We start from the raw sequence: 59836 nt of genomic DNA, 5'->3' as shown, positions 1-59836 counted from the left end.
TTATCATTATTATTATTATTATTATTACAAAGAGTAGTTGGTTTCTGGGGAGTACTAACAAACCATATCTATTCTTTCAATTTCTCCTTCATGCTCTGCTTCTGCAAGATGAACGTGAATGAAATCAGAGCTCCAACCCCAACAGTCACACCCCAGCATCGCGGGGCTGTGAGATGTTGAGTCACCCCAGGTACGTGCAGCTGTGGCAGGGGAGATACCAACACTTGGGTGCCTTTCCAACGATGCAGTGAGCAAGAGCTGAGCAGCCTCTCTGCTGCTCTTGCCCGTGCCGCTCTTGCTCAGCTGACTCAAGATGGATGTTCAAAATCCCGTCTGAGAGGAGGATGTGCTGCAATATGCTGCTGTATTCTGTGCTAGAGCTTATGCCATACTGCAGAGCAGCAGCGTATGTTGTATGTGCAAACCCAAAGTGCATGAACAATAAATATAGAAACAGAGTCCTTATGCCTTATGTTCAAGTACATTTCCAGGGTGGCACACGCTGTGAGGTAGTGGAAGTTGCACGGATGGGATATTCAGGGCTGTAGCAAGGGAGGAGCAGAGAAGCAGACACCCATCACCTGGGAGGGACAGTAACTCTTAGTGGGATCCCAAATTGCCTCACCAGCAGTGTCTAACCTCAGCAAGCTGCGCTTCTGGTGATGCACTCAAGAGTGTGGAGAGAAGGTCTGCCTTTGCCTCTGCTGATTGCAGGGGTGGGGGGCAGGAGCGGGGGGAGACATTTATCCTCGGGCAGCAAAGTGCCTTATTATGGTCTTAAATGTATTCTGCTCTATCACACACCTTGCTGCTCAGCAACCCTTCACTGCAGGGAGCTGCTGAGCTTTAGGACTCAAATCCTCACCCACAGCAAGCGCACCTGCTATTGATGCTTATTACCGTGAGTCTGTGGTGCCAGAAAGTATTACTGAAGTTAGGAGGAAAGCAAATTTCTAAATCTTTTGCAGTTCCCTGCCCTGCTGGTTCTCCTCAGTACACTGGGGCTTCTCAGGCTGGCTTCACATTGGGGTTTATCTCCTCAAGCCATCATGAAAACTCCAAAGGCAGCAACTTTAGCTGCAAGGGGCTCAGCCTGGGCTGATTAGATCTCCCGTCACCCCAGAGGAAAAAGCAACTTCTGCAAACTGCAGGTAAAAGCAAAATGGGCTCCATGACCTGCTGAGGACAAGCTGAAGGTGGCGAAGGGATCTGCAGCATCCAGGCGCAGAACGCAGAGCTTGGTTTGGGAGCTTAGAAACTGAGCAAGGCATTGGCATTAGTACAGGCAGTTCCCGGTAGACAGAGGGTTATATCCGATCCTCCAGTTGCTAGGCTGAAGTCTGGGGAATACAGGTGGTGAACCAGCAAGGAGGCTGAGAATATTCAGTTATTATTCAAGGACCCCTGCAGCTCAGCAGGCTGCAGTGCCGCTGGCAGCGGGCTGCCTGCAGAAGGGAGGATGAGAGGGAGCAGGGACACAGCGGGGAGCCCAGGACGGACTGTGCCATGTAGAGCCAGGGATCTTTGTTTCTGCATGAATCTTAACCTCCTGGTGCCATGCATGGTCTAAACACCGAAACACAACTGGGAAAGCACCAAATACATAGAATAAGGAGCTGTCCCCCAAAAGCCCTAGATCTGTCCAGCACAGCCCTTGCTCTCCCATCCCAGAGCTCCAGCCAAGGCAGACAGACTCCTACGCAGGCTCTTTGCCTGGGGGAAGGAGCAGAGAAGGACAAGGGAAAGTGTTCCTCTAAACCTTGCACTTGTGCGGCCAAGAATTTAATTACATGCCATCTTTTAAGTTTGTCCCATACCTGGCTCCCTCAGGGGCTTACTGATTTCTTTCCTCATTGCAAGTAATCCAAATCACCTTGTTTGGATGGTTTAACTCCTTGGCTGGCCCAGATGCCTTATTGCTTCTGCCAAGATACTGTTTCATTCTAAAATTCATGTTTCGTCACAGAAGACTCCTCTGATACAGATGATTTTGCTCAATGAACAAGAGCAATTGGGAAATAAAGAGGACCTACTGACAGAAAAGAGAAGTGTCAGGTGGCTTGCAAAGCTGGAGGATTGCCTCTCACTGGATGTCTGTTTTCTCAAAGGACCTTTACTGTGATGATGAAGTTCTTTGGGTAAAACAGAAAGTCTTCTCCAGGGTGTCTCCCTTCCATTCCTGGGGTTTTGGAGACATCCTTCCACAGCTGCTTGTAAATAGCATCTTGTGAGCATTTGCCAGCAGTGCCAATCTGCTGATCATGGGATGAGGGGGAAGATGTGAAATGTCAGGGATATGGGTAAAGATGCACAGTTAATCTTTGACATTTGGGGCTATCCCCAAAGGAAGGAGGCTGAATTCCAGCTGCTTTGCTGCTGTTTGTTTGAATGCAGGTAGCCCAGTGTGGCTCAGAGACACTCGTTCCTTGTAGGGGCTTTGCTTTGGTTTTGATCATTGTGCAGTTTATGTCCAAAATTTGTCCTTGTTTTGGGTTAAAAAGTAGAGACATCAGATCTGACTAAGGAAAGGAGCCACTTGGAGAGTTTTTCTTTGGGATCCATTAGTGAGCTCTTTCCAAGCAATGTTTTGGTTTGACATTTAGCTCTCAGCCTACATGGAGTCTAGTGTACCTGTTAGTGTACCATGTGAAACTGGCTTTCTCTTACATTCCCAGTTTGGTCCTGGCTGTCTCTACATTCTTCCTCTACTCAATCAATGCACAGTCTTCATTACCATTCTGACTTGGGCTTCAGGTTTTGCTGGAACATGGGAAAGAAAAGGGAGACAACAAAAATTATATCCGTGGGCCAGGGAACATATGTGCCCTTTGTGTTTGTCACAGCCGCTTAGAGAAGAGAGTGCTGTTTGCTTCGTAACCATTACAATATCCTTCACAGGTGGTTAATGCATTCCACCAGCACATGAAAGAATAATTGGATAGCCACTTTTTTAAGCTGTATGTAACCAACCATATCAAGTTTATCACTAAATGTCACAGTTTATCATAATCTAATCACCAGACAGCAAGAAAAATGAGCATGCTTGTCTCCATCAATAAAGGAGTGATTATTCAGACCATAACTAGGTTTATTTTCTTTATTTCCATAAATGTTTGGAGTCTTATGAAGATGCTCTGGAGAAAAGATTATTTATGTTGGCATCCAGACAGTATAGTGATGGGAGGTTTAGAAAAGCTAAAGAAAGATGTTAATTTAGAAATGATCCTAAAAGTCTTAATCATTTTCATTCTGCAGAAGTCATTTGGGACATCAGATTATTTGTCAGATTAAAAATGCACTGCCTGTTCCATCTTATAACATGCAAGCCCGATGTGCAATAGTATCACAGGAAAGCCAGTAACAAGGAAAGAGCCAAAATTTCTACTTTAGTTTTTATTTTTGAGATAACATGCCTCTTCTCCTGCCAATTGGCCCTTCTACCCTGCCCCGTTTCTGGAAGTTATGTAGTATCAAATGCTGCCGTTACCAAAGAAAACCTCTCCACTGACAACAGGAAAGCCAGTTTTGATCAGCATCAGAAAAAAAACAAACAACCAAACATAAAATATGGCCCCAAGTCTCCAGTATGTTCTAACATGAAGAAAGTTATAGCTTGTCCCCAGGGGGATGACAAACTGCATCTATGATGGCTGAGCAAATCTAACGCCACACGACACCTGCGCGCCCACGCCTGCCAGGAGACAGGTGTGTGCTGTAGTATTTCATACAAACAGATGTCTTCAGCCAATGCACTGAGTTGCCTGGGTCTCTTACAAGAAAATAGAGATGTCAGGAAAGGAAAACAATTTTCTCCATGATCCATTTGCCCTTGCAGCTATTCTTCACGCCTCCAGATTTAAGAGAGAACATCTGACGGGCATTCAGGCAGCAGCGGCTCTGGGGTTGCGAGGAGGAAGCATATGAGGAAGAGCTGGAAAATAGTTTTGTGACAAAAATAGCAATACATCAGCCTGAGTGAATGATAAGAGATAAAGAGTCTTTTTCCTCGCTCAAGTGGAAATACAAGTGACAGCAGTCTAGGGAAGCTTTGCCAAATCTGGCCACAGGAGTCTGATGGGTGCTTGTGGGGCTCTCCTGGCTAATGACTTCTTGCTTTACCTGCAGAGAGCTACCAGTCTGAGAGCATTTCCCCCCAGTTTCCTTGGAAATACGGAGGAGATCTGACAAGACAGGAACTCCTCTGGGAGTTCCTCACCCATCTCAAGTGTGTATTCAGGGTGACAGACTGAAATCCCTGAGTAGCTACCCAGGAGATCTGGCTTCAATTCTTCCTTCTCTCTCCACAACTCTTCTCTCTCCTGGCCTGACCTTTGAAGCTGCTGCATCTCTCTAGATGCAATTCCCAGCCTTATTGATGGGGAATAGCCAAAATGCCTTTTCTCTGTTCCTGCTCTGTTTTATCATATTACACATCCATGAAGTACCTAGCAACAAAAAATCTGGATCTTTTCAGTGCTGCTGTAACATAACAAGAAGACAGCTCCACATATTTCCTCCATAGGTTTTCTGTAACTTTCTGTGACTCTGATTTTCCTGGAGGCACTGAGCAAAACCTTGTGCTGGAAAATAAGGAGAGCCATCAGTCCCTAAAAAAGGGTTAAATGAGAACTAAGCCAAATTGAAACCTGGGTCTTGAGCAGGATTGCCACTTCATGACTTGGGTCTATAGCTGCTGGAGATCTCCTTTGAAAATGTCCTTTAACCCCTTTAAAACATTCATTTTAAGGCTTCTGTTGGCTGACATTTCTGTAAAATGTCACTGCAAAATATCTTCTTAACAGCTGCTGGCAGTTCATGGCATCTTGGTGACCTAAATGCTGCTCTTGTGCAACAGTGTCCTGCAAACAACACATGCTCTGGGTGATTTTGTATTTCCTATACCCCCACTGTTGGGAAGAGGGGTGGGGGGAATAGCAACAGCAGGAGGCACCAAATCAAGGGATGGAAGGTGGGGGACGGAAGGCAGGGGACAAGGTGGAGAAGATGGGTGGGGGGCAGGATGCACCATTTCTGCTAAGGGAGAGTTAATTCCAAACTTAATGTGAAATGGGTGGCAAATGGATCCAAGCAGTCCTCTCGTGTCTGCTGTCAGAGACCTTGTCAGGGTCAGATGAGTGTCCTTGCTGCCTATCGCTGCTGTGCTGCTGCCAGTGCCCATGCTGCAGAGGACATCACCCCCCGGCTGCTAAGGGCACCTCAACATCCCTCCGATGCCTAGGGCAGACCACTGCTTTCCATTCTGCAGGGGTTCTTCTGCAGGCTGAAATCTTGGCCAAATACTTTTCCATTTATTCAACTGAAATTATGCTGATTAGACCAACGAGAGCACCAGCTTTTCCAGCCCTTTCCATACCCGTAACAAGAAGCAGAGCCTGCATTGCAGGGCATCTCACCTGGACAGGCAGGACAAAGACCAAGAGGATTTTTTTTCCTCCTCTTAATTCCTTCATGCAAAATGAGCTGAATATACATTTCATCTTCTCACTGAACAATACGTTTTAAAAAGGCAGACGGTGCTTTCTTCTTACTTTTTTCAATTACTGTTTACAACTATTTTCTACTGCATTTATGAACTACTTCAAAAGCTTTCTTGGAAGTCATACACCCCAGAGTCGTTTGGATGTAATACAAACCAAGCAATCAAAAAAAAAGTGTGAAAAAAATTTTAAAAAAAAATCACTTGCAGGTTAATAAGATTTCAGACGGTAGAAAAAAAGCAATAGCTCAGAGCTGCTGTATGAGAAACTCTGAACCTATTTATTTCTGTTCTCTCACTTCTTATTTTAATGCATCGCAGTTGAATTAGCCTTGGCAGAATTTACAGCCCTTTTGGTCTATTGGGTATGCTGAGTCTTTAATGTCCCGAGCGGTCCTACGATCTGTTAATTACCTTATTGCATGCAAAGCTCTATAGGGCTATTTCTCTACAAGAATTCTTTGTCAGGATCAAATTAGTTCTGGGGACCCCTTTCTGTGTGATGTTGAGCATTCCCAGCTCCGCACAGGGAGTGTAAGATCCTCCACTCATCGCAGGGATGCATTCAGCCCTTTGCAAGATGAGACAGTGTGTGAAGTAAATGATCAAAGTGGCCCATTAGATAAATCCATGCTCTCATCATTAACCATCCTGAAAGTTGCAGGAGAATGGTTTACATTTTTCATTTTGTATTCCAAGCACTGTGCTTAATTTGTCCATTCCCTCTCTTTGCAAGGGCAGTTCTGATGCTGGGCTCTGGAGGGCTGAACAGCAGGTAACAGCTGAACTGGTGCTAAAACATCATCCTGTTCCTTCCTGACCCAGAGGAATTGTCATAAGCAGGGGGAGGTTTTAAATGAATGGTATTTCTGTAAGGAACAGCCCCACTCAAAAGGAATAGGTGAAAAGGCATTACAGCAAACAGTTCAGAGAGATCCGAGTTTTCCCCATTTGTACAATACCTTTCATCTTAGGAATCTGATTCAGCACCAGATTAAATACATGTTCAGTTAAGGCATAAGGGTAAGAATGCACTGTAGGTTCTGGCTAACTGCTCGGGCTGGGCAGCTCATTTTGGCTGTGTTTTCATATTTTCTTCTTTGTTGAGTTTCCGGTACAAGTTCTGGAAGCAGCAGGATAGGGACATTACAGAGACACGGACAGAACAGGGCCAGTTTGCTGCACTGCTAAGTGAGCACCACTTTCAATAGTAGGGCAGTAACTAATGTGCCTTAATAAGCAGAACTTGCTCATACTGTCCCCAGCAAGCAGCAGTCATTACCAATCACGATTATTAGGCTAACTCAGTTTCCAAAGAGACATCCAACTAAAGAGACCAGCTTCTTAAAGCCATGCAGATCTGTTATCGCTACCTGCAGATGCCCGCTTGCTCCTTACAGCTTTTCCCAAGGTGGCTGCTGTCGGTCAGCAGTTGGGTTGAAGTGTCCTGCTGGGACAGGGCTGCTGCTTCTTTCCCACCTTCTCAGGCAGAAGCAGGCACGTTGGTGGGGCAAATGGTTGTGTTGCAGCTCCAGGGGAGAAGCAGGATGGGAAGCCCAACATCCTGACACCTTGTCCCTTGATGGAGCTGCTACGCTGGTGCTGTAACCATATGTTTTCTTCTCTGTATTGGCTCCTTGCCACAGCACATCACGCCTGGTGCCATTGCCATAGTGATGGGCTTTCACCAAATGGGAGTTAAATTATACCAGGAATAGAAATGGGTAGGATTTTTCTTGACTTTCCTTGAGGGAAATAACAACTGCAGCAGCGTTCATAATAACAATATTTGTACAGAGTTAAATACTGGATTCAGTGCTCATACATACAAAGGAGGTTCCTAAAAAAGAGAGGCCAAAGGTTTTTCTTTTAGAACTGAATCTAGAATTACAGAGCTGATGTGAGTTTTATGGCTAAAACTGCAGACATTTCCTTCTTTTTTCTTCTGAAATACATAGGAAGAGTATTGAGATCTAACAAGTGCGGATACTAATAAGCACTACACAAATGTGATGGAGGACCATTTAACAGGGTTCTAGTAGACACTGAGGAATTGACTTCTGTAATAATTTAGAAGCTCCTCAGAAGGAAAAAACTGTTAAGTAAAATAAAATTGTCTTAATTAGCTAAACCCGTAAGTTTAGCATACACAGTATAGACAAGGGAAGAAGCATAGATATGATATTCACATGCAAGAGTAAACTAGACAGGGTAAACAGAAAAATTTGGAAGAAATTCACAATGTATAACATCACAGTTGTAAAGTTATATGAAGATACGACTTATGCTGGAAGAAAGACCACAGGAAAAGATCTATGGGTGCTGCAGAATTGGAGCATATGATGATAGTAAATTATATCAGAGATGGACAATAGACTAACTGGTTCTCTAGTACCAAAACTAAATGAGGACTACATTGTAAATGAGACACAATCATTAGACAGACAATGGCAAAAAATACACCACTAAAGAATGGAGGGGAAAAAAAAAAAAGCAAGACAGAGATGGTTTTCTTTGAAAAGATGATGTAAAAAATAATGTGGCAAATGAGAGTCTTGTCAAAGCTGGATTAAAAGAAGAAACTACAAGTACAGTCATGTCTGCACCAATATGCAAAAGAAAAGATAAAAGGTAGAAAGATGTAATCCCGACAAGGCAGACATGCTCCAGGGTGTATTAGCTGTATTACAGGAGGATGTACAGAGTTACCCAGAGGGAGGTATGAAGCACAATATGACAAACGTGGCAGGACTGAGCACTGGACACTCTGCCAGTACGAGCTATGTATTTCAGTATGAGTCTGACAAAATGATAGGGGAATAAGAAGATAGGAATAATGGGATTTCTCATTCATTGCTTTTCTTAAAGTATTTCCTAAAGGTCCTGGCAAGGTTAGCATAAACACAAGGTATGATAGTGCTTTACCAGGGGCTTTGCAACTCAGTGTGTTTCACTGGAAACAGAAAAAAATACATATACATCTGCAGGTGTGAATGTAACTTAGTAAGGGTTGTGAAAAGAGATGAGAAGTGTAAAAACTATACTACTGATTTGCACATGCCTGGGAATTCATGAAGGAGGTATCACACCACATGACTGAGAAGCTGGATCCACCAAGCCTTTCAGGCAGCTGTATTGATGGCAGTGTCTAAAACTTGGGGGAAAGCTTTTGAAAGGATTCCTTGGCTTGCCCTGCCCTATGCTTGTGCCCCCCTGTAACAGTGAGTGACGGATGACGACTGTCTCCTTCTGGTTATGTCATGGGAGTGACACAAACTTGAAACAGGGAAAGTCAGGAATAGCGTCACTGGAGGATCTCACACTCCCAGTCATGTTACCACACTGCACGTTTATAGCTGTTCCCTTTTCTCCTAGCCTAGCGATTAGACCCGCTGCTTCAATACCATGAAAAACCATGCTCAGCAATTCATATTTTGCTGGCTGGTACAATTTTCTACAGCCTTATCCTCAAAGCCACATTTAGTAGCCTACGCAAGGTGCACGAATGTCTGATTTGTAAACAAAAGCACAGCAGCAGTGTATCCTTTGTTTGGATTATAAATATCAGCCAAGTGCTTTTGGGGGTCAAGGCTTCCCACCGCGCACCCCTTTTTGAAAGGGACTCTGTTAAATTATATATGTGCTTGTACAGAAATGGCAGGCATTTGCTGCCAGCTGGGTTAATAAATAGGTATATTATACAGCTGCCTCGTTCACTCCAGAGGGTAAGTCACCTTGTCATGCAGAGGCACCAAAAGCCAAAGCCAGGACCACAAGGGTCAGCTTGGGCTTGGCTCTTCCTGGGGATGGAGTTCCCCTGTAGGCTTTCTGTTCAGTTTTGGGTACACAGCATTTGCAGTCAGTCTTGGGACTGTGATTCAGGGGTGGGATTCTTATTTGCTCCCTGCTCTCCTATACATTGGGGTTGTCCATGGCAATGGCCAGGCTACGCAGCTCTGCCAGACCTCCTTCACTCTTCCACCCTCCACCCACTCTGTGTGCAGGTCCAGCAGCTGCGCTGCAAATCCTGATCATGGTTATTATTTGCTTTTTCTGCCTTCCTGATGTTCCCACAACCACATGTGATGGAGGCACTTGATCCCCTATAACAAACCTCTGCATTTGACTCACACCATTTGAAGGATTAAAGGCAAGTTATGACACAGTTCCCTTTCCCTCCCCCCAGATCAAGTGCAATATCACTCTAGCCCAATATGCAACCCCCCCCACCACTGACTTTTTTGGGGGGTGATCCCACCACATATCAATGGGCTGCAACACAGCCTCCCCAGACAAGGTCACGCCCAGCCTCAATGGAATAGGCAAAGTCAGGCAGGAAGGTTCTCACTGTCTTTGGCAAACCATGAAGGTGACCGAGGGGGTTCACACCACACAACTGCCTCCTCCAATTCTCTCTCGCACCCCGGCCAGAGCCCAGTCTATGCCCTGGCCACCCCTCTCCATCGATGGGCTGCACTGGGGCTGGCACACGCCTGGAGCTGGCACTGAGTCTAACCGGGAGAGACAGCAGTCTGAGGGTATCCGGAGGCTCCCGTAGTTCAGAGCAGCACAAATGCTTTTTAATATCCTGTATATCATCCTGATTAACAGCTGGGGGACATTAGCACTGATACAGTCTCCATGTGCCAGAACAAGCTGCAACAAAGGCAGCAACAAAAAAAATCTTTCTCTTACTCCTAACCCCCTGCTGAGGGTGGGTGGAAGTGCTGAACTTTCCAGTACTTGGAAAGAGGGAAATGATGATATGAAAAGGAGAGTGTCAAAGAAACATCCTCCATTTCCAACTCCTCCTCCGACTTTGTACTCCCCTTCACCGCCTCCTCCCCGCACACACACACTCTTCAGCATAATCTTTATGAACTTTCAGACTAAGAACTGAGCTGTTCTTCAAAAAGTTGTGGGTTCTTCCCCCCAGTATTATGGTACCACGCACAAAGGCTGGGTCTGCACCCCCTGGTTTGCCATGGTAGCAGGGTTTGGGAAAAGAGTGCTCCACAGGCTGGGAATTCTCCTTGGGAGAACAAAACTGACGAAGCTCTCAGTTCGAGACTCACATGGTCACGGCAAACAGACCAAGATGGGAGGAAATGTGTCGTGCTTCAGGCCTCATCAGGGATCCTTCAAATACACTTTGTCTCTGGAATGCCAGAGATGTAATCTTGAACATTAGTGCGCAATTAGTATGGGACAGAAATGTTTACTCTGGTACCTTGTGTTGATATTTTGACAAAATGGAGGTGCTGAGAGCAGAGAATAAAATGCTTTAATGAGCAGCAGAAATAGTCTGTCTTTCTACACCTCCCTAAATTAAATAATTTCTTTTCAGTTTGCTTAGCTCCCGAGTGGGAAAATTGCTGAAAATGGACAAGATTATTAAAGAAACTTACAGCTGGCATAAACAGACCTTCAAGGAGAAAAATGACAGGACTGTATTAGAAAAATAGATCTTAGTGCAGCCCAGCGAAAAGCAACGGTCCGGGTTTACAATGTAATTTGCAAAACCTGCAGGTGATTGCAGGAATACAGACAGGGTAAAAAAAATCAATGGTGTGAATTATCAAAAAACAGAGGGCCAGATCCTCCTTTAGTATGAACTGGCTTGGTCCTTAGTGTCTCTAGGATATATAGGGAACTGTAAGTGAGTTTACCAAGACAATTTTGAAGGGCAGTACAAGAATGAGATAAAAAAATGTCTCATTATAATTTGGGATGAGTATAGTATTCATTAGCGGTGAATCTGTGAGTAAATCACTCTGACTGTTACAAGAACAAGCTGAAAATTCCCTTAAGCCACTCTGCTCCATCGTATATATTTTGTGTGGTAAACGTATTACCAGAAACATTTTGAAAAAATGTTTTAGAAGGCTAAAAATACATCCTTCGTTCTATTTACTACTGAACCCTAAAGCAAGGTTTCTTGGTGTCATACAGGATTCAGAGAAAAGCATTTGAAACACCTGAAATTACCTTAAAATAGTCATTCTAGATCTGAAAGTTACCTAAGTGGAGATCTAGGGTTTTCAGACAATGGAAGATCTGCTGCTTATCTCAACATATCCAAGAACATGCCCTGAGGTAGCATTCCCCACTGTGGGGACCTGGCACCGTGGTAAGGAACAGTAGCTCCTTGGGAAGCTGAGACTTTCCCCTTCCCACTAGGATGGAGCTACAGGGATGCTCTTTCCAAACCATTCAGCTCCCCTGGGGTACCAGGCCTGACTGTGGTTGTTCAGGTTTTCTGAAAATCTGGACACCCACTTGAGAACTGAGGATGGCTGTGGGATAATTGCCTGGAAATATGGTGGTGTTTCTTGGAGAAAATTCACCATTTCCCTGGTGAAGGGCTGATTGTCTCCTGCCTGAGTTATCATTCCAACAAAACTACCCCAAGCGATGCCACCTGCAGAAGTGGGCACGCACGTCTGCCCTGGCCGGCCGCAGGAGCTCAGAGGGGTGGGACTGGTGGCTGTTTCCCCGCTAAGCACGCGGCAGTGAGCTGCTGCTTTCGGCAGGCTTCACCTTCAAACGTAGGAAAGGAAAGGAAACTCCCCAGGAGCTGCCAGACTGAATTCAACTTAGAACTCAGCACCGAGCCAGCCGATGGAGTGTGTAAGGACCGTCACCGAAAATCCCTGGGCACCAATGCTCCTCTCCTTTGTCTTTCTACATGCCTCAGCAGTCACCACCCACCTGTTTGCCATCATGACAATTTGGAGGTAGGATTAGTTTGGGATATGTTTGATAGCCTTGGCATGCTCTGTGTTCAGGGGGCTCAGACAGTAACATCCTCTTATTTCTCCAAAGAGCCATTCACGAGCAGGTGCTTGCAGTCATTCTGGGTTATATAGTATCTGCTCCTTTTTATAGTACAGGCTCATTACATTGATAATTAATCCGATAATGCCTGCATGTCTGCTGTTATCTCCGAGGAACATGCAGCCTGAGCGGTGAGCCGTTAACACACCTCACCACTTGTTGTCTTATAGAAATGATGAAAGCTTCCCGCAACTTCCCTCACTCTCTTCCAGCCAGATTTTACACTCAACCTGAGATTATACCCCAGTGGGTTTTTTTAAATGTGATTTTTCAATTATGGAGCCAAGCCTTGTTCTTATGGTTGGTGGTGGCATTCCCAGTTCAAGTGGATGGGATCACGGGCTGAAAGGCGAGTAGGAGATCCCGCTCCTTTGGCTTCTTGCTCTAAGCAGAGTGTTGCAGCTCCAGCCTTGGCCAGCTCTCTGAGCTGAAGCGATGCATCAGGCAGCCTGCCTGGGCAGGGGATGCGTGGTTATAAACGGCAGTCTGCCTGGGTCTCAAACTGCAGCCTCACAGACTTATTTCATGTCTCTCAAATATTAAAAAATTAAGTCCTTAAAATTAAGAAAATACAGCCTCAGGTGAGATCTTTCAGTAGGGTAACCCTGATCTTCACCAAGGAAAAAACGGTGTATGCCTGTGCCTGGCTTTAGGAAACCCCCCCATCAGGGCACCCAGCCCCTCTGCAGGAGAGAGGTTTGGTATCAGCCACTGATTTTGAGTTTCTGTTGTCTCATTTCCATGTGTCTGAAGAAATGGGAGACCAGGGGTTCTGTTTGGGTCTGAAAGCTGCTATTTGCCTTGTGTTCCTTGTGCTGTTATAAAGTCTTGATGCGGGAAAGGAAATAAAGGAGAGACTTCAGAAACAAGGGAAGAGTATCACAGAAGTGATTTCTGCTGAAGTAAATTAAGCTGTACTGTAGCTAGAGAGGCAAATAAATTGAAAAAAGGAAAGAAAGAAAAAAAACAGAAGGAGCACTTCATCTCAATTACAATGCTCTTCTTTCCACTGAAAGCTGAATGGAGTGGTCTTCAAACAGTCCAGAGAAACAGAATTCAAATTGAAAGTTTCAGTCCCCAGCTCACACCCTGCTGAGCCCTGTGGCTGGAGAGGGCTGAGCCCGAGGCTCTGCCAGCCACGGGCTCCTGCTCCCGCTCCAACCCGTGCCGCTCACACCAGCCGCTGCAAAGGGGTCTTACCACCCCTGAGAGCAAGAAGCCACAATCCCTCGTGGCATCATGAGCCTCTGCCTTTCTCTTTAACCTCGAGGGTTTGTTTCTCCATCAATCAAGACCCAATGTGGCATCAGGCTGTTTTCCTAAACTGGCTGTGATGGTTTTTATTTGTCACAGCAGGCAGCTCCCTGACACAAAACGCATCGCAGGCAGAGGTAATCAGGGATCCCAGACCAGCAGCCTAGCCACACCAACTAACTTCTCTCATCTTTCTACCCAATTACATGCTGTAAAATGCTCTCTCTGAAAGTAATTAGGTTGCCTTGTTTAGTCCCTGCACAAGTGATTACAGAGAGATTCTCAGTCCTGTGAGTGGTGGAATTACTCACAGCAGATACATCCCGGATAAAAGCACCCTCACTACGGCCTTAGTGAACTTCAAGAGCTTATTTGTGCTGTTTGATTTTAAATACGCACCAAAGCTTAAACTCATGTCACTTCAATGCATTGCACTGTCCACACTGCAGGAACACCGCTCTGCCTCGGCAGCTCTCAATAAGCAGAAGAGGACAACTGCCATTCAGTAATAAAAAAAAAAAAAAACCACAAAAAAATAACTCACTGTCATTTAAACATCTGTATTCTCACAGGAGTCAAAAAATATGGCTTAAAGAGGCATATAGCCAAAGGTTGCCAGCAGTCCTGGTGATGCTCAGGCATCTGCTCCCTTGCTCACAGGTGGCACAAGCTGACATTTTTTTTATTCCCACCTCTGATACATATCTTGGGACTTAAGAACTTGTGCCAGGTTAATGTAGAGGAAGAACCCTTTTCTAAAGGCAGAATCCAGGCAAGGGGGAGAGAGGGCTGAGTCCAGACCTGCTATCAAATGCAGACACGATGGATGTGAATGGGAAACTGGGTCCATGCGGTGCCCTGAGCCCAAGGATCCACCTTGTGCTGACAGACAGCTGGGCTGTGCCACCAGGCACGTGTACTCCTGGCCCCGCAGCCACTCAGGGCTGTGTGAGGCTCTTTGCCGGATAAAACTGCAGAGGGGCTTGCATGGGCTGTGCCGCCGGGACCCTCCAGCATCGCAGCTGAGGTTCCCACCATGCAACTGGTTCTCCCAGGTTAAGTTCTCAGACTTCACAGTTAAGCCCAGAGGACATAGAAAGTAGAGCCCAAACAGCACCCAAATAAAGGCACAGCGATTGGGCCATTTCTTGTCTGTTTTCTGACTTTAATAATTGTTGGATTTCTTCCTGACTGGAGATTGCCTAATCCTCCCCGTCCCAGAGCAATGCAGCTCTGGGCACGGGATCTCTGCTGCCAGCAGCTGCTTCCAGGCTCCATCTCAGAGCGGGGCTGTACATGTTCTGCTCTGTAATCCTGGCAAGGACTGCATCGACCGGTGTATATACTGCTGAAGTGCAAAGCTCTAAATACCATCCTGGTCGTTCTCCAGTCACTCTCCTCTTTCTATCCCTTAAACTCTCCGCTTAACACCACTCTCCTGCATTTTGCTGTGTCGTATCAGTTTTAAAGAGTTCCCCCAGCAACAATTTCATTATCTGTGGCAGAATAAAGGCAGATTTCAATACTGTCACTCAGATCCTCAGAACAGCCTTGCTCCCACCACAGGGCTGTGGGTTTTGTTTACGCGGTTCTCCCTGAGAGCTCCCTGGGAGCCAGCAGAGGGTTGGAGATGGAATTGGGTAACGCAGGACTCTGCTGTCTGAGCGTTATATGGTGCCTTTGTTCATAGACACACAGGCTTTAAAGGGAGGGAGGGGAAACTCTGTTCAGCCAGCCAGCTCATGCATGGCTGTTCGATACAGCACCGAGGGTCAGCACTGGGCGGTGGTGCAGGAGCGAGTGCCCAGCCCCACACACGTTTCCACGCAGGTCTGGGAATGCCGTGGGATTTGCAACACTTCCAGACCCTCTGCACTGCGGAAACTGGCAGCAAAGTTTCCCAAATGCTGCATGCGCTGTGCTGCAGCTGGCGACAATCCAGCTCTCATACAGATTTCCTCACTTTTAGTTTTGGGCAGAAAGGTTGAAGTAACCCAAAGAACACATGGGAAAGCAATAGGTACGGGAAATGCAGAGGAGTCGCCAAGTAGCTCCGGACTCTCTTCAATGACATTTTCCTGAGGCACTGGCTTTTTGCAGCATTTGCAGAGGCTGTAGCACAGGGAAACCTGGAGTTCAGTTGGGACCTTCAAGTTTTCCTCTATGCAGCACTGAAGTTTATATATGGGGCCCTCAAAAAGCGGTATAAGGCCCATTTCTTTAATAGCAGTAAATCCCCATTGAATCAGAATTAGTTGTAGCAGGTGGATTATGGCTGTATGTCCCTTAAAGTAGTAGTAGTACTAGTAGTAGTAATAATAATAATAATAATAATAATAATGGGAGGAGGTGTTTTCTTTAAAATATGGTTTATCTGAGTTGCCTCCTTTTGCTTGTATGTGGGTTTTTGTGGGGAGCACTCGTGTGCCATGCACCCGTACATGCCCATGGGCAGAGCAGCCAGTCACCAGCCTGCCTCTTCCCTTCCATATTCCCCCCCAACGGCAGCAGCTCAGTCGTCGCTTTGGTCTCTCCCACTCTGGTGGTGCACACAGACCCTTGCAAACCTGCTGCGGTTTTAATGGGTCTCATAATAACTTTTCACAGAGGCAATCACCAGTACTTACAATATATCAGCTGTTGTAGGGACCTGAACGTTTTATTTCCTCCTCCTCTTCATAGCCTCCTGCACTTTCTCACACTCACGCCGTCAGGCAGGTTACTAGTATGTGTCTGTGGGAAAATCAACAGCTTCTCCATCATGTACATGCCAAAATATTACTGGAAATAAAAGGGCTGAAGAGATGGCAAGTCATCCCTTTTTTATATGCAGTCACCATTGTGTCGTGCAGATTGAATGCGGCAGGGAAAAGCAACAAAACCCTGGTGCTGAGTAAAGAACAGAATAGATTCTGCTCCCCTTCTTTGTTTATTTAGTTTGAGGAAGTTAAAGTGTCATGTTATGCTTTAAAAAAAAAAAAGAAACAAAAAACAAAAAACAAACACACTTCATTGACATTTTTTTAAGCAAGGTCAAGACACAGAAGTAAGCAGATAATGGGATATGTTGCGAGACAGGGTGACAGCATGGATGTGGAGCGTGCACAGATTAATGTCATTTGTATGAGCCAAAGACTTTAACGTCTTAATTACTCATCTGAAGGTCTCAGTCACTATGTCAATTGATCAAAACCATCAGAAAAATGCCTTCTCAGGGGATAACATGGAGCAAAGAGCAAATGCTACAGCTTTAAAGGTTAAGTGACTGCAACACCTTCGTGAACCAGAGCTGGAGTCAGCTCACACTGAACAGTGATGCCGGAGCCCCGCGGGAGCCCATGGCTGCTAAAACTGCCTCCTCCTCAGTAAGAATCATAAACCCACTTCTCTCCCTCTCTTTTTCTCTTCTAGACCTTCAGGCTGAGGGTCAGATTGAGAAAAAGGGTTCCTATGAAATACCCGCTACTTGCAGCATCAAACCAAAACGCTACCCAGATGAGACTGTGCAACCTGTAACCTGCTCTCAGCCACTAGCACCCAACAGCTAGCAAGGATGTGTGTGAAATGCTGGTCCTGCTTAAATGCATCCATAGCATTCTGTATCTCCAAATCATTGCCATGAGTGCTTGTCTGCACCCTCCTTGCAGTTCCCAGAAATCCCCTCTTGTTACAGGAGTACAGAAACAACTCCGGCTCCTCTGCAATAACAGCTGATACTCTGCAAAACAAAACAGCACTGCCAATGAGCTGGGTGTTGGAGGAGGATGACCCATAAACCAGCATGATGTGGGCTCATTTACACCCCCGTGCATGTGAGGTAGCTGAAGTTTGCTCAAGGTACTCCTATGGGAAAGTGTTAGAAATGTTGGTGGGTCAAATGTTTTTGGGAAAAGACAGGTTCGGCTCCTCCTTTATTAATGAATTTGTGAAAAACACCTGAAAAAAAATATTGTGTTTTTTCCACAGTTTAGGTACTTTCATTGCTATTATTATAATTTTGAAATCCCCTTCATCTTTATTTTTGTTTTTTTCTTTAACATTTATACTTGTAAATTCCCAAAGATGCTCCAGTTCTACTACAAAAATCATATTTTCAACAGAAGAAATTATCTTATTCCACTCCCCCCCCCCCCCCCAGCAATCTTTTTTTTTTGATGGCGGGGGGAGTTATTTTTCCAGTGAGCCAAAACTCCATAAATTCACACAGTAATTCGACTGGCTGCTATAAAAATAGCCACATCTTCCCAGTAGATTAAGCTGTCCTGCACACCAGACTAGCCAGTCTGGACCTCTGCCAAATGCTATATTTACATTTCCAAACTGGAATCTGTTTCTAATACATTTTTATGGGGAGTTTTGACCCTTTATATTTATTGTTAATGAGCTTTCATCTCTATAATAGCCTTTCATCCCAAAGGATCCTGAAGAGTAATTGTAGTAACCTGGCATAGAAAATATACACAGAAATCAATTTACCCACCACTGAAATGTTGCTGCAACTGGAGGGGTTGCGACTAAGCGTCTGGTTAGCAGAAACCTGTGCAATGCTGCTGTGCTGCTCCCACTGAGTGACAGGGTGAGCTAATTACCTGTGCCGGCCGGTGTCCAGATGAGCAGGGGTCACCCATCGGCCTGCAAAGGAGCTTGCAGAAAAGGTATTCAGTGACGGTGAGGGCGTGGGAGCTTGGGTTTTCAGGTTGTCCAAAGGCTAGCTAGCCATGCAGTCATCCAGCACAGAGACGCTACTGATGGACCTTCAGCATCAACCCCTGCAGAGACTTGGTGCCACCAAAGCCTTCAAGCCATGGCTGGAAAGCTGCTGGCTGGAGCCGGCATCGTCGCTGGCCATCGCCCCTCTTGCCGCGGCAGACAGCACCTCCCTCGGCTTTGCACTGTGTGCTTAAAGCAACGGGCTGGCATGGACCCACTGACTCTAAAGGGGAGCTGGGCTTGCTGAGACTTTGCAGCCCCACGTAGCACGAGCTTGGCTCTTTGGAAACCCCTGGGACTGGGAAGGGATTGACTCTCCTTGGCCATTTGCAGCTGGTGAGCACTGGCCTTCAATAAGCCATGCCGATGGGGAAGGGCAGGGGAGCAGTATGTAATAATGTCACCATCAATCACCGATGGCCATGGGGAAGCCTCGGCATGTGACTCATCTAAAACGCTGCTGCCCGAGTGGTGTAAATATTTTATTAATGGCTGCCTCGGTTTGCAGTGTTTCCATGATTGCTCACACAGTAGTGCTCACACTTTGTATTACCACCAAGGGAAGCCACAGGGCATCTTGTTTCCCACCCCCCTGCCCCAGTGCTAATGGGGAGCAGGGACAGCCAGAGCAGCCCCCGGCACAGGAGGAGCCCTCGGCGCAGGGAAGCGATGCCCAGCCCCAGCAGCTGCTTCCCCGGATCGGCGGTGAGCTTGGGCTCAGGCAAACCCGTCGTGTCAGAGCAGGGCAGGGCACTGGCCATGCCAGGATGTAACCTGTCATTAAGAGGCTTTTCCATTTCCTCTGGCTCTGGTTTTACCACTCACAGTCTGCCTGCTGCAGGACAAAAGCCTCTTCAGCACTAATCCTGCCCAGCCTCTCCTGGTGACAAGCTGTTCAGGCAGAATGCCACCACTGCCTTTGTCACCTTCCTGTGCTTCAACTTGCCGTGGATTATTTTCTGTGATGGAGCAACTCACCAAATGACTTGTCATCCACCCTCCTGAGTAAAGTAACATTCTCAATCACAAGGTTTTTTACCTTTTTGCTCCTCAAAAGGCACGGATCCAGGTGAGAAGAGGAGCACCAGAACCCCCCGCCTCTGCTGGGCACCCAACCGGGGCTCTCAGTGGGATCCCTGTAATGCCCCCGCCACTGCACGGCATTTTAATAAGGCAGAAGAGAAGGAAAGAGACTTCCCTTCCCCCATCCCCTCCTGTAACTCATTTTCTCTGGCCTATTTTACAGGAACTGGAAATCTATTAGAGGAATAGCTTAATCCGGTTTGACTGTAATAATTAGGGTGCTTTAAAAACCCCTGACTAATCGTATAAAATGTGATTGTAGCCAGTTCGGTGCACGACCCTTACACTTATCACTTGAGGTATTATTACAAACCAGAAACAGCTGGCAAGCACAGGGGAGGATAAAGGGGAAGAAAAAAATTCACATGCAAAGGGACAGGAACTGTTCCCTTTCTGATATTGTAACAGAGGCGCTGGCAGCACCTTGAGTTGTCTTTCTAACACAAATCCAGAGCGTGAAGCCACTTCCCAGACCGTAGACAGACACCTCTGTTTTCACCAATGGTGCATCCCACCAGCCATGGGGTCCTGCCATCAGCACCTCCTGGTCTCACACTGTTCTTGCAGGCAGTCCGAGAGGATTTGAACCAGCGGTGGAGCAATTCCCCTCAGGGCGTGCTGCAGTCAGCAGATGTTTGTAGCAATAATGGTCAGCTTTTCCAAAAAAAGACAGTCTGTATCAGTCAAGCAGGATATAGTGCTTCAGGGTCATTGGGTTACGACAGAAAAGCAATGCTTGCTTCCATGTCTTGACCAGTAGCAATCTCTTGCTCTTGCTCTTGATCTTTCTCAGGCTCCACCAGCCACAATTTCTTCCTGCCTGAGCCTAGGCTGGGAGCAGCTGAGTTCCCATCACAGTATCACCACAGCTTTTAGTAAAGCTAAATGGGTTTTTCCCATATGTTCTGCCAGTCACTCTATGGGATTGCTGCCTGCTTGCTCTGTCCCTGTCCCCACAAGATGAGCTCAGCCATGTGCTGACACTTCTTGTTCATCCCTCCGTACCCCTTCAGACAGGACATGCAAACAGTCCAGGCATCCATGTCCTGCTTGACTGTCTCAGAAAAGAAATGAACTCCTCCAGTCCCAGTGTCCCAAAACCACATTTTGTCAGAGAACTCAAAATCTGTGCCCACTGCAGCAATCTGGTATTAGCAGAGCAGATGACCCAAAGGGACTCGTGCCTTAGCATCAGTCACGGATGATAGAGGTAGGAGCTGACTTGCCTTGGCCACCACATAGATGTTAGAAGCACAGGCCAGGCTCTTGTTCATCAGCACCATACAGAGCTGAGACTGAGCCCTTGCCCAGAAAAACCCTACTCTGTAGAGCCAGTCAGGAGCTTTAGACTTCACAGAGAGATGACAGACACGATGAGACTGTGCTAGCAGTGATACGCTACTTTAATCAGCATTGAAAACATATGATCAACCTTGAAGGAGGCTTTTAAAGACTGAAATAAGATGTAATACAATTTCAATTTACTCTCTCTCTCTCTGTTACTGTGATTAAAATACATGGTTGATCTTGGAAGCTCTACTGCAGCTTGTACAAAATCGTAATAGCAACATTCACAGTAATGGAACTTGCAGCTGGAGTTGGGCGGTTTGGTTTCTTTTGCTCTCCCATGAGTCTTCCTTGGGTCTTTTTTTTTTCCATCCCGCTCCATACAGATTTTGATCTTTATTAAATAGGAATGATTATCCCCACTGACTCACTTATCTAATAATAACAAGAACCTTTTAATTCAAATGATTTGATTCCTGGGTTTTTAAGATTAAAGTAAACATACGGTTAGAGCATTACTGGGAGAGTGGCAATAGAAATACCCTGGTCAAATTATCCTGTGACTCAATTCTGCAAAGCGCGCTGAATCCTTTTTAATACATTTCACAAATACTCGGTGGTGACCTCTAACACCAGAGTGGTTTCTGTCCTACAGTATCTCAATTTCAAAACACTGAATTACACTTTTTTTTTGGAAGGAAAGCCATCCAAAGTTTTGTTTTTTTTTTTTTTATATAAAATGTTCTGTAGCCTTTGGGAACGAGCCACTTTAATGCAAGGCTATCATTCAATTTCAGAGAGTTGAAGGACTTAAGGAAACACAATCTGCTTTCTGAGCAATGTGAGATGAATGTAGTTGTGGTTTCATTAGAAACCAAGCTGCAGAGTTTGGATGCAGGGCTCAACTTTTTCAAAGCTCAGTTGCGGCTCTTGGTTTGTTCAGCTGTATTTTCCTGCAGTGTGCTCTTGGTAACGGCCCTTCTCAAGGAGCCTGCTCCAGCATGGATTAATACTTGCATTGGGAGCAGATGGTAAAGGAAATATTGCTGCCAGCCAAAGTTTCTATCATTTGTTGGCCTTAAAATGGGAAGAGAGGGGAGGTCCCTCCATAAAGTCAAGAATCACCAATAGGAAGCATCTCCACCTGCTCTAAAAATCACCTTAATTATTAGTTTTCTATTTGCAATTGAAAAATGAGCAGGAACATAGGGAATAAACCCCCAGTGATTAAAGGGGAAAACAGCAAGCTCTGAAAACGCCTCCTGAAAGCCAAAGTCACCTCGGGTCCTGTGCAAAGATGCAGTTTCCACTGCAGCCACACTCAGCAGCACCAGGCACAAACACACATCTCCACCCGCCGCCTCCTAGCCCACAGCACAAGTCACCAAAAAAACCATCCGGAGCCACAGAAACACTCAGTCACATCTAGCTTTATTTTAAACCCGTCAGAAAAGTTCAAGAATTACACCAAAAAATACTTCAGTCTCTGCTACCTACTGACAAAAAATACACCACAAAATTATAAACTGTTCAGTGGTTTGCTGGAGTTCTGATTGTTGGTGGAGGAGGTGGTTTGTACATTTTGAGTGAGAAATGAATTTACAGGTGGAAGGGGAAGGAAGGATAGGAAATCAGACAATGGCATTTGGCACTACATTGTTAGCTACACTATACAGTTATTTATCATGATGCCTGTTAGGACTGAGGAGTTCTGTCCTCATTTTCACTCTCTAGTGTCTATGTATGCGAAATGGAGGACAAAACTGCCCAATGCAGGGGAAGAAGGGGCCAGTTCCTAATTTCCATCCCAGTCTAGCCACAAATCTGAAAAAGCAGCCTTAGTCAAATGAGAACCTTGTCCTCGCTGTGCACTCTGCTCCTGCTGCTCAGTCCCACCCTGCCTGAGCCACCGCGGAGCAGAGCCTCTTTGCAGCAATGGGCCAAGAGGCAGCTCAGAAAAAAGAGAATCCTTTTCTTTTTTAAATCCCAGCAGCCTGCACTAATTGCACAAATGTCATTTGCAGGGAGAGGATGTTTTACATTGGCCAGGGCTGGATTAAACTTTGGGGTTTGGTCTATGTTTGCAAGCAGAGATTTGATGGGACCCTTGTACTCTGAGAGCATGCAATGGCCATCCCTCTCTAATTACCTAGAATGACACTAAATACTGAAGTATCTGAAGTGGAAGGAGGGAAGCAGGAGCATCCCATTTCATGCGTGAGGGAAAATTGGGGGCTGAAAAGTTAGAGGCTCAATTATGTTCTATCCTATCACCACTCTTGAGAGGTTCCTCAGGAGAGAGGTCCCAAGGGATGAAGCCTCATGTAACTTGCCAAAGGTCGTGCAGGAAATCTGTGCCAGCAGCAGAAATAAAGCCCTGATCTCCCGACTCGTAGCCCTGTGCTCAGAAGTATGTTCATGATTTCACTACAGCAGCCTCTGTCTGCTTCCATCCTGCTCCATACCCAAACAGCAAAGAGGATTTTATCCTTTGAGCCCAGCCAAGAGCCCAGGCACAGCAGCGGCTCAGTAAGAGTGCCCACATCTTTCTGGATGTGGCACTGTGCAAGGGTGCGTGTGCGCGTGTGTGCTTGCACATGTATATGTTTGAGGGAGAAAGGGATGCTTGTATTTCTCTTATCAGCAAATGAACACTGATGCTAGATTCAATTTGACAGCAAAATATCCCTCCTTTGGCAAGTTAAACAACACACTGTCTCTGTAACAGGTTCTCTCTACCCCTTCTCTCCAAAGGATTTCAGCTGTTCCTTCACTGCATGTTTAGCCTCTGTCACAGCTTTCCAGCAACGATACAACTGTGCAGGATTCTCTTTGCTGCTTTTATCTTCTCTGGCTGTTTATTTAATTTGCTTTTTTTGTTTTTTAATTTCTTTTTCTAACAAATAGTTAAGCAATGATTTAAAAATATTTTTACATTGTAAGGTACAGTCAACATCAAACATGCCTTTGTACAAGAGCTTGACTCAGTAACAAATCAACAAGAACAATGCACGGAAAGAAATATCCATTAAGATGACTCCTGCACTTGGGGTTTATTTATTCCTGTCATGCTGTTAGCACAGCACCCTCAGCTAGAGCAATGCAGTATAGACATGGTGTTGTCCCCCCACCCTCCCACTTTGCCCGTCACCACTGGTTAATTTTAATGACCTTCTGTCTTGGCAGCCTTGGCTTCATGGTTTACCGATCCTGAAGACAGCCAGGGCGATACAGCCCGGGAGCTGGTCTGCTTGGCCATGCTGTAGTGGCTGATGACGGTGTAGAACCTGCCCCGGGAGTTGGAATCCTGTGCGGAGTAGTATGCATCCAGCGAGGCCGGGATGCACCGCTTGTGCTGGAAAGGGAGAGAAACAAGAGAGGTACAGAGTGGTTCCATCAGCCTCAGACTCTTACTTTAAAAATCTCAGCATTAGCAGTTCGCACGGATGACGTTCGACTCAGACTTGCTGCAGCGAGAGCATCTGCTGCACAGCCCCGACTGCCTCTCAGCGCCGTGGGAACGCACAAAGTTGAGAGTCAGGCAGCAGCCTTCAAACCTGTTGCTATTGGCAACCCTGACTGCAGGCTGACTTCATCCCTGAATGGGAAATGGGGACTGGAAAAAGAAGGTCTGACTGGTTCGGTATGTTGCTGGCATGCACAGAGACCAGCATTGCTGGAGCCCTGGCAGGGCTGGCTGAGCAGATCCTATCACATGCTGGACTGGAAGCTCTGCAGAGCAAAGTCCAGAATTAATCCTCAGACAAGCAGAGGACAGGCAGAGGCAGAGTAAGCTGCTTACGTGCTGCTCTCTTACAGTGCATTATCTCTGACCTGCAGGATGACCACCTTGGTCGGGGATGGTGGGATGCGCAGCCCAGCTGGCCAGCTCTTATCAGAGCATCCTGTCTGTGCAGACACTGCCCACACATCCCCGCTGCGCTAGGAACACTTGTGTGCTAAGAACTGCACAGATAAAACAATTCACTTTGCAACAGCTGTAAAAGAGCAATCAAAGGTAACAGTTGTCGGACTGGTTGGTATTCATCAGAGTCGAGGTAGCACCAAGGACACAAAGGGCCCCAGGTACAATTATTATTCAATTATGTGATACCCCAACTCCCAGTTCAATGTCACTAGCTGAAATCTGAGTCCAAAACCTTTAATCTTTTCAGAAGTTCGGGTCTGGATCTGATTCTGAAATTCATTACTCCATCTAACTTCACTTTTATATAACCTAAGAGAATTCACCAATGATCAATACACCAACATCCTTACTCTATTTTCCAGCTCACAGACTGTCCCCAGTGTGGTCTAGACTCCTGTGAGTTTATGAGTTTATTCACAGTGAGGAGTCAGTGAACTGTTTTGAAAACTTGGGGGTTTTTTTTTGAAATCTCAACAGACTAGGCAAATAGATCTTTGTGAATATTCAATATAAAACCACTGGGCAGCAGGCTTTTAGCAATCAAATTACATGGTTTTGTTCTTGATAGAGGCTCAAAAGCACCAAAAAATTAACTACATGAGCAAATTCAGATTCCTTTCACAAAGGACACATGTGCCAGCACTCTGGGCGTTTGCTTTGCATTAAAATGTATGCCAGTAAACCTCAGACACTTGAACACGTGGGAAGCAAACATGGGATTCCAGCTGCAATAAATCCATTCACAAATATGAGTAATCGTTGCTGAACATCTGTCTGTAGTGTTCACCAAATGCTAATCCCAACAATTACAGTGTAACAGTAGCTGATGGAGGCAGATGCAAGTCCACATTTCCCATCACGATCTTCCCATTTCAACACATTCTTGCCAAATGTTCTGTTTGGCCTGGTCAAAAATGCAGACTAGACTGTAACCATGTAGTCAATTAGAGTCTATCCTTATCTCAGGAAATTCATCTGTCTGAAGTTTCTTACCTTATAAACAAATCCATCTGGGCAACTGTGGTCGTAAGTAAAGGCTTTGTATACCACAAGAAACACTATGCAGGCAAGGAATGCAAGAGCCAGGCTTATGAGAATAGTGACCTACAAAAGAGAGACAATGTTACTCTACATATATTAAAATGGCATATGAGCAACCTCGTAATTACATGACTTATAGTAACAGCCATCCTAACAGACTGCAGTCTTCACTCCACTGTGCAGTACTTAACTGAGCATGGTAATTGAATGAATGCTAGAGCAAATAGCCCTGAATCCTCACATCATTTCCATCCCCACAGACCGTCAGTGCACATTCCTATGTTTAACCCCTTGCAAATGTATGGATTTTGCTGAGGCATTTGGTGTTCTCAGCAGCTTTGTGTTCCCATGCTCTCAGCTGTTCAACCAGCAGCATCATCTGCTGGCCCAGCAGGATCCGCCAGCAGCCGGAGCCCACCTTTGGGGTCTAATCTGTGCAGATAAGCTGCCTTATAACCATGTTGAGATCCTGCTTTTCTGATAGCAGAGGTAGGCGAGCAGGTAGGAAGAATTAAGCCTTTGTAGCACACCTCCCTTTGTGCCTTCTGGGCAACACGACAAGGATGAGTTGTGCCTCGAGTACCTTGCATGAAGGGAGGGTGGGAGAAAGGAATCCTTCGGTATTTGTCAAAGCTGTAAAAGGAGAATACCCTGACCACCAACAAAGCCCAGCATGTACAATCCCATAGCATGTCCGAGAGCAGATGCCCATGTTGGAGGTACCAGACACAGTACCCTCTTTCAGGCCTAAATATTCCCCCTCTCCTCAATCCCTTTGCTGCACCATTATGCTTCTTTGCTGTAGCACCCTTCTCTCCAGACCTTCCAGGTCTCTCTTAAAGAGTTAATTCAACAGCAAGTTTCCTGGCCCCATTCAGATGTCGGGATCCTTGATGTTAGCTGAGCTCTGTTCTCCCTAAAGGACTGAGTGAGGGTCCCAAACACATTCTCATTCCCCTTCCCCAAAGCTTTCTTGGTCCCAGCTGGTAATTCCACAAATGCAGCATAAATGGCTCTGGACTCCTACTGCCTAAATTACAGCAACCCATCCTGTTGAGACTGCTGTCTCACACTGATCTGGATTGGCGTGAAAAAAAATATCGTAATCCCCGGGGCTCCAGTGCTACCATGTAAACTAGAGTTCCCAATCAAATGAACTCACTTACAGAGATGATGGGGGTGGGAACAGCAGCAAGGGAAACATTTGAAGCTGTTGCAGGGCCAGCAGCACGGGGAGGGAGCTGCGGCAGCTCCCCAGGTTGCTCTGGCTCCCGGGGACTGAGCCCAGCAGCACACATTTTGCAGGATGTTCGCCCGCATGGGGAAGGGGCTGCAGTCCCTGTGCTCAGCGAGCCTGTGCGAGAGCTCATGCTGAGGAAGCTCCTACAGCAAAAGGCTTGGGTCAGGCATGGGTTTACAGGAGGGATAGCACTCAGTGAGGCTTCTTCCTACCCACAACCTTATTCTGTTTGTTTCTGAATCCCACTTTCCCATCATGGCACCAGAAGCCGAGTCCAGGGTTGCAAATTTTCTCTGTTCCCATCAAAAGCCATCCACTGAGAGAACCACAATCTTGGGATGTGACAGGGACTGTGAGCCTGACCCCAGCCAATGCCACGGCCTGCAGGCATGCTACCCCCACACCATGCACGTGCTCATCCTCCAAAACATGCCCTCGTCCCACTATCAGGGCTGCACCTACCCGGACTAAAGGCAATCACTATCATTTACCACCCTAGCAAGGAAGACCCACAAATTTTTCACCTCCATCTAGTCATTCAGGTTCATCCACCCTTTTGTTGTTACACTTATGTCATAATCCTTTTTATTTTCTTGTGTGGGTGTTCAAGGAAATTGAATAGTAGGTACAGGCAGAAGTTGTTCAATAACTAATGTACAGGAAGCTGGTCATGGTAGAAAGTGGGGAAATAGAGAAATAATTCCTACAGTATAGTGGACAGGCTTGTCAGGAACAGCAGCTAATAAAGAGCAAGCTGGCCACATCTCAGAATTAATCTATAAAATATTATTAACATAACAATAATATCACATATTAGCAATATTATTTCATTAAAGATGTACTAATTGCTTAATATTGGTTCACACTGAATTTTGCTCTAATTCTCTCCTTTGGTCACCATTGCAGCTGTAATTCTGAGAACCTGTATGACATGCAATCCCTGCACAGACTCAAAGGGGCCATTGTAATTGCTTGGAGCGCAGGAAAATACTTCTCACCCTCATCAATCCTGCAGAAAGATGCACTGCGTGGTGAGATGTATTCCTACATGGCACACAGCACATTGGGACTATTACTCGGAGATAAAGCAGCCCTGGCGATGCCACCTGCAATGCTGGAAGATCCAGAGCTACAATTCTGGTGGCTGTTTTAAGACAAAAAGAAACTAAATCTGCATGTATGGTGTTAAATCTGACCCAACACATCCAGTTCAAAACTCAGGAAAGAGAGAGTTGTGGAGACTATATCTAGCTGGAGAAATTCATAAGTTCATTGTTAAATCAGAATATTTCAGAATAAAGTGTAAAAAGGCAAGAAGATTGGGGATAACGGGCTTTTCCAATGACGAACAGTTCACTGAAGCCCCGACCCGCCTCTTAGAATAACTGCTCATATTAACCTCCTCCTTGGGGCCTAATCTGCTGCAAAATGGGTCAATTAAGCAAAAGGCAGCCTCAGAGGGAGCAGCACTTACTGCTGGAACTCATCAGAGAACATGTGCAAGAGAGTCCTGGAGTGCTGAAAAGGTTGCTGGTAGAAAAGGAGTACAGTTGTACCAATTGCACTAGTCTGACCAGGAAAATGTGGGCTCTACCTCCACTCCATCAAAGCACGCTTGCCTGCAAGTTTGAATAGAAATATTTCAGACCAGCTTTATGGTAGCTCTTGGGTTCCCAACCTGGGGAAGCCATGTTCCTTTTCATAGTGCTGAAGAGGAAGAAGTCTCAGCTGGATTCAAGGGAGATGGAAATGGAATTTGCCATGATTTCTGCCCCCAAAAGAAGTCATAATACACCTTAAAAAATGAAGAAAAAAAAAAAAGTCACTTTGAAAAAGTATAGTCAAAAGGAGAGACTTCCTGGATTAAGTGTGCCAACACTCTCTACTGGAAGTACCTGGGAGAACAGACCCCTCTCCAAAAGGATCCATCACAACCCAGCTCTGTCAGGCCAGTGTCGAAGAGCATTTCCCCGACGTTCATCAACTCTTCCCCATTTAAAAGGGGAGCATGTTAGGTCTGGTACTTCCTCCAGTAACAATTTATGCAGTAATACAAAGATGACAATGACACAAGCCCCCTTTGAGGTTAGTTTGAAGGCACTAAAGCAAGATGTACCATTTGCTCTGTCAAAGCCAATGCTTACAGGGCAGCCCTGGCTAGAAATTCAGAAAATGCGAAATTCTCAGCTCTCCAGTTTGTTTGCCCTAAATACAACGTACAATGAAAAAAGATATCTGGCTTGGGTTAAGCTGAAGGAACAAACTTGTGCTCAGGGCAAAGGAAGAGACAAAGGTCAATGAAATTACATCAAATGCCAGCTGGGAATGCAGAGAGTGTAACTCAGTGAGAAAGTACCTCTTGTTCCTGAGAAATAAGAATCTGCACATCCTCTAGCTTTCTTTGGTAAATACAACCCTCATCATCATGGCTAGCAAGAGCTGCACTAATGTCTACCTGGTTCCTTCCTCCCCCTCTGCATCCCAGAGGGATCTACCAGGGCTGACAGCACCCAGAGAAGAGGCTGTGAAAGGGGAATAGCCCCTAACTGCCAGATTTCTCCCTCAGCTGGAATGGCTCTGTGTCTGCCTTCCCCAAGAGTTGCCACCAAAGCTGCTTTGAAGGCTTCTCACTCTGAGCCAGTTAAAACGGCCAAGTTCTTCCTTTAGCCTTCAGAAAAAGAAAGAACCGAGCTGTCTGGAAGGAGAATGAATGTCCCTTCGTTTCTTTAATCCCACGTACATGCACAGCCTATGGAAATGGCTATTAGTAATGCGATTTGACTGGTTCCTTTCCTCTTGTCTGCCCACCGAGCCCCTAAAAATAATAAATTCCCCTCAGCTCTGTTGCTCTGCTCCAGCACAGCACTGACACCCCATCCATTACCTCCCAGGAGCAGGTCCCTCTGCTGAGCTCTCCCCTCCCTCCGGGTGTAATTGAGCCCATTCCCACCTCCCTCCTGCTGTTTCACACACTTGCAAAATTACAGCGTGACACGATATTACACATGATGATACATAGTGTAAAATTGCTCTGGGATGAAATGTCACGTAAGATGTTAAAACCCAGAGAAAAGGGAAGAAAAATCTACCCCTGGATATTTTGCCCTGCCAGAGCTAAAATCCACCTCTCCAGCTATTCCAGAGCATACAAAGCTTCATTAACATTCAAACACCAAAGAATCACTGAGCTGCAATACCTAATAAACCTCCACTTTTTTTTTTATGATTAACATGAACCTTGGCAGTCTCTGAGCAATATAAACACTCACAGAGGGGAAATAAAATTTAGTGAGCAGATAAAACCTGGAAGTGCTGCAGGCATGAATCTGTCACGTGTGACTGCTTGAGTGGGTAAAAGAAGGGGGGGATTCGCCCACCCCCTCCCCAAAGTCTCATATGATTCCCAAAGGTTCCCTTAAGAGGGAACTGTCTGCTGGAATGGAGAAGAGAGAACATCATTACCACACCAAAAAACTCCCCCCCATCCTCCACAAAACGTGGAAAGAAGCCCTTAACATCCATGAAAGATGATGTCAACCTCCCAGCAGCAATAGCACACTTGGCTTGGTTCCTCCCCACGTTCCCCATAGATGAAGCACATGTTGCATTTTCACAACAGCACAGATAAAAAAAATATATATATTCTCATCAGGCAACAGGACATAAGTTGCCACAAGGTTTTGGTGATATCTAATTGCAGTGGTGTTCCAGCTAACCTGGTTTTCATGCTGTCCATCAAAGTACCCTTCCTACTCTCTTTGATTTCAACAGCTGCCCATGACTTTTGTTTTTCATCAAAAATTCCCTTTTTCCCTCTCTAGCCACAGTAAAAAGCCTTATTTAAAAGCAAACCAGAGAACAATGCCACATCCAAACAGCAGGGCATTCTTTTAATAGCCACTTCTATCGCAAAGTTTCTACATTTTCTGCCCTTATTGCAAAAATTTTCTGCTTTATGCCCTTCGTTTTCAGAGAGGGTGTGCACCCTTCACTCCCCAAGTCAACAAGAGCTGGGAGCTGCTGGTCCCTCCAAAAATCAAGCCCTGGGGGTTTGACAGCAATACTGCTAACCTGCCGAGCTACAGAGCCTGCAGGCAGCTCCAAACCAGTGCCGAGCTGGTGTCACTGTCACACAAACCAGTCTGCTATTTTGGTGCCTTAGAGTCCCGGGAAACCTGAACAGTCTGGAAATACCCGGGGAAAAAAGGAAGCAGAGAAATGCGGATCCTGAACAGAGGTTGGTGGGAACACTACTGCACAGAGCAGTTATTCATGAGCATTTTCAGGCAGTGCAGGTGGGGGAAGGGTCTGTCCACAGACGGCAGTTCCCTCGAATTTATGCACTGTTTGAACTGAGTTGACAAATATTTTTTTTCCCACTGAGGACTGGATGCGGACGGCTCTCTGTTGGTATTCAGCATCCAACCTGTGCTGGTGAGTTGTCAGGTGTGTGGTTTTGCTCCCATTAAAGCCACATATTATGTGCATTAGCAGCTGGAAGAACATAACTTATAATCATGGCCCTGGTGTCAGGGCTTGTCATCCCGCCTTTATGTCTTGTTCACAGGCTCCACTGGTGGTGTCACACGCTGCAAGCACTCAGCATAAAAATGGTAAAAAAAAATAAAAATAATTGAATAGGAAGAGAAAATAACACAGGCATTCAAATGCAAACCACCTCACAGTGAAACACAGAAGACATCCTACAAAACTGTGAAGCAACACCTTTTGAAAAAGGGTTGGTTTTTCTAACCCAAACCACAATTATTCTATGAAATTAATCACAATTAATCTAATAAATTTACTTTGTACAATACGGTCAGCAGAAGGAGCTCAGTAAGATTCCAAAAAGATTAGACATTCATATGGAGAGCCTCCACATGGCTTGAAGTAGGGCTTAATAAAACAAAAGGCACAGTCCCCTCTTCCCCCACCGAGTTCTCGTATTTGATGGCATGAACCAGCCATTCAGACCCAGATCCACAAAGGCAGTCAAGTGTCTAAACCTCCTCTACTTTGCTACAGGGGACACTAAAATCAGTAGGCACCTTCTGTAGGCTCAGATGTCTTCAGAGGGGTAAGAAATTGTCCATTTTGGGTTTTCATATGTTGCTCTGACACATCTGCCTCTGGGTCACTACAATGAGCCTGGTAGTCTGGTACAGCACTGCAACCCTTGTGCTCCATTACCAAAGCTCAGACCCTCACTGCTCATACTCAGGCAGCAGCCTTATTTGCTGGCTAAAATCCATTTGGAAAATCACCATGCTGCCCTTTATTTGGGGGGAAACCAGATACATTCATTCCAGATTTGGAGGAACTCAGCAAGAAGCGCTTGCTGTTTGTGGACAAGGCACAAGCCCCAGGTGCCCAGGCATTTGAAGCCACCCTCTGTTTGCCACCTTAGTGGAGCAATTCTCAGGATACGAACAGATGATGTGATCTTTATCAACCTGTCTGAAGAAAATAACGCAGAATATCTCTTCTGTGCTCATGCAACTCTTGCAAGAGGCGAGCAAGCAGGGATTTTCATCAGCATGGGTGGCACTTCTTAGATATCAAGCATGATTTTTTTCTAAACCTGCAAATAAATGTTTGACTCTAGACACCTTTCCCACTGCTCAGAGCACACAATATAAATGCTTACATACACTCAAAACAGGAGTACGGACAAGAAGATGCCACAACCAGGAAAAGCATTGCTGTCTATAGAAAAACCAGCCAGATGAGCAGCACCCAGAGAAGAGTTAATGCTCTCGGAGTGTAGAGTTGTGTGTTACCGTGAAGGAGACCAGTTTAATTCCCAGGTAAAGATCATTTACCACAGGAAAATCCCCACAAAATTCTGCACACTTTTCCTAGTCTTAGCAGCTGTAATGGGAATAAGGGACCTCAGAAGCCAGATGCCTCTGTCCATTCCTGTGCTGCAGTCTCACCCTCTTCACATTCAGGTTTGTCAGGAAAGGATGCCACTGCCGATGCCACGTCTGGTTCTCCAAGACACCTTCAGTGTTGCTGGGTACTGGGAAATTTTGTGACCTCTAATAGGCAACACAGTTGAAGAAATTCTCTTGGTTTTAATTTTCTCTTTGTAGAAGGAGAAAAACTCTGAATGAGGCAAAATTTGTTATAAACAAATCTGTCAAGATTATTTTCACAGAAGGGCATAGGAGCTATTCTTGGATAGGCAACAAGGCTCTTTCCATAGTTACACCTGGAAACCAACCTATCAATCCATTGTCAACCTAGACAACTTGCCTGCAAGAAAAAAACTCACAAAACTATCAATCCATTTGCCACAGGGCAATGTAAGAAAACCCAGGCATGTAAGCAGGGAGGGAGCCACAGGCTGACAGGTCACTCAGATGGATCAACCAAGGGGATAAGGACTCTGAAATACACCCCAGGAAGAGCTGCTCCACTGTTTAGACTCAGACAAAGAAATGGTGAGGTGCATTGCCCAGCACCCGGCTATACAGCCTGATCTACTCTGCAGGTAAAAATGATTAGGCTGTACTTCCTCAAAAATGGCATTTTACTTCCAATTTTTAACAATCCTTTTGTAATAAGTTTTTGATTTTTCTGATTTTATAGCAACAGCTTAGCCTCTGAAATTTTGAAAGGCTAACTGAAAAAAAGTGACATAATTGGGTCTTCACATTTACTTGGTACTGCTCAAGAAGATGTAGGATTTGTCCTTTATTATTACAGTACAGCTTTATTCCAGATGGTGTCCAGATTCTTAAGTAGAATCTCTTAGGAGATGCTTTGTAAGAGTAAAATGTCCTTAGTCATGTACCTAAATCTTCAGATCTATAGGAAAATACTCCTTAGTGATACAATTCTTCTTACATGAAGCTTAAAGAGGTCTTTTTTGGTCCTTTATCTTAGAATTCATACCCATAAACCAATGTGGCCCCAATTCTCCTAAGAACCCTGAACACCATCCATGAGGATGGTATAATCTTGGGGTCCAAAAACATCTCGCATCTGCTCCGCTATTTCATGGGTTCTTTTCAGCCCACACAGCCCAGCAATCAAAGTCCAAAAGACTCACAGAGCAGAGAAAAGAGGGTCATTTCTCCAACTACCTTAAAGCCTCAAAGGTGTCCACCTGAAACAGCACTGGCTGTCCCTGAGCCAGTTCCTGTCCCAGCCATGTCCCCACTGGCTCTATACATCTCCGCATAGACCCCCCACCACGACTACACCACTGAACCTCTCTGAGTTTGCAAATCTTAAAAAGAACCATCTATCTTCTGAGATGACTACGTACCCACCAAGAACTCCTCTGCTCTGCGCCTCGTAATACTGTGATTGCAGCATGAGTGTGGAACAAGAACACCGTGTTTCTAAGCAATTTGTCAAATAATTAAATTATGCACACAATAACTAGCTGGCTCAATTATATTAGCCAGTCTCCATCATGTAATATAATTTCTAGTGGCTGTTTAGGCACTAATAGCCTCAGATCTTTTTAGCTGTGTCTGGTGCCAGCTGCAGTCTGCATGAGGTCTTTCTGTGCCAAGTCAAACCCCTTGAATGGAAAATTCATGGGTTGGTTTCCAAGTCCCTGTTCCTTATGGAAGTTCTAAAATGCCATTTCAATGAGGATGTTTCCACCATCAAATATTAGTGACTTTCCACTTAGGTAAATAAAAAGCTCTGTTTGGTTCGCTTTTCCTTTTCTGCCATTTAATGCCATAAACATCCTTCATCAGAATAGGATGGTATATTGAGATGCTATAATACTGTTTCTAGGAACACCAAATAAATACATGGCCTTTTTGGCAGACCACACAGGTGTTTAAAGGTCTTTTTCCCTTCCTCCTACAAGAATATTTTCTTCCTTTTTCAACTATCATAAGCCTTCCCTCTGTACTTCTGTGACTCTGCTGCCTTCAAAAGAAAAGAAGCAACGACTCAAAATTAAACAGGTGGGGTGACTCAGGAACACTGCTTATAAAGGTACTTTTAGTCCCAAACCCATGGTCCTAATAACACCTGACACACCACTTCATGAGCTGAGCAATGCTGGAAGAGGCTTCCTTCCAGATCACTAATTTGAGATGGTTTTTCAATTAGTGGGATTGCAGTAGACAAATACATCATCTCCACAGCAAACCCTTCATCAGTGACATGCTGCCGCTTCCCACTGCACTGTGCAAAGCCTTGGTGGTGACATTTCCTCCAGTCACTTCACGTGGGACATGACAATGGATGCCTCACCTCATCAAGAGCCCTTTTTAAATGCATTAACAGGAATACGAGATAAATCAAGTCATCAATAAAATGTCTCCTTGCCTACCCTCTGCCTGCCTAGACTCAACCTCTGAAGAATCTCATACATGCAAAATAACCCCCTCTCCCTGCTTCCCTCACGTTGGATTTGGTGCAGGGAAAGCACTAGGAGCCCTGAGTAAGAACAGCTCCGGGGATTAGCACATGGCAACAGAGCTGGGAAATGCAGGTTGTGTTCCTTGTTCTGCTGCTGGCTTTCCTTGGCACCTGACACACGCTCAGGTCCAGCTCCACGGCTTGCTCCCTGCAAGCTCCACCAAGATCCACCCAAAGCTCCAACCATCCAAGTCTACAAGAGCCTGGCTTTCTCTGGGCCCATGTGTGCACAACCACCCAAACACCAACACCATCCCACGGCCAAAGATCAGGCTGGTTCTAGGGAAACACTGAGGTCTGTTTGCTTTATGAAATTGCCTTCTTCCACAGGCAGGGCAGTTTTCAGAGCAAACCTTTCAGACTGGAGTATTGATGTACTTGCTAAGGCACAAAATGGCATTCCTCCAGCTATGTTTTCTGGTGTATTTGCCTCTCCCATCACTTTCTTATATTTTGATTTTACACATGACACTACCATTTTTCTCATCTGCCACCAACAACAGCAGACTTCATTTAAAGATGCCCAGAACAATTTAAGCTCTTTACATGCCAGAGCCCAAGATAACTTTCCCCTACCACTCCCCAGTCCCATGGACTTCTTAGATAAAACGAAATCGAGGTCAAGCCTGCACAAATTTAAACCTTTGTTCAGCGCACTCTTGTGGTTAAAAAAAAAAATCAATTGTAAGTTTGTTCCTTTAAGAAGGTCAACACATTCACATGCATTTCAGCATCTATGTCTACCATCACGGGTCAGGAAATAACGCTAATAAGATGGCAGCATGCATGGTCCAGTACACCCATTTCTCTTAAAAAACTTATTATGTGGGTGCTTCATACAAGGACAAAGTGAGGACTTGGAGAGCAAAGTGTCTCCTGGGTAACTTTAGAATTAAAAGCCTTTCAATTTTAAATCAGAAATGTGAAACTTTATTGCTGCAAATGACTTACACAAGCTAGTCTTTTAAAAACAAACAACAAAAATGAATAATCTAGCTGACTATGATGCCTTCTAAGGCATGAGGCCAGTTCCATTAGCTGTGGCTCTGGCCCAACAGGCTTAATACATCTGCAAGTACTAACAAAAGGGAGCTCAGGTCTGTTTAACATTCAATCAGCAGGCTGTCCTGCTTTATAAATAGAAAGAATGAAACATTACATGTAAAAAAAAAATTATGAGTGAAGCATTTCACTTCCCTGATTTTTTTTTTCTTTTTTAGCATTGTGGTTTGGCTACAAGACTTAAAATACACTTCACAACAGTCAATAAACTTTGCCTTGGCTTCAGTCAGCTGAAAACTCTTTCTGCCTCCATCCCATTCGGCCCCTTCTGTTACATTAGCCAAACTAGCATTAAGCATATTTCATTCCACCTCAAATGCCGACAAGAAAATTAATTACCCAACAAATAGGGTTTGCTGTGGGGTGACAGACGTACCAGAATGAAACCTGGCATTGTGTTGTTGGAGACAAAGATGCAGTGTAAGAAATTGTTCAGACTCAATGGAAACTGTAATTACATGTTGTAATTAGCAGAATGGGTATCTCCATGAAGTTGCTTATGAAAATCTTTTCCACGCGTTTTGTTCCAAAGCAAAGGGTCAGTAGAGGTTTCTGCTCTGTTACCCCTTTCTTCCTCCAATATATCATGGTTTGGAGAATTTACATTCAGCAGGTCTACCCCACAAACCCTTACTCGTGAGTATTCTCTGTGACTTCCATTTTTAGACATTTTCTGTACAGCAATTTAGGAAAAAAATAACCCTGAACAAATCTCTTCAGCTGATTACTCTATCAGTGCTTGCAGATGGCAAAAATAAAATATATTTGAGGTGGTTTTGCTGACTTTGTGGAAGACGTGTGTGTTGCTGTAAAAAGAATATAAAACAAGAATACACTTTAAGGAATGACCCATTTCACATAGAAGCTATGTCTTTTTTTTTTCCTCTGCTTTTCTAGGCCTATAGAGCATTCTAGTTAAATCAAAATATACTTTTCTTGTGTGTGTTTTAGACATGGCAACTCTTCCTGGCTTTATTTTCTTGGGACCTAGCCTGTACCAGAAAGCCAGGTAGTAGCTGGGAACTCTTAAAAAACCCCAGACTTTTAGCCAGACAGGGGAAAGCTTGCAGGGTTTATAGCACCATACCTGGGGATGTGGTCAGAACAATCTGTTTTCTGGCAGCTGAGCCACAAATCCACATTCAGCTCATCCTCACAGCTCCGAATTGTCACTGATGGCCACAAATGGCTCCATCAATCTATCTCCATGCAAGCTGTGAGACCAGCCAGGACAGATACGACCTATCCTCCTCTCTTCCCATTACAGCCAGAGGAGGAGAAGAATGATTTCTGAGCTCAGGCAGAACGATGATGAGCAACATTTCTCACTTTCTTTCATGCACACGAGTGAGAGTCTGAATCCACAAAGGTGCAAGCAGACAAAAAGCCAGGCAGGGCTGAGCAGTGGGTTTGTGAGAAAGGACAAACTGTGACCCTCTGCATTGCAGTGGAAAATATTCAGCCTCCAAAGACAAGACAAAGTGTGCATCCAGAGACAAGTCACTCCATCACTGTCCAGAGAAGACTCAGGTGAAGTGAGGGCTGCCTGACAGCTCCACAAGAACATGCCCACTGCATCTGAGCCCCCTGGGAAAGGAGATTGCCTGATGAGAGGTGGGCACTCCCAAAGGGAGTAAAATAAGTCTCCAAATCACTCCCTGGAGACTGAAATCAACCCCTTTATTCTAACACCTCTCCAAGACCCTCTTTGAGTGCAAGATTCGACAGAAAAATGTGATACCGTCCCCAGCGCTGGTGCCGGTGCAGCAAGATGCCCGAATGCTGCTGCCACTGCTCCCCTGTGCCTTCACCTTCCTCAGTTTCCTCCGCTTTGTCCCTTGTTCTGCCCATCCGAGTGCCGTGCAGCCTGGAAACAACATCTCAGGCACATTAGCAATTATCAGCAAAGTGAGAAAAATCTCTGTGTATTGGAGCATGTTCCCTCCCTCGAGCACCGCTCGCATTAGTCAGTGTAATGGGATCTTTCAGCAGCCACTCTGCATCTTCCAGATAACCGATGTGATGTGGCAGTCGCCATGGTAACATTGTTATTGTTAGCATTAAAAAGCAGTAAGGAAAATTGTCCTTCTCACACTCAGAGGAGTCCTTTCTCTACGAGTTACTCCTGCCCTGTGGTAACTTAACAATTAAAGGAATCTTTAAATTTATTTAGCTATTGAACAGGCACAATGAAAAGCCCCATGCCATTTTTCTGGGATTCATTCCTTTGTTAGTCAGAGGAAGAACTATCCGCATCAAGCAATAGCCTACAGGTGAAAGCAGAACATACCACAGAGAAGTTTGCAGGAACCGTGGCACGGACGGGGGCTTTGGGAAGGGGAGCAAGGAGCAGAAAGGGAGGCTGGGTGTGTGTGCAGCAGAGCAAGGGAGAGTTGCCACCTAGACAGCTGCAGCAGGGATGGGTTCTTTAAAAACAAGGGTGGGGCACAGGTAGATAAATGTACGCATTCAGGGAAATGAGGTGTTTCTCAAAGGTACACTCACAGTGCAGTCGTTCGGCAGTCCATTCTCTGCACCACACTATACAAGACACCTTGTGCTCACATCTCAGGGGATCTTACCCACAGAAATAAAGTGATCCAGACCTGCTCCCCACGTCCTCCACAAGCATACAAACCCAGGACTTTCCTCTGAATTGCAGTGCCTGTGACACGAGGATCCTTATACTACACGATCCAGCTGAATACCCTGGGGATGCAATGGGCCAGATTCTAGAGGTGCAAGCAGGGGAAGCATCTTCCATCTCAGCAAACCTGTTACCAACAGCAAACCAAGCTCTGGCCCTGGCTCAGAAAAATCTTTCTTAATTAGGAGGCAAGTATTTCAGATACCGGCTTGTTTTTGATAATGAACAATTATTGCATCAATGTCTGCTTTGTAGGGTGTGGCTGGAGACAAACCGATTTTGTTCTAAATCTTTCACATTAGGTCAGAGGAAAATAATTGTTTCAGTATGAACATTTCCATAGCAGAAACATTCGAATGGGTTCCACTATATTTTAAGAACCTGATGAAAAACGTGGTGAATAATTACAACCACTGATACTGGATCTGCATGTATCAGAGCAGCTTCAGGGTGGAGGGAGGAGAGGGTAGATCTAATGATAAGAAATATATTGTCGTTGCATACTCAACAGGAACGGATTACACAGCCAGTGACTCTGAAAATGGATCTTGCCAACTTCTAGAAAAAAAGAGTGAAGTTCCCAGTCTTCTTCAGGGACATAATGATCAATACTTGCAGATGATTTTTCCAGGTAGATGAACTGCTCACAAGAAAACATTTTAAATATCTCAGTTTATCCCCCATACACCCACTCCCAACTTGTTCTGTTAAAGGCAAGTACATAGATTAACTATTCTAACTCTGAAAGACTGGTAACCTCAGCTTTCTTAAGAAAATGATCCATGAAAAGAAAAGAACTGTGGAAGACTCGAGAAGTCAGATAACTATGGCAGGTAAGTGTCATCCAGCTAGTAGTTATTAAATAATTGTCTCCCTGAAAAAGCAGTAATGAATAGCTCTATGGCATTTAGTGATAGCAGAGGTCAAACCGGTTGCACGTGAACTTGTATAATAAAGAGAGCAATTTGCACAAAACCAGAAACCGACAGGCACATGTGCCAACCTGATGCTCCATGTTGTAAGCCTATGCCGAAAGGCCACTCCAGCACCTTTTCTGGTGCTAGGTGGAGATACAGAAAAATCTGGGCAAACTCAGGGCCAGCACAGGGCTACACACACTCACTGGGTCTGACTGGATCAACCACAAAATCCATCAGCAACTATTCTCCAGCTTGCTTCTTCTTAAACAGGGTGCTGACGTCTTGAACACAAGTGACAGCCAAGAAAGTGGGTAGAAGCCCACTCTTCACCTTGTAAACACTTCTGGTTGATTTCTGTGTTATCTGGAGTGGCTGGAAGACAAAAGGAGTCACTGGAAACCCTGTCCTCCAGAAGCAGCAAGACTTTTCCTTCAATGGATAATCTTTTGAAAAGCAAAAGAGCATTTGATCTTGTTTCAGTATTGATAGAAAGAAATAAGGCAGAAACTCATGAGAATGAAGATATTCCTATGAGAGATTGTTCTTAAAAGCTGTAACACCTGTCACTGGCAAAAGACGCAGTAAGCCCTGCCTCAAATGCAAAGGGTTAGATCTGTTGTCCCACAAAGGAACATGATTCTGTGATGGAGTCATCACATTTGCAGACCTCTTCTAGTGCACCTCAGTGTCATCACTGGATGGCTGAGCATGGTAACATGCACTACCTCCTTCAAAGCATGCAAAATGGAAGGCAAATACCAGATACTATTCCCCTCCGGATTGAGAAACCTTGGTATATACATCGTTAATGCAAAATAAGATTTTTGCAGTTCAAAAACTTCCTAGAGGGATACACTCCAAAGGCATAAACAGTCCGGAGGAGGCAAGGTCTATAAATCACTGCCAGTCAGCTTAGAAAAAAATGTCATTGCTTGTCTGTGGAGGAGTAAAATGATAACAGAAATTTCTTTTATGTATGGATGGCTCAACCGTAACACTATTTTAACATCATTTTCTTGTAACCCATCTACACACAACGATTTAAACATCTGTTATAAAGTATGTATGGGGTGACTCATCCAGCTGAAGAATAAGCCTAATTGGTCAAACTTCCAGGACACTGTGTGCTGAGCTACACAGAATCATAATCTCATCTATTAGGAGATGTGACAAGTTGCAGAAGCTATCTAAAATTCCTGGAAGAGGTAGTGTGAAGTAAGAACCGTTGCCTAGGGACAGTCTCTTCTTTACGATAATTAAAGAGCTCAGAGCCGTGCTATTCTGGATGGATGAAAAATATGCATGCATAAGCTTAGAGTCTGGCTTTGGCTTGCTCATGCAAGAAAGTTGTCTAATAATTCATTAGACTCTTCAATAAAAGATATTCAAAAGGCAGAGTAAAGGGCATCTGTGAATTTGACTGCCATGTTCCTATGGTCCCAAAATTTCCCCCAGGGATCTTGCTCTTCTGTATAATGGAGCTCAGAAAAAAAAAAAAAAAAAAAAAAAAAACACACACACAAAAAAAACTCTGCCACACCACAAACCAAGAACTCGGGAAGAGTTTCCCTCTTCCCTGAGAACATTCCCATATCAAGCGACCAAAAGTGGAGGAAAGAAAGGCACTTCATTGATTGAAGCAAGAATGTTAAAAACCTCTCCAGAGAGATTACTAGTGGGTGGGGAGCACAGTCATAAATATGGAAATTCAGCAGCATTTTTCCACAAATACTCTGTAATGACAGAGATTCACTTTGCCATATTTCTGTTTGAATTGATAATTCTACTCTGAGTGAAAAATAAAATACAAGACATCTTTCTTGCTATTCTCCAGGATGCCAAAGCAGTGCACTAGCAGACAGGAGAGGACCTCTTGGCTATTTCTTTGCGCCCTCTTACTGTCCTGTCTCTTTCCCGAGCATACACGTACCACGTACTGAGGTGCACTGCTCCTCATATGCAGATTAGTAGAGCCATAGTAGCAAAACTGTTCCCTATGAAAATCCTTGAATTCAAGCATTGCTGTGGACTCACACCAGTTGTACATGCATTTCCCATACAGATCTCACATATTTGGAGCTCACTGAACCAATGGACCATCTACACTTGGATGGACTTTTTTGCCTTTCTCTCCATCATTTCTCTTGCAGAAACCAATGGGATGATACACTTGCTTCTGCCAGCATATAGCTACCAACAGCCTGGCTCAAGTATAGATGAATAATTTTAATCAGTATGTTAGCAAGAAGGCGTGGATGATATTTCCAACGCACCATGTATTAGAAGGCTATAAAAAGCAACCAGCCAGCAAAAGAAAATAGGATGATCTCATTTATATTATATTTTTTAAGCTTTTAAAAGTGTAGCCAAACTGAATTAATAAAAGTTAAGTATTTACTATTATTTCCTCTTACAAAAAACAAATGTAAAATTATTTCATCAGTACCAGATAATGGGCCTGTTTATAACCAGAGGGCAGTATTTTTAATAACTTCACTAAAAATATGCACTGGTATAAAAATGTGGTGCAATGAAAAAAAAAAAGAAGTACAAAAGGTAATGAAATATTACCTATTATCTCAGCTCATTTTTGTCAGGAAATAATACTACAAACTTAATATGATACATGGAAGCTTTATGAAAAGCAGGCAGGGAGAGGCTTATAGTCTTATCCAGTATTAGATGAGAAGCTGAGTGATTAATAAGTTGACACTGAAGAGCAGAGAATGGAAATCATACGGACTTTAGGGAAAGGAAATAGCCTAAAAATGAAACTGTCATCCTGCCAGGCTGCATAGGAAGAGGCAGAGCTCCCACAGCCATCCCCACCACGCAGCGAAGGGGAAGGCAGCTTAACCCTCTGTCAATGCTGGGCAAGCAGCTGGACCCCCGCTCCCCCGTGCTGCTGCTGGGTGAGAGCGACGGGAGAACTGCGCCGAAAACAGGGAGAGGAAAGGGAAAAACACATCGAAAGGAGAGGTTTGAATGCAACAGCAAGTTGGCTATTTGAAGAATGGGAAAAATAAGACACTCTATAGAAAGAGTAGATGAAATGAGATTTACCCACAGCAGTGGATGAGCTATACGTATAACTTATGGCCTCCAGCATACACAGTGTGTAAGGATGAGAGGTTCTTGATTGTTTTTTAAATAACAAAGACCTTTTGATGGGATTAAAACTTGGTTTTACACTGACTTTAACACTGCTCAGGGCTGCAGGATAAAGTTGTAAATACCCAGTGGCACCCTTACTTACAATATCAACAATGCCATTTATTGCGGGTCACACACCAACACATCACTTCCAGGAGACTCCACATTTCCTGCTGTTTCTCAGGCACATTGCGTCTGGTTCTGATTTGTACATTGCTCACACTGGAAAATGTCTGCTGTGGTTTCCAAGGCTGGAGATTTAAGTGTGGCTAATTTGCTGTTTAGTTTACTAGTGATACCAGCAGAGAGTCACTATTGGTGGTAAACAGGTACTACGCGTGCAATAACATCAGTGAGGAATTCAGTCAAAATCAACAGCATGTAAGCCCCTGGGAAGTCATTTAGATCAAAACGCAATGTCCACTGGAAAAACAAAAACAAAAACAAAAAAACCAAACCCAAAACCAAAAAAACCCAAGAAGCTATAAACATTTATTCACAGATCTCTTAAGAATAAATTATGGCTTTAAATATCCTGGATGAAAGCAACAGAATTGTCCTTGTGAAATATATGTTAGTGAATTTCTGGAGAAAACAGAAACAGTGCCATTCTGGAGTGCTTCAGAAGAGAGAAGCTAAACATTCTTCCTTTCAATAAGGTCAACAATCCTTATCTTGAAGTTTATCAAGGATGAATGGTAACAATTTTTCCTGGATCACATTCCAGTTTTAAAAATGATAGCTTTCTTCCAAATTACTCAAAAATAATTATAATAAACATTTTTATTTCTTGCAAAACTAAGAACAACTGGGCTGAATTAAAGACTATTCAGTTGCTTGAGTCAATTCCTGTTAATTGTTGAGGATGATACCCTTTCACAAAAATTTATAAATTCAATCCTAGCTCTTCAAGGAGCAGGACTATTGCTTAGCACTGCCTGGTCTCTATGTTTTCTGCTCAAATCATTGATATTTCCTCTGACTTTGGAAATGTGAAATCAGATCTCACATTTTTATCACTCCCATGCTCTGTGGTTTAGCAAAAGCACCGTATCTGCTCAATGAAAAGGGAAAAAATACCAGCAGCTACATGCTTGGAGTCTAATTTTAGGAGGAACTGAGCCATTCTAATCTGCTGCAGTCAACAGGAACTGAGGGCACTCAATAATTCATGAGTTTCTGTTTGAGTTAGAGCCTGTTGAAAATTTCTCAAGGAAACATTTTTCATCAGAAAATTCCAATTCCTGTGAAGCAAAACTGCTTACAGGACAGGATATGCTTGTATACTTGTCTAATATCTCTTCTTTTATCCAGTTGGAAATGGCTTTTAATCTATAATAATATAATTGTACAATAATAACATATTTTAAATATGGAAAGTGTTGCTTGACTACAAGATAAAAGATTTTTTAAAAGATGAAAGAAATTGTTTCAATCAATCCTCACTGATTTTTTTTTCTTTTTAAACACAAACGTTTGAGAAGAAAAAGATTCAAACATGTTTTACTTTCAATTTGGGCTGTAAAACATTCTCATAACTTTTCCTGGAAAAAGAAAAACATTTCCTGCTTTAGATCTAGTTAGTTTCATGCCCATCCTAAAAAAACCCCAAACCTTTATACTCACACAGATAAACCTCTCTTTGACCCTAGCAATGAGTGGAATGTTTAAATTTGTTATGTCTTTACTGTCACTTTGATTCAGTTATTTTAAAATTAATGGCATTCGCATCAGAAGGCAGCAGAATAACCATTTCTTACCTTTAGTCTTTCTGTTACACCATCAGTGAAACTGACTGTGAATTCGGCAATTTTGGGCACTCTGAGTTTTCCTTTGTTCTTCTGGTCAGGCTGGTATTCTGTTCTTGTCTTCACAATTACCTGGAAAATATCAACTTTTAAGGTTTCTGAACACAGCATATATTTTCTTTATTATCTAAGTGTTTCTATATAAGCCATCCCCTGGATCGACACAAGCGCCTTAGAACCATAAATTAACACAAACTCATCACACAGTCAGGAGCTACGAGAGGCAGATAAATAGTCAGGAAGGTACAGAGACCTAGGACAATGAGCTTATCACATTGAGCCTTGAAATAGCTGACAGTAAAATGTTTAACATCCACTTTCGTTTAGGACCAGGTGTATAATTTCTCTATCATACGCAACAAGCAGAACACGCAGAATAACAGCCCATCCTAAAGAAGAGCCTCACTTACTGAAAGCCCATCCCAACAAGCTCCATTGAAGCTGATTTAAATTTAGGCCATTTGGCATCTCATTTATTCAGGCTCTAAATTATCAATATTAATCTCATACTATCACCTTGGGTTTTCCCCAGAAGATCTCAGTGTCATTTGCTGACTAATCCGGGTCCTACTAATCTTATAAAAATGAGGTGGCTTACGCCAATGTAGCCATAAGCGACTTTTAAAAGGGTACGGTCAAATTACCAAAATTGCATTGTCAATCTGCATTGAATTTAATTGTAACCCAGAATGGCTTGAAATATTCTGGGTAAAATCCACCCACTGCAAACACAGAAAAGGTTACACCTAATGCCATCCACTCCCGGAGGGGACTAACGTCAGGGCTGTGCTCTGAAACCAACAGCCCTCCAGAGGAGTGAGCGTATCCAACCTATTAGACATGAGAATCTTAAAAGACTACCCATCCATGAGCCTGTGCAGGAAAATAGAGGTGTGAGAGCATCCCAGCACAGCTACACTATCTTAATCTAGCTGGCAAATGCAAGAGAAGACAAAATGGCCCCGTCCTCAGGACTGGCCACGAGCTGGAGCTCATCCCTAGAGAGGGGGATGTGGTTATGAGCACACGCTACCACCACGCGGCTGCACAAGTCCCAGTCCAGGGACAAGGACCGCAAAGCGTACAGCAATTTGGTGTGGTTTGCAAGGACTGGATAGGATAAACACAAAGGGATAGAAAGAATATCAAAGCTCTCAATCCCAGGGCCAAGACTTCCACTTTTTGGCCTCCCATTCTGAACTGCAGGACTACGCAGCCGTCAGCCTTACCAAGGTGAAAATTAAATACTCCAGGAGTGGTGCCTGGTTCATATGAGAGTGACAAGAGTGATCCTAAAGCTCTTTGTTAGAAACAAAGAGTCGTGAAGGATTGAAAAAGATTAAGTGATGCACAAGGTTGAGTTACCAGCTAATGAAGAACTTACTTCCAAATGAAGATAGCAAAGTCTGGTTTGGAACAGAGAAAACCCCAGGTATTTAATCCTCCTGCACTTAATGCCATGTGAAAATCAGTGAGAGAAAATCAGCTTGGAGTCATAAGCCAATTTTCTGGATTCAAATGCAAATCATTAAAGACTGATGAATATTTACATTCTCCAGCAAATCCCTCTCAATAATATTTATTACTGTCCTGGTTTCAGCTGGAACAGAACTTTCTTCACAGTAGCTAGTGTGAGGCTGTGTTTTGGATTTGTGCCAGGAAGGCAGCTGATAACATACTGATGTTTATAGCTGCTGCCAGGACAGTCAAGGACTTTTCAGCTTCTCTGCTTTGCGGGTGTGCAGATGCAGGAGAGGCTGGGAGGGAGCACAGCCCCAACTACTGGCTTAGGATTCAACCTTAGGTTTAGGACTGAGACCCAGACTGGCCAATGATATATTCCATATCATGCACATCATGCCCAGTATATTGTGAGGGACTACCCAGAAGTTTGCTCTCTGGGTTGTCTCTCTCTCAGACTCTGAGGCTCTTCTCTTTTCTGGGATTGTGGTTTCTGGACTCTCTCTTCTCCGGGATCATTAGCCAGGAACAGGCTGCGGGCTGAGCCTTGGTCATTGGGTGGTGAGTAGCTGCACTGTGTATCACTGTTTTGTATATTATTATTATTATCATTATTATTTTCAATTTTATTGTAGTTTAGTTATTGAATTGTTCTTATCTCAACCCACAAGTCTCTTTTCCCTTTACCCTTTTAATTTTCTCCCCCACGCCTAGAAGGGAGGAGGGTGAGCGAGCGGCTGTGTGGTTATTCCTTGCTGCTGGTTGAGTCAAACAGCAGCAGCTACAGTAGCATTTGCAATATTAAGCCTTGGGAAGACAAGGGGATAAAAAGCCACCCAAATATATTAACATTTTGGAACTCAGGATTTCTAATGACACAACATAGATTATGAGATATGACAGATGGGGACAACCTTGACTTGGCAGGTTTGGGATGAACCCTAACCCTACTCTGAACCTAACCCCACTGCGCTCTGAAATGCAGCCCAGCACACTGTGCACCAAATAAAGCAAAGCCCCCTCCATCCAGGACAAGCTCGCCCACGTTAGCTCTGAGGTACAAACAAGCAATAAGCTCATTTTCTCCCTCAAAAGGAGGCAAGCGCACTCAGGACTCCATGCAGCTGGCCCCTAGCTTTCCAGCCTCCTTGCTGGCCTTTTGCAAACCCAGTACAGTAAATTACAGAGTGTCAGCCATCAATGCCTGCCAACCAGTCTTCGGAAATGGCACTCATTCTGTTTTCAAACCTACCAGTCACAATATCCAATTCTCCCAAATTCATGCTTCCTGCTTGATATAAATCTTAGTTGCAGGCAAAATTTTTCAATATAAATAAGGGCTTTTCCACAACCTCTGACATGAGGTCTTAATGAAGGACCATGATGCCAGAATGTAAGAAAAAAAGAAAAAATTAAAAGCCTTACTTGTTTCTAGATACAATTTAATTTTCTTAGACTCTTTGTCATTAACGTCAGTTTTCTTACAGGTATTTTTAACTGTTGTTACATTCAACCAATATCCTATAAGCAGGAAAGTTTGAATTATGCTGCCTACAAGGATACAGCATGAGACTGAAAATAAACCCACACAGCCCTTCACAAGGCATCAGATTCAAGTCCAGTAGCAATGTCTATCACGTCTACGAATAAATAAGTAAGCTCAGTCCCCAGGCATATCAGAAGCTACTTGAAACCCAATTTGCTGACTGTGCCAGCAGTGAATGTGTGTGTGTGCAGAGCCATAGTCATCCTGCGGGTCAGTGTTTCGCAGAGAAATTTGCAAAGGTATCAAAAAGCTGTAGTAGAGGAGGTAAGAAGTCCCTTTGCTAAAAGCCTTTTGGCACTGCAAAAGCTCTCCACAAGTATCTTTGTCAGACACCTGGTGGAATTACTCAGCAGAAGAAAGACAAGGCAGTCAGAAAGGTCTCCTCTTCAAAGAAGAGCACAGAAATAAAATGACGAAGGACAAACAGAAAGCTGAAAACCTGTAGTGCGGGGGGAGCATTCAATATTGTGGCAGTAACGATAAAAATGTGCTTTCCTAAGAGCACAGGGTGCACATTTAGAAGAAAAGAGCTACCTCTTGTTCAGTCGCCTACAGCCTAAATAAATAAGCCTGAGCACGGATCCCAAATTTGCAGCAATGCTCACCCCCTCTCCATCCAACAAGTTGCCATCAGGAGCCCACACAAAGGCTTCTGGAAACTGAGTTGTGTTCATCACACTCCCTGAGCCTCCTGCACTAGTGAGACTACCACAGTCAGAGCTACCTTGGCAGTATCCAGAGACGGGTGTGAACGCTGTCAGATGATAATCCACAGCCACGCACCCCCCACACACAGCTTTTAGTGGAGCATTTGCTATGCTGAGAGCCTCCTGTGCACGTGTCGGTTGGGAGTGCCTCTGAAACAAGCCTAAATGAGAGCTGGCCAAAACCCAGAAGAACTTTAGTCTAAAGCACGAGGTATTAATCTAAGTGCAATTTTAGAAAAGGAATAATTACTCTCATAAAGACATTTTTCTATATTTTTGGCATTATTGGGTTTTTGCTGTTTTGGTTGTTTGTTCTGTTTTCATTTTCCAGTTTTCTGATTGGAGTTGGGTGGGAAGGAAGATTTGCCTTCCCTCCACGCCCTGCCATCACTGCTTTTTCACCTTTTCTTTCCATTTTGTCACTGAGAAAAAATTCCTGGCAGTAAAATCTTCCAGAAATTCTAACCAAATTGCTGTTGGATGTACAGTAATAAAACCCCCACTGACTCCACAGCCAGTGCAATGATCAGCATTCATTTATCACCGGCTGCCCCAGAGCACTTCCATCAGAGCCCAGGATCCCACTGTTTCCATGCAAACAAGGTACATTCATCTCACACCACGACAGGCTTCCTGGGAGAGCTACTGGCGTTTATTACAAACCACAGCAAACAGAACGATCCCCATTCCCTCTTCTTGTCGGTTTTTTGCAGCTTTGCTGACTTCAGTAGAGTTATTCTTGATTGAAACCGGTGAAAGGGAGTATAAAATTGGGGTCCTGGGTAGGTTGCAATTCAAAGCAAACTGAAGTGAAAAAAAAATGCCCATCTCCTCGCTTTCTTGTCTGCAATGCTGTCACGGTGCAAATGAACTGCTCGAACGGGTAACTTCCAGAGCTGGCAGCAACCCTTGGATGTGCTCTGGCCTCCTGAGCACAGACAATCAAACCACTGCTTAAATGGATAAGTAGTCTCTTGAATACTCCCAAAAAGACAACTAGTCCCCTCTCCACCCCCACTGCAGCAACACCATTCTGCCCATTCTCTGCATTTGCCTCCTTGAGCTCCCACCTCCTCCTGCGTGCTCCCTAAGGCTTGTCTTGACTCATACTCCTCAAAGTGAGAAGGGTCTGGCTGTTTTAGGTTGGAATCCCTAACCATGAGCTACTGGGGCAGAGAATATTATCATTATTATTACTACTACTACTACACAACCTGCACACCTGTAAATGGATATTAAAAAGCAAGAACAGTCCCATGCACCAGCTCATGCCCATGCCTCACTCTGTGTGTTGTGATCCCCCACCAAAGCAACCAGCCTCCCAGTCAGCTTGGTCCAGTCTATCTATAGCACTTTAAAGCCAGTACTGTGGATGGAGCCTAGAAGAATACTAGGTCAGGGGATCTTCCTGCAAACTATGTTCTGCTATAACCAGTTCTTAAAGTTTTCACACTATTTCCCTGAGACCCTCCACCTTCAAATTGCAGAGAGAATGTGCTGTTGATGACAAATGCAATAAAGGGGACACAAATAAATTACCTGGGACTTTCTTCATTTTACATCCCAAATAGAACTGTTCTTTCAAAGCTCCTTCCTAGCTGACGTGTGCAGGCTGACTGTAAGAAGAGCTTCCATGGAGCAGCAAAGAGACACAGTTACGGGAATCCACACCGCCACTCCTTGCAGCTTCCTTCAAAACCAAGTTTATCTAGCATTTGAACTCATTAACTTCCAATTCAGCAAAGCTCTTAAGCATGCAAGTAGTCCTATTAACGTCAGCAGGATTAGTCAGATATTTAGCTAAGTGTGCATTTAAGCGCTTTGGCCACTTAAGCTGGTTTCAATCACCTTCCACAGACAGTTATAATACCGATGCTCAGGGCTCCCGTGGCATTCTTCAGCAAGACCTCTCAAAGCGCTTTACATGCCAGTGTGACCCCAGAGTCCCCATATTACTTATGGAGGAGTAGGGGGAAAAAAAAAAAGAGAAAAAAAAAAAAGCAGCTTAATAACTTGTGCAGTCACACCAGCAACTGGTGGTTGAGTCAAGAAGACAGACCACAGCTCGCTGCTACTTAAAGTGCACCATGTTTTCTCAGGTTTTCATTAACTGAGCAATAATAGTTGCTCCAGCACATTCTCCATATAAATATAACATTCTTGGGATCAGGGGCTAGCAAGAGATACGTCTGGGGTGGGTAGGAAGTCCGATGCTCTATGGAAAATGGCAGCTCTCTGCAGAATTGTTGTCCTCAAACATTCTAGGTTAGCAGATTTAAGAACACTCTCCATGACTTGAAAGGTTTTTACTTTCTGTTCTCTTTCTTACATCTTCTGGTTCCTCATTCCAATCCCTCAAACACTTTCCTGCAAGAGCTCAGTAGCAGTCCATAGAGGATGGCCTGTAAAAGTTATAAAAACCCAAACACAACAGGACAACAAACCACATCTATCATGCTGCTCCACACAAGCAAGATTTTTCTCATGATGCTGTTTGCTAATACATCTATCGAGTCCTAAACCTAAATGCACTTATTATTCTAGGCTTAATGCTAGTGACACCACTGGAATCAATAGAAAACCTCTCCTGGGCTTTAATGAATGCAGGACCAGGCACCTTCTCTGTAGTGGTGCTTTGGAAAATTGTAGGTGTGCTGAGGTGAGAAACAACAGATGAGAGTCCGCGTTCACCAGCAGGAAATCCATCATCGACAACCTTGAGAAAATAAGCAGTAGGAGAGTGATAGGAAATCTAGATATTTGGGATGCTGAAAGAAAAAGAAAGCAAGCTTCTAATCAAGTGGGCTATACTAAAAGAATTGGTTTTCAGGAGGAAGGAGCAGAGTAGATGTGAAATGTGACAAATGGAAAAAAATCACATTAAGCATGGAAACTTAAAAAGGATTTTCCTGCAATGGGATGAAGTAAGTGTTTCAGAAAATGAACTGATACAAATTCTGAGTCTTGTCTCAGACTGGCTAAATGTAACATCATTTATTGCCACTTTATATTTGCGTTTGAGCTCTACGGTTTTCCCTGAAGAAATGAGTAATAATATTTAACATAACTGGCATTGTGCAAACTTTAAATTATTCATTTGGAAAAGGACATGCAGCCTTGCTGTAATTCCCACTTCACTGCCACGGTGCATGTAATATACTGTGGTTCAGGTGCAAGTACAAACCATAAAAATTTAAAAGAATACTTCCCGGGATTATTAATAATGAAGAATCTCTCACTCAGAGTGGTTTTAGATTGATAGAAGAGATAAACAAAATGTGTTTCTCCTACCAAGGAGAAAGGTTTCATCCAGGTTTAAGGCCGGACTTCATAGTCCCACAAAACGGTTGTAACACACCCATCAGTTTCCATGTGGATTAGTCATGCTCACTTTTAAATGAAAATTAGTCTCTTGGCTTCCAAAGACATGCCTTTCTTCATGCCTTGCAGAGAGAGAACAGAAAATATAAACTCATCGCTGGCACCGACATCGTGGTTTCTTTTGCCTTCATTACCCAACTGAGCATCAATAGCTGAGAAGGACCTTAGCCCAAGTCCCAGCTGTACCACACTGTCCAGGTTACTGATGATAGCAAAATGGTGACCCGCAGTCTTGGCACTGAATCTGCTGTGACTGAGTTGGTTTCTATGCTTATGCGCTACAAGCCAAGGGATGGCCAAAACTCACCACCTGCTCACACATAAAATTCTCCAGTGACCTACAAGCTCTAATCCTCACATAAAGCCAGCTTCAAAGAGCAAATGAGATGTGCACATTTCCAGCAGTAGCTGAAGTTAAAATACTTGGCAGAAAAAGAGTATAGGAAAAGAGATGGAAAAATCACGTTTCAGGGCTTGAAACAATCTCTTTCTTTGCAGGCTGAGGATGAAACATAGACATGAACAGCTCCACAACTACTGCAGCATCTCCTGTAGAATCATAGAATCATAGAATCATTAAGGTTGGAAAAGACCTCAAGGATCATCAAGTCCAACCCAACACCACCTAACTCACTAAACCATGTCCCTAAGCACCACATCTACACGTTTCTTGAACCCCTCCAGGGATGGTGACTCAACCACCTCCCTGGGCAGCCTGTTCCAATGCCTGATCCCTCTTTCAGTGAAGAAATTTTTCCTAATATCCAGCCTAAACCTTCCCTGGTGCAACTTGAGGCCATTTCCTCTTGTCCTATCACTTGTTACTTTAGAGCAGAGCCCAGCACCCACCTCACTACACCCTCCTTTCAGGTAGTTGTAGAGAGTGATGAGGTCTCCTCTCAGCCTCCTCTTCTCCAGACTAAACAACCCCAGCTCCCTCAGCCGCTCCTCATAAGACCTGTGCACAATCCCTGCCCTGCTCCTGCTGGCCACACTACTGCTGATACAGGCCAGGATGCCGTTGGCCTTCTTGGCCACCTGGGCACACTGCTGTACCTCCTCCCGGGTCTTACACTGGCTACTGCTAGAAACAGGACACATTGGACTGGGTGGACCAGTAATCTCAGACCACCTGGCAATCACCATGCTGCAAATTCCCAGATTTTTAGACAATTAGGTATTTAAAAACTTTCCGAAATAATTATGACTATGTCCCATCCCACAGGGGACGCAGCTATGCTTCCAGATCTACAGCATGAACACATCTCAGCAGGCAGACTTCCCAGAGATTCGTATTAAAATTGGCATTTGGGATGTATGTAATGGTAGCCCCTATGGCATCCTATTTGAATATATAAAATGCCTGAAATATCAAGCAGCAAAAAGAAAAAAAAAAAAAGAAAAAAAGAAAATCTAACAAAAGGATGCCCTGGGATGAAATCCATAGTCAATGGAGAAAGCCACAATCAGCAGAAACACTCTGCTCTTTTTCCCTGTATCAGCTCATCTAATGGGCGTTGTGCTAGAAATGACTTTCACAGAGGGTGGTAGAAAAAAAAGTGGTCTCCTGAATCAGTGCCAGGAGGATATTCCAGGCATAAGGAACACCACCACAAAAGGACAAAGACAGCAAATGTAATCAGCCCTGGCATCACCGATGAAAGGCAGCACAGAATGCAAAGGCTGCACTGGGAGCTGAAAGCAGCTGAGAAGGGAGAGGCACAGCTCGCCAGCACAAAGGGAGCTTGGAAATTATTCAGCCAAGTCTCCCTACAAATCCCTAGGTGACCATAACCGTCAGGAACCCACAGGAGGCTGTGCAGGGGTGACACAAATTGATTTCGGTAGGTTCAGCCAGGGGAGGGTACAGAAAAGCAGACAAAATAATCAATCACCTGGCTGTAGCGATGGTAAATTGGCCAGGGTAAATCAGCAGAGCTCCACTGATTTCACCCAAACTACACTGATTTACACCAGCCAAGAATCCTACCCAGCCCTACTTTCCAAACCAGCCAGTATGCAGCATTTGCTTCATGCTCTTGCCGAAATAACTTCCACCCGCAGCAACGTGCTTTCATGTTAGAATAAAGAATAGATTGCAACAGGCTTAGCCAAACATCCATACCCTAACGCATTTCTCCTGTGTCCGTTTCTGCAGAATGCAGCTCTAGGAATTGCAGTGCAGACACGACTGGGTTTAAGAGATGCAACAGAGCTCACACAGACATGAGCTAGCTTTAAACAACCTAATTCAGACACCGACAGCTGTGAAATTAAGGGGGGAAACTTCTGCACAGGCTACACAAATCCCGAGACTTTCCATACTCGCGAGCTGCAGGAGCAATGCATGATCTGCATGCGAGTGAGGCAGCTGGATGCTGCCCCGGGTCCCTGCGAAGGCTGCGAGCACACGCTGGGATTGCAGCGCAGCCCTGCCGCCAGTGCATCGCCCGCCAGCAGAGCTGGGCAGCGTGCTGGGGAAAGGCTAGCCCGACAGCGGCTGTGTCCAAAGAAGAGGATCACGAACTGCCGAGAACATCAAGCAGGGCTGTCCGAGACATGCAAACAAAATCAGAACGGTTCCCCCAGAAACCCTGCACCGCCAGAGTGAGCGTTGCTGTAAATACTTATTATGGCTTAATGAGCAGCAGCAGTGTTTACTTTCAAATACACGTTTAGAGGACAAATGGATTTGCACAGCGCAGGAGGGGGACAAATGTCAGAGGAGAGGAAGGCTCAGATTTTTGTATCTGTAGGGATTAGGCAGAGTATCCCAAGTGGAGAAAGGAAAAGATGAGGAAAGGCAAGACAGCTTGCCCATTCCTTCATATTTGCAACGCTCTCTATTCTCTTCCTTGCTTTTATTCCCGCTTTCTTTCCCTCTGCATCCTCCTCCTCCCCTTTACTATTCCTTCCTTCAACTGCCACGATCACTAGCCCTGCCCCATCTCTCCTTTTGCCGTTTGCTCCATCCCACCCAACTCACCAGCAGCATGGGCAGAGCACAGACGCCCACCCCCGGCTGCCCCAGGAGCCCCCCCAGGCAGGGGGAAGGCTGAGCTGCCTCTTGCCCCACCACACGTAGCAGCACCCCAAAACCAGCTCCACGCTGCCCTGACCGTGTGTGCCTTCAGGCTGGGTACAGCCGCCGGGCACTACTGGGCTCTGCAGAGGGCAGACTGACATCTGTATTTCGGGACAGAGCTGCAAGTAGTCCCCCAGGTACCAAAGCACTCATCCACGGTGCTGTTAATTATGGCTGCTCAGCTGGCCAGGACAAAACATTATTTTCTGTGAAACCAATAGGGACAGGCTGTGAACACAGGGGACCCTCCTGATTATCAGGAACCCTTGATTACTCTGTGTGAACGCATCGCCTCGGCCACTCGGAGAGGGGTGCAGCCAGGGAGGGCGGGAGGCAGGAGCACAGGAGCATTTGAAAAAAAGCATTTGAAGAGAGCAGTTACATCTTTTTCTTTTTTTTTTTTTTTTTGGGGGGGGGCGGGGTTGGAAGGCAGGAATTTGCCACTAGAGTAATTATTTCTCAAGCTTCCAGATGCATTCAAAATAAAGAACAATGGACCACATGATAAGCCTTCTGCAGCTTTCCCCACAAAAGAGATGCCGGATGCTTTTTTTCAGCCCTGACAATAGCTTTCATGCACTTTTGTATTATGTAAAATTAGGATTTTTACTGCCAGAACAGAGGCATTTCCTGCTGGATTATACTGAAGCAAGCCTGCGAGTCGAAGGTGTCCCCAGTTGTTGGTCTCATTTAAAATTTCAGTGAGACAGTATGGTCCCTGAAAAGCTGCATATCTTTTAGCATTATCATTGCAGAGACACGTTAACAATTACAGCCGAAGCACTTTGTCTACACCTGGGAAAACAAGTGAACAGCTAGCCTTTTCCCCTTTGGTCCTAAAAGAAAAGAGACTTCTTTTTTCTGCTTTTTGAATAGGAAGAAATGAAATTCAGAGACATAAAAAGCCAGGGCAAGGGCTTGCCACCAGCAATGACTATTATGCCTGTTACATGGATGGCCACACAAAAATGATTTAAGAGCATCTGTCTCTGCTTTCTGCAAGTGTCACCCCAGCAAGAGAACACGGGGCAGGGGAAATACTTGAACATAGTCAATAAATGTAAATACACAGCAGGCTTAGCACCTTGGGGGAGAAATTACTGCCCTGTGTACATTTCTCCCCTTGCAGCTATACAACCTGACAGAACAATGAGAATGCTGATGCCGCAGGAGGACTAGCATGAGCCTTGGGAGGAGACATCCTTGCTCAGTGGAAATAGTCCAGTGGCCAATAATTTTTAAAAAAGGTTGCCAAATTCAAGCCTCCTGGATTTTTCCAACAGCATCAGGATGGAAGTCAGAGGGAGCTGCTAAGCTCACAGCACTCTGAAAAACAAGCCTGTTAGGAAAGCATCCCCAAAAGGACAGCCAGTAAGTTTAAGCACACCTTTAAGAAAGTGTTTCCCCCATCACCCTCACATGATTTCTTATAATCAAGGAACTATCTGGAAAGAGACAGGCTTCAGGGATTAATTACATCACACGAGCAAAACCTCATTTTTATATTCTTTCTCTGAAAGGGGAGCCAGACCCAGAAAACACTTTGAAAGAGACGAAGCTATGGTGAAACACCTACAGAGGCTAATGCTGAGAGTCACTCTGAATGACTCTCAAGTGATCCAGTTACAAAAATATCCTTAAAATTAAGAAAAAACAGGTAGTTAAAGCCCTTCAAACACAATTTTCAGTTTGTAGATTCCTCAGGCTTTGTGGGGTGCTTTAAAGGATTGCAAACGTGAGTATACTGACAAACAACAGGTTTGCTTTTCTTCAGCTTGCATGCAGGTGTCTAAGACTCAACCAGAAAAAGCCTCTAAATGAACAGAGCTTGACAGCCTTTGCCCTGCAACACACAGACAACAGGTGAAGGCATCACCGCACACCGGTAGCAACAGCAGTTGGGTTGCCCAGCACAGACGTAGCATACTCCTGGACTGCTAGCCAAAGCTGGCACTACTCTTCCTTTGCCAGACACGCCAAAGCTAGAGCAGGTACACAGCCCCAGGCTGCAATCAAACCTCCTTGCTCTGCTTTTAATGCACCCGGGATTGCCCTGGATCCAGGTTGAGAGCTCACAGTTTCTTAAGTGAAGATACCCTCTAACGCTGAAGAGAAGCCCAGAAAGCAGAGTATTTAGCAGGGGGTTTGTTTGGTTTTTTTTCTCCTAGGTTCCACTTACAGGAAGGAAGATGCCAGGGCACACCAGCTCTTTGTTGCAGAGGCAAAGGCGATGTGATGCTCAGCAGCTGAGGGCAGGCAGGAGCAGGGCTGGCAGCATTGCCTCCCTGTGGCTACAGGCGAGCAGCAAGGGGTTTGCATTTAAGAAAACCAGTGAGCAAAGCCCTCCTGAGCAGCTGCAAACAGACCCCAACACCAAGCAGTGTTTTGGCTTTAGTCACTTATGCAGCATCCCATGGAAGAGGCACCAAAAGTGCCTTGGCTTGTGTTCTTACTCTCCCAAGCTAAAAATCGACTGCTTTCAGGTTTTAGGAATAGAAAAACAAAAAAAAAGTCAAATTGATTTTTGGTTTGGTGGTTTGTTTTAAAGTCAAATTGATTTTTGGTTTGGTGGTTGTTTTTGTTTTTGTTTTTTTTCAATCCTGCCTCCTAACTGCAAGGCAAGTCCAAACAAGAATACTCTCTGAAAGACTTTAAATCCATGTCTACTCTTCCTCAGGCTCACAGTCTGACTGAATTCAGCAGCAGCTTTGCTTTCCTCAGTACAAAGCTGATTTTCCCCCTATCACTTAGCCTTTGCCCGAGCTTTCCACCTGAGGCTCCACTCCTTATTAGCAGGTATTTAAACAGACCCTCTGCCCTAGGGTGAACTCACCCCAACCAAATCTGTTCTACAAAGAGCAAAGGAAACAGGTCGTGAATTATTTTGCTTTTATCATAAATAACCTCTCCTTCTTGTAGATGGATCTCCAGTCGCCGTTAACTCCAGGCCTAGCGCACACAGGAGCTGACCCACAGCCTGCAGGAATCAATACCACTGACTCTAATGAGTTCTGAATCATGCTTAGCACTCCTGGAGATAAATCCCACTCTTCCAGCAAAGAAAAATATGGATGTCAGTAGATGCACTGACAGTAATGTATGCTAATGAAGGTAATGTAACCTAACAACATGTGAATTATTGATGTAGGCATGTTTAAACTGAAAAATCAGCAAGGAATCACACCAAACCAATACACTTCAGTGTTTGTTCACCAACAGGCAATTGGAGCATGGTGGTCATGAGAACACTCATTACCACTTTATTAGCTTGAAAGGATTTTTGTTAGGTTATCCATGTCTCACCTGATAGATGAGTCATTTAAATTTCACATCGTGTGACACTGCCTCGTCTCAAAGAGCCATTTGTACTAGCATCTAATCAACCACTTTTACACACCTGTAGTTTCCTGTGAGTTTTTTAGACATTTATGGTAAATCATACTGCTTTGCCTGAATTATTTTGCTTAATCTTATTTATCAGAGTCATAGATGAGGGCTGGTTTGGTCCCTTATTCATTTGGGAGTGCCTCTCCCAAATGCAGCAAAGTTGCTCCCGAGTGCCATGAGGCACATGGAGAATGAAACCAGCTCCTTTGTCTGGCACAGCTCTGGTTCCCAGGATGTCAAGACAGTTGACTCAGTTCTAGCATAAAATAAACATAGTTCGTCTATCTAGACAGTTTTATCACATCCATCATCATGTTCTCCTAATGTATTTAGAGAGAATTCACTTTGTACTACAGTAAAAACAGGATATATATGCTCAATAACCATCAGTGTTAATTTTACTATTATTCCATTATCCTGTGAGATCTAATCACTCTGTCTGTCCTTTCGGGTGAGTTGGCTCCATCTCTGTGGTATCTGGGAACTACATTGCAGACAGGCTTTGTTTTTGTGAGGACTGTTGGGGCATATGGATTTTTACAGTCTCATCATGTCCTCACCAGGTTATACTGATATGCATTGTCACCCCATCGATACAGACAAAAGATTTCCTCGTACATACTGCATCTGCAAAATCCCAAACACCAAACCACGGCCAATCGCCGATGCACATTTCTGGACATTTTGGTGCTGCATTCAGTTCTGAGAGTGCTGCCCCCCACCTGGAGCCAGCTGGGGGAACAAACACCTGGATCGCTCCATCACCAGGCAGGGCATGGGAGAACTCAGCCACTCCCTCCAGACAAATCAGCATCCTCAGTGCCCAAATAAGCTTTGCAAAGCCGTGGAGAAGGAAACAAACTGAGATAAATAAAATAGCTGCTTATTTTGGAGGAGTTATCACATTACTCTCAACGCAGAGAATTAATCTTACTGCTAATAACGCATTGAAAACGGCTCCTCAACTTCTCCAGCACTTGCGAAAGAAACACACTAAACCTTTTCCAGTTGTACTCACGCAGGAACATTTGGGGCTTTTCTGAGGAGGGAAGGAGTTGGGGGACAGCTGCATGCTTATTTGCCACGTTAAAGCAGATAAACACCCTACAAAAGATAACCCCTTTTTATTTCTTGAATAAACACTATGCCACGCTTCATAGCATCAGAGACCAAGAAGCCCTCAAGGCAGGGGAAACCAGGGGGCACGCCTGTGTGCACAATCATGCAGGAGCACCGTTTCATTCTGTTTTACCTTTTCCGGAGCCGGGAACTGCAGATGATTTACTTCCAAAGGTGTGATCAAAGGAACTGTCTGAAAACCATCTTCGTTGGATGGTTGTTTGTTGTTCTTGTCGTTCAAATTACTCCCCAGCTTCACCATCCTCGGACCTTGCTTTCCAGACCT

General features: G+C 44.6%; 1 protein-coding gene across 2 annotated transcripts; it reads right to left on the bottom strand.

Annotated features, from left to right (window-relative positions):
* Window positions 1-23305: 23305 nt before the first annotated feature.
* Window positions 23306-59828, bottom strand: LOC104459908 (neuron-specific protein family member 2). Of its 2 annotated transcripts, none has more exons than XM_010084836.1 (4): window positions 59684-59812; window positions 44853-44936; window positions 25590-25700; window positions 23306-24023 (listed from the first exon to the last, which is right to left on the bottom strand). In XM_010084836.1, the coding sequence occupies exons 1-4, from the start codon at window positions 59810-59812 to the stop codon at window positions 23832-23834; spliced, it is 516 nt and encodes a 171-aa protein (XP_010083138.1). In that variant the 3' UTR covers window positions 23306-23831. The 2 variants fall into 2 exon arrangements, with proteins under 2 accessions (XP_010083138.1, XP_010083137.1); XM_010084835.1 differs by having other exon boundaries at window positions 23560-24023; window positions 44817-44936; window positions 59684-59828.
* Window positions 59829-59836: the final 8 nt, after the last annotated feature.

The sequence above is a fragment of the Pterocles gutturalis genome, unplaced genomic scaffold (genome assembly GCF_000699245.1).
Source record: "Pterocles gutturalis isolate BGI_N339 unplaced genomic scaffold, ASM69924v1 scaffold15880, whole genome shotgun sequence".
Taxonomy (NCBI): domain Eukaryota; kingdom Metazoa; phylum Chordata; class Aves; order Pterocliformes; family Pteroclidae; genus Pterocles; species Pterocles gutturalis.
The sequence above is the reverse complement of the archived record's forward strand: the minus strand, read 5'-3'. Positions and strand labels throughout refer to the sequence as shown.

Bases quoted from the DNA above. Each gene is read 5' to 3' on its own strand.
- LOC104459908 (XM_010084835.1), bottom strand. From the start codon at position 59,812: ATGGTGAAGCTGGGGAGTAATTTGAACGACAAGAACAACAAACAACCA. The intron at 44,937-59,683 runs GTAAAACAGAAT...GATATTTTCCAG, and splicing joins AGTTCCCGGCTCCGGAAAAG to GTAATTGTGAAGACAAGAAC. The intron at 25,701-44,816 runs GTAAGAAATGGT...TCTCTTTTGTAG, and splicing joins GTGTAACAGAAAGACTAAAG to GTCACTATTCTCATAAGCCT.